This window comes from Mya arenaria, chromosome 8, assembly GCF_026914265.1.
Source record: "Mya arenaria isolate MELC-2E11 chromosome 8, ASM2691426v1".
Taxonomy (NCBI): domain Eukaryota; kingdom Metazoa; phylum Mollusca; class Bivalvia; order Myida; family Myidae; genus Mya; species Mya arenaria.
Genome location: NC_069129.1, coordinates 16,011,398 through 16,083,444, shown reverse-complemented (window position 1 = coordinate 16,083,444; position 72,047 = coordinate 16,011,398). Strand labels below are relative to the sequence as shown.

The window sequence follows — 72,047 nt, the reverse complement described above, 5'->3', positions numbered from 1 at the left end:
TGCTATCGGAATGTATACATGAAATCATGTCTTACAATCCGATAGCTATTATTTCCTTTGTTGTCATCTTGTCAACTAATGGATGTATCACATAAAATAATCCTGAACAAATATTCCAACCGGTGGTACATGTCTAATTCCTTTGAGGTTGTATACAATAGTATCGAATTTGCGACTGTGCGAATCCTGAACATGCAAACCGAATTTGAAAAACAAAAAAGTCTTACACTTCCCTTAATTGTAGTTTACCCAGTGTATGTGTTTATGCTATACATATTCAAACTGTTAAGATTCGATCATGAAGAGGCAATATTCAAACAAATGTTTCATTATGATCGTATATATAAAATTCATTTTCAGGATTCTTCGAACCACAATAACCAATATGGCGGCCTATTCTCGTGTGCTTTGATGATGACGTCATCGACCGAAGTATGGTAGCGACCATATTCGGACAGCGACCACGGTATGGTAGCAGTTTGGCGCAAACCTCAGACTGATTCTTTTCTGGAAATAATGTACCGATTTTATACCAAATGGTTTAAATGTAGCTGGGTATATAAGGCGTTACCATCTTTGTTTCGGGATCGATTTTTTAAATATCACTAAGAAACGCAAGGCTTGCGACATTAAGATTTCGGTGATAATATTATATATTTTAAACATTAAATAAGCACACTGTAAGAGTATAAGGCAAGTAACGTTGTTCTATTCAGATTCAAAAGCAGTAGAGCCTATACTCATAATAGTTGAGAAATACACCCTCACTCGTGCTCTTCGCGACCTTTCTACTACGATTCAATTGGCTGTCGTGATAAGACATATACATATACATTTGGATGCAGACTTGTTGTTGTAGTCACTATTTTTGGTATTGAGATACAGAATTCGAGCAATAAACGTATTCAACTGTATATTTCACTGTTTGATTTGAAAGCCCACAGGGGCACGACATATTTCTGGTGGCAGCATTGGAATCGGCATTGAACGTAAATGCCGGTCCAGTGATAAAAACTACGCCAGATAGCGGACTATATGCTTAACATAAGTCTATGAGACATTAAAATCATGAGTGCATAAAGTAGTGATGACGAGGTGATTGTAAACTTGAATAGGCAGAACACCGAGAGCGTCATGGACACGCAGGTCTCCGACGACGGCACTGACGCTTTTGACGTCGAGGTCGTCCATGCAGAGCAAATGCGCATACCACAGGTACAAACCCAACGTATGGTAGGTGTGTTAAACGATTTGTCCGACGCCCTTTGTGAGATCGTAATCAAACTAAGGGACTTAGATAAAGATAGGCGTTCGGGTAATTAACCGCCATGGTCGTGGTCGCGGTCAAGTGACCCTACAGAAGGGGTTCGCTACCGCGAAAGGTCGAGAAATTATAACAACTCGCAACGGTTCAACGGACCCGATACAAAATTCGACATCGCGCTTGTCGGTAGCGATGTTTGTCCAGACGGGGCGGATGTTGTCGTGGAGAAGGGAACGGTTGCTTTATATTAACTCCGTTGCAAGACTTGAAGGTGAAGCCAGTGATTCCGTGTTTTCTAAAGTGTCATTGGAGGCTTTATCAGACTATGACCTGTTTGTGCGCGAGATCACCTCCCGGTTCTGGGTGATTAAAACCCGCAATCATTTGTTGCAAAGTTTAGCCGACGCAGCTAGAAGTTCGGTGAATCAGTAGAAGACAACGCCACGACTTAGAGAAACTGTATGACAAAGCATACAGGCGAAGGGTCCGTAGGACAAGAGTCGAGGATCTCGTGAGGCGCTTCCTGGACGGCATTATCGACAAGGCAACTTGGCTATAAGTTGAGTTTCACAAAGAGCCGCATGGCATGGGTGAAGCAATGCATCATGTGGTCAACTGGTCACAACTTCAACATGGCAGCAAGCCTGACAGAACGTTCTGGCAGTACACAAAAAGAGCTACCGAGGAAGAGCAGGGACGACCGGAAGTGGGCAGCCGCGATATGCCAGTGTAAGCTGGGTCACCGTAAGCGTTATTTCGTATACAGAGCGGTGGTATTAATGGACACAGGGATGGAACGCTAAACAGCGAAAACAACGGTCTCCTAAAACCCGAGTGCATAATTGACAGCTAGAGGAGTCCAGTGGCATGCAGAGAAACAAGAGTCAGTGACTTCAAAAGAAGTGGGGTGTTACCAAATTCATAAAAAGGGGCACTATGCAAATGATTGCCCTGAAAGGTTGGCAATGACGGATATGCGTCGATTGCCTTTAAACTGGCGGTAACAGGCCCTCGGACCAGAGGGAGGTCCAACTTTAGCGAGATGACAAAGACTAAAACAAAGCGAAAAGAACTATTATGCTACCAAATGTGCATCGTTTGCAGTATTTCTGCGATACCTGCTGGGTCGGAAGTTTATCGTCAGATCGGATCATCAAGCTCTTCAAGGTGGAAATTCTAGCGGATTATAGCTATGATATACAATGCAGGCCGGGAACACGTCAGGTTCATTGTGATGAATCGTCACGATGTCCAACGCCGAAAGACTGCACGTGAATAGGGATTGACTTGATTGAACATTGAAATACGGATCGTGCAACAAATGCAAGCGGAGAGCCGAGATGATGGTGCTCAAGGTGTCGAGGCTTATTGACGGTCAAAATTACGGCCAAGAAGGACACCGTTAAAGGAGGGGTGGATACGGGGTACGAGGCATTGTCAACTGGATCAACTAGTTGCGCATAACAACGGACGGGGAAATGCAGCGTTTCGAACCGGGTATGCTCGTATCCTCCGGGCACTTTAAAGCTAAACCGGACAAAACAAAATGATTACGTACAGTGCATAAAAAGACACTATTTTATAATATGGGATCATCTCAAATTGTTCAACAGAGTATTTAACCACAAAACGGACATAATACGCATGTCACATGATGAACTTCCCGTGATCGTATTAAAGTGAAGGCAACAAAAGCCAGGGTCAAGCGAGGATTTTACTGGTTTAGTTTTAACGCGGATATGCTTATGGCGGTGCCAAGCCAGACGGCCGAATAGTGTGCGTCACATGTTTTGAATGACATAGAAGGGCAATGGGGTGCGCCATTGTCAATACAAAGTGACCAAGGTGGTGCATTTGAGGGTCATTTATTCAGTGAAATGTGTTTCATCCTGTAATTTAAGAGGACGCGTGCACGAAATCCTTAAGGGAATAGCCAGGTAAAAAGGATTAACCAAACAATTTTGCGACCTTTCTAGTGGGAGAACATGGCGCTTGGGATTTATATTTAGGGTGCATGGCGGTCGCATATCGAGCCAAGCCTCAGGGAACCACAACTCTTACACCAATAATAATGTAAAAAACTAACATGATGATCATGGGACGGATGGTCCGCTTGCCAACTGATCTAATTTACCAAACCATGCAGAGAGAAGACCCATAAACTAGTGGAGACAATTCGTGAAAGATTAATCAGAGTACACCATCTGGCAAAAAAAACGAATGGAGAACTCCGCCGCTTATTATTAAAAATAATATGACGTAAGATTTGAATTGAACAGTTTTAACAGGGGAGACCTAGAGTGGTGTTTATTCGAAACAATGGAGGTGGGGGTCAATCCAAAATTAGTAAGAGCGTTTGACGGGCCATACGTTATAAAGACGAAGATGCCCGATACAAACTATATAATCCAAATGTTGAAGGATGGTAGCGAACGGCTTATGCAATATAACAAGCGCAAACAATATAAATTCAACAACACACCCACATAGGCTGAAGCCGCCAAATGCAAGATGTGCTTCTACCGGACAACACCACATCTCAGCCACGAATCACGATGATGTCACCGAAGGAGGTCGACTTAATCCTCTTGGCGGCCATTAGCTGCTCTTTAGAAACGTAGTAACGCCGCTTGGACGAACCGCCAATAGCGAAGCGCTCACGAATGATCTACACCGAGACACTGCTGGCGACATTACCAATATAATCGTGTAATCGATAGATAAGTGCTTCGGCATCATAGTTTGATCACTTGAAAATATCGAGAGGAATACAAGAGAGACCGCCAACCTGTTGGCAAAGATTGTAAGCATTAACACAAACTTGTGAGCTTTGCGCTAAGTTATCGTCTGCTTAGTGTTTGTTCCTATTAAAGTGTTTAGTTTAAATTATTATTTGACGGAACTTTTAATACCAGTGTTATGACTATAGTGTGTCCTGTTGTACCGAAGGACACGAATGTCATAGTCATTGTAAGAGTTAATTGTTAAAACTTTGTTTAAAAGAAAAAAAAAACGAAAAAGAAAAAAAAACGCATGTATGAGTTATGACATACCATGACTCTGACGGTTTAAATATGATTGGCGCATAATACATGATTGGCACAGGAGAACACAAATCTTCTGTGGGGGTGATATAGGGCCCCTGCCTAAGAGGAGACTTAGTACGCAGGAGTTTGCGTCTGTGTGAATCCGGAACATGCTATCCGATTTGGCGAAACTAAAACGTCTTACACAGTAACTTCCCTTTATTGTAGTTTAGCCGGTGCATTTGTTTATGCTATGTGTTTAGATTCAGTCACGAAGAGCCAATATTCAAACGTATCTTCCATTATTTTTGTATATATACATTCCATGCCGCACTTCACGATTACCATAACATAATATAATATTAAGTGTAGTACAAGGCCTTCGGCCCAAAATCCAAATATCAGAAAAGTACAAAATAGTGGTTTCAATTTGTTTATGCTTATATAAGGAGGTCAATGTTAAGTTTACGAATTAATTCTTCCCTAATAACAAAAGCCTTTACAATATAGTTTTAAACGGATAATACACTTTTCCTATCGAAGTCTTATAATTATTTGTTAAACAAGTGAAGCGTTATAGTTCTATGTTTCAGTTGGTCATTCAAGCATGTTTGTCAGACATCATCATGCAACAGGCAGAGTAATAAATAGTGGTATTCGTCCTATATGACATAGACATTTAATGAGGACAAAACCTATAGTCTCGATCAATGTAATTGTGGCGACCTTTTTCAATTTGTAATACATGACTAGATCAACAGAAATTAGAAAAACGTCTTTTGCAACATAAATGGTAGATCAATGGAAATATATTTTTCTGGGTTTAAAAGACTTGTTTAATGTCTGAAGTGCAGCGCTTTCGGAGAAGAATAAAAAAAATCTGCAGCGCTCAGGTCTTAAGACTGCTTTTAAATAATACAATAAAGTTTGTGGTATTTGTTACTTTGCTAGTGATCCATGCATAGCCGAAACCATGTTCGAATACATTTTTTTCACTCCTGTGGCCCATGTTTTCCTGTCAACCTCGTCTAACTCCCAAATCATTAAATAACAGTTTTTCGGGTACCTGTTTTAGGCATGATTATCAATTTTGTCCAATACTTTGCACAATGTGTCATATTTATATTTACAAAAACCTGTATGACCACGTTCTATATTATCAATATGACAATATCCCCATAAATTAGATGGATAACACAGAATTGGTGCAACTATTGAATCGAACAGTGCATCCTTAATTGAAAGTATCCGAAGCGTTTCTGAAACGTATAACTATTTGAAACTGACTTTGTAGACTGCAGTCTAAGAGTTTCTGGCGTTTAAGTTCATGATAATGTAGGTGTTAACAAACGCCCCAAGATACTTGTATGGAACAACATCATTTTGGTTTCCGTAATAGTACCATTTCTCTTTATTTTGAGTTGTCCTCCACGCCTGGATACCATAAATTTGGATTTGTCAATGTTAATTTTCATTTGAAGTATGTTAAATAACTCTTCAATGTAATTTATTTGTGTCTGTAAGTTCTGTTTTGTGCCTGCAACACTTGCTACGTCATCAGCAGGCATGAAGGCATACATCATATCAATGTTGTTATAAATGTTAATTCCAGATTTACATTTCAGCTCTCTTTACACTCGTCTTGCCATTTGTACATAACGTACCTAGGAAAATGTCCACCTTCATCATTGCATGCCTGAGATACATCAAACGTTTTACTTGCAATGAATAATACAGCGGGAAATAATCGGAGAAATCTGCTATATCGACACCAAAGTCACAAAAGTGATCAAATATTTCTGTTGAAGCAAACATATATTCGACCACTCTTTTTTGTTAGTTTCATTACACTGTCATCAAAAAGACGATGCACATTATGTGTACAGCATAATTCAATAAGAGATCATCCAAATCTATTTAACACTAAAATTATTGATTTTCGTGGTAAACAAAATTCACCTCCATCATAGTCTGTTATTGTGTTATATATAGTCAACATTGTCTTGTAGAATGAAGTCTGTTACATCTTTCACATGTGCATTCAAGTCTCCGGCTAATGATTATAATGTATCGGGAAAATCTGATTTTATAAGAGTAATTTTATCAATCAGTAAGGATATCCCGTCATTTTCATTTATTTCATAAATAACTGAACCATCCGCTTATACACATGTCAATAACATTATGAGGTCTTTTTGCAAGGAAAGTAAATCCCTTTCCACATACAAAACGATACAGTCATTTAACCGTTTATATGTTCTTGGTGTTTTTTTTTACATAAACTTACCTTAAGTTTTACCAGTACTCCGCCCGTATTACGGGCACTACCTTGTCGTTAAGTTCTAATACTCTCAAAGGCTAAAATAAAAACTCAAAACATCGATAAACTTTTTATGCTTTGATTGCCAAGTCTCATACAAAGCAATAATGTCAAATTGTTTCACATAATTAATAAAATCTTAATCAGTTTCAAATTTACATAGACTTCTTATATTCCGAGAACATAGTTTCAAATAATGATCAGGTAAAATGTATTTTGGGCTATTGCCACACCCCTATGTATTTAAAGGGACAGGCTTTTTCAGCATTTCGTCGAACTTATACACCGTATTTTCCACTATAAGTTTATCATGTTTGAAGTGAACGCGTTACTACTCTGCAATACATTGTTTTAAATAAGGTTACAACCCCGAACTCGCCCGCGCAATTCAAGGTCGCAAATCTTCGCCGATCCTGATGTCGAGTTCGCAATCCCGCCCATTCCCCAAGGAGGCCCTCAGTACCCGATCACGGTCTTGAAGAAGTACGTAGCGCACAAGAATCGGGCGGCTTACGGTTCTTGATGGTATCCGGAACACGTCATTAAATAGGATTTATTCCAAATTTAAGTTTTATTGCTCAGTAATTTTTGACTTTAATTTATCTAACATAGTACCTCTCGTTTCGTCTTGACTTTCTTGTATATTGATTATTGGATTATTCCGTTTTTCCTGAGTGTCAAGTTGTTTTTGTTTGTTATCACATTTTGAAAAACTGGTTTTAACATGATTTTAACGCTCAGAGAAATTATTAATCATTTTGCTTCTTTAGTTCCCTGTCTTCCGCCATTTATTCCCTACTTGTTTGTTCCAGAATATCAAATTTGGTATTGATTCGTTTAACATCCTCACGTTTCTCTAGTAGTAGCAGGCCTACGTTCACCCCCACGAGTTTAACATGATTGCCGCTTATATCTGTCTCTGGGTTGTCAAATTCCGAGATTCTCGCTGGATCCGGAAGTCCACTAACATTATGGACAATGACAGACCAAGGGGTTTTAATGTCTGAACACACATTTTTGACTTTGATGGCTGGCTAAAAGGTCCTATTTTAGCACGCCAGTGTTGTACTGAGATTTCCAATTTGAAGAAGATAGACTTTTCTAAGTTTAGAAAACAAACTAACGATCAAAAGTCAGTTATTATATGATCGTGTATTGGTATTTACGACAACATATCGACTTAGTATTCATATTGAACATTTGCACAGAACAGCTTTCAATTACTCCGTGGCCAAATACCAACATGGCGGCCTATTCTCGTTTTAAACCAAATATGGGTAAATGAACATGGTCTGGTAACTGGATAAATTAGACGTTACCATCTTGGTTTTGTGATCGATTTTTTTTAATATCACTAGCAAAATGCAAGGTTTGCTTTATGTTTAAACTTTTGGCTTTTGAGCATGTTTCTGTGGTTTTTCATATAAATATTGCAACATTTGGATTTTGGTAATGATAATATATTCTAAACATGAAATAAGCACACTGTAAGAGTTTAAAGCAAGTAATGAACGGAATTATTGCTAAGTTGTTTTATTAAGATTATAAAGCAGTAGTGCCTTTAATGATATACATGTGGACGCCTACTTGTTATAGTCACTATTTTTGGCATTGAGATACAGCGTTCGAGCAATAAACGTATACAACTGTCTATTTTATCTAATAGGAAAGTTTGATTTGTCATTCTATCAGGTGAGAATATTACAATCTTTATTTTGTAAATATTAAAATTGTTAATGTCATGTAAAACAGTAGTTATGATACTCATTTAAACAATCTTGTAAATCATTTGCCTTTTCATAGACAATGGCCTTGTCATCAGCATACAAAAGTATAAACATGTTTATATATGACAATAACAGATTTTCATCAATTCGATGCCATTTAGGTTTTAAGTTTTAACTTTTGTGAAGGTATTTTAGGAACAGGGAAAAAACGTCTGGAAAAGATCTTCTTCTTGTTTTACCCCTATATTACTTGCAAAACAGTTCGACTACTCACCACTAACACTAACACACGATTTAATTGAATTATACATATTTATATGACCTTTAGACATGATCCGTCAATATTATATGAAACAAGTTTTGACCAAAGACAAATATGCATCTTGAAGGTCAATAAACGCACAGAATAATTTCTTCATTTTAGCTCTTAATTTTTGTATTAAACAGTGCGGCATATACATATTATCAGTTGATGGGTAGTTTGAGCAAAATCCTGCTTGAAAATCACTTTTCAAGGTCTTCATTGTCAGCAAAATTATGAAGACGTTTATTTAAAACAGCGGTGAATAACTTTCCTAAACAACTTAAAAGTGCGATCGTTCTATAATATAATTTCTGCGCCTACTGGGCTACCTTGGAATTTAAATATTGGTTGGATAATTCCCTGTGTCCATAATTCAGGTAGATAACCAGATTCTAACAATATGTTGAATGATTTTACATATATATTTTCAAACAAATTTAAAGTATATTGTATGTGTTCGTTTAGAATAAAATCTACACCACCAGCCTTACCATTTTACTATTTTTAACAACGTTTTTTTGCATTTCTTCCTAAGTTATTTGGGCGTTAAAATACCTTCAATATGCTCCATTGTCTCGAAAAGTGAGTTATGCTGGTATGTGTTTGCTTCATCGTTAACAATAGTTGCATAAACATTTTTGAAATTATCATATAGGTATCTCATTGATGCCTCAGTTATTGTTTAGATTTCTTAAGTTGTTTAACATTAACAATGCTTTAATTTTAAAAATGTTAAATTGAGAATTTTCTTAAGCTCTTTACTTTCTCTTTTAGTTTGTATGATTTTTATTTAATTTGTAATGTTTGCTCAATTGAATTTTTGTTTGCATTTTTTACTTTTTTTATTGTACCGATAATGTTGTGTGTTGTTTGCTCTGGGTTTTTTTTTTGAATTTGTATGTATGTCCCTCCTGGTGTTAAAAGACAATTTTGCACTCTCAACAAAAAAGTTTGCTAATTCATTTGTAATGGTATCAGTATCTATCTTAAAGCGTTGCATCGTTACTATTTATGACATCTTCTAATTTTGTTTCAATTGTACATTTTGGTTTTATCAATAGTTTCGATGAATTGCTCAGAGTTGGTTTTATCTCACATGACAGAGTTCAAAACCTGATTAATTGCATTCTATATGTTTTAAGTTTATATGAAGTGTGAAAGATATCGGACAGTGGCCGTCGGACATCATTGGACAGATTTAAATACTTCCAACCGGTCAATAAACGTTTACATAGCAGTTGAAGTAAAAGCAAAAGTCAATTACGCTTGTATGTATAAACATATTACATATTCAATAAAAATCAAAAAAATACATCCCTTATAGTTTTATCACAGCTAATTCTCCCTACACTAACATTTGTTTTTTCAAACATTTTCATTTCAGACATATATTTATCGTAGATATCCAACAGATCAAATTCATTTAAAATATCATAATCAACTAAATCTCTACGTTTTTTGCCCTGAAGTTAAAATCTCAAAATAAGAATACGCTCTTAAACTTCGTCGGTAACAGTCCTATGTCGTTATTTATTTGCAAAAACCGATCAACTGAGGCAAAACTTGATTTTTCAGGGGGTTTGTATACAACACCAAAAACAGTATCTTTTTGTTGGGAATTCAAGTTTGATAGCGGAAACCAAAGCGTAAAATTTGTACCGGATCCTACTATTAATTTTGTGACAAATTAACTAGAATCTGCAAAGATAACATTGTCAAATCTTACAAAAGTGGAACAAATGTACATGTATATATTCTCCGAGATTTGTGTTCTTGCTTTCAATGGAGTTTTGCCTTTCGATGAGTTGATTCACTTGAATTGTAATTAGCTTTAACTTTAACTTGTTTTGAGTCCTTTCTCTTAAACTTAAGAGGTATTTATTTCTCCAAATATTCCAAAATGCGTTAAGAAGTTTAACACCCTTTTTCCACAACTCTAACAACTTGTCCTTATTAGTGTAATGAACTTTATAATCCAGGTCATCACTTAAGATATCACTTTCTGGTATCCCAGTTTTGGGGCTTTAACCATAGAAAATGTCTTGGAGTTATTGTCACTGAGGAATTTAGGTCATCTCCTATGTACGTCAACGGCCGGGAATTAACAATAGCTTCGACCTCTTTTAACATGGTTTGTAGTTGATCTTCTGTCAATATTTTTCTACCGACTTCCTCAGAACTCTTTTTACCAGCCCAACTAATCGCTCATAGAAACCTCCCATCCATGGTGCCCTCTCAACTATGAAATTCCATTTTATTCCTTCATTTGATAAAAAAAATTGCCCGTCTTTGCTTTTAATTACATTCGACCACACTAGCTTGATTGTATCACTTGATAATATGAATTGTTTAGCATTGTCACTAATTATTTCGGATGGTGTTCCCCGTATGGCTATAAATCGCCTTTAACACATAAGGAATGAACTTGCAGACATGTCATGAACCATTTCCAAGTGCACTGCTCGTGTAACCATGCACGTATAAAGACATACCCATACTTTTTTGACGCCGCTAGAATCCTTTGAATACAAAGTTCCCAAGTAATCCAACCCTGTTTTGGAAAAGGGTGCGCTTTCCGTAATCCTTGCACGCGGTAACGGAGCCATCGGTGGTAATTGGTATGGACCGCCCTCTACACGACGGCAAACTAAACACAATTTCAATACCCTTCTCACAGTTGCCCTTCCATGGGGTATCCAAAACTTATGTCTTATCTCACTTAATGTTTGGGACACGCCTGTATGCATCATTCGTGAGTGATAATTTTCAATCACTAAATCCGTAAATCTGGACTTGCTAGGTAGTAAAATAGGATGTCTTTCTGCTTCACTAAGCTCTGCTTGATCAAGTCTTCTATGGCACCTAAGTATACCACTATCTTCAATGTAAAGACCTAGCTGTTTGGTCAAATTGTTTGGTTTCTTTGCACCTAGCGATGTGAACATATCTGAGAAATGTATTTTCTGTGTGTGTAGTATCCACATTTTTTCAGCATTTTCTATCTCTTCACTTTAAAGATTAACACAACTTGGAACGTTATCTTTTAGTCGATTCACAAATCGCTTACACCATGCCGTTATTCGAAACATTTTTTTTTCAAAGAGGAGTACTTTTCAATGTCAATTTCGAAGGTTGGTTTAATATCGCGTGAACTTTCTTTTTCTACTAGAATATTTTCTTCTTTTTGAATCTGACCACGTTTTGGTTTAACTTCACTTGTCACACAACTGTTTTCATTGTTAGGATCAGTAGTCTTATTTATAGGCCATTGTTCCTTGGGTTCCAACAGCCACTTCTACCACAAATTGGACCTTTGAATTTCATCAATGGTACATCCACGACTTAATATGTCTGCTGGGTTATCCTTGGTGTTAACGTATTGAAAACTAATATCAGAATGAGTTCTTATTTCTTTGATCCGGTTTTCAATGAACACTGGCAACTTTTTATGTGAGTGTATCCAATGTAAAACACACTGTGAATCTGACATCACTATTTTTGCTTTCAGTTTTATCTTTAATTGCTTTTCAACAAAGTGTGTACTTCTAACACCAATCAATACTGCCATCAATTCATGTTTTGGTATTGTCATTTCTTTTACTGGTGCAAGTCTACTCTTAGCAAAGATCAAAACAGACTTTTTGCTGCATTTGCTTTCTTGTAACAAATATATCGATGAAGCGTACGCCAGGTTGGAAGCGTCACAGAAACACACAAGAGTATACGTTACATCTTCAGATTGCTCCGAAAAAGCTACACAACGTTTCACTCTACAATTTGCTATGTCTTGCAAATTTTCCTTTATCTCCAGCCATTCTTTTTTGTCCTGACTTCCAAGACGATCATCCCATCCTATGTTCTTTTTTCCATAGGCTTTGAAGCAAACACTTTCCTTTTAAGGTAACAGGAGATAATAATCCTATCGGGTCGAATACCGACGCAATCTGTTTAAGCACATTTCTCTTTGTAATTGCCTCGTCGTTCTCATTAAGATTCTTCACTCGATTTAATGATATTGTATCATTTTGTATATCCCACGTATGACCTTAAACTTTTGTCACTTGTTCGTCAGCTAAATCTTTTCTTTCAATCACACTTTTAAATTCGACACTATTTGTATTCCACTCTCGAAGGTTCATTTGTGCTTCATTAAACATAACTTTTGAATCACGATACAGATCTTTTGCATCACCAACAGAATCAGTTTCTGTAACCAAATTGTCCATGTAGATAACACTTTTTGAGCTTTTCAGCCACTTATGTCTCGTACGTATCCAAATGATGCTCGATAGTAGCACTCAGTAAGAATGGACTGGATACCACACCGAATGGGACTCTACAAAATCTGTATTCCTGAATGTTGTTTTGATCCATCATTGGTTCACTCAAATCCTTAAACCACAAAAATCGTGTCACATCCCTGTCCGATGGTTGTAGTCCAACTTGGTGAAATGCCTTTTCAATATTTGCAACTATTCCGATCTTATAAAGTCTAAACCGCAACATTATTCCACACAGGTTATTGAGTAATACCGATCCCCTGCAGAGACAATCATTCAAACTCTTGTATTCTTTCCTTGTTTTTGCAGACGCATCATACACGATTCTTAGTTTTGTGGTTGTTTTCTGTGGTGTGATGACAACGTGGTGTGGAATGTAATGCTTGCGCCCATCACAGTTTTCTCTGTCTACCTTTTCAATAATTCGATTGCTTAACTGATTATTGATTGTAGCATTGTACCTTTCCATTAGCTCTGGATTTCTTTGTATTTTGTTTGCTAAAGATATTAATCTTCCTAATGCCACGGTTCTTGGTATTCGTCACGCCATGGCCAAGTTACCTGATATTCGCCATATGAACGTTTAAATGTGTTCTTGAAGTTTTTTATTGCTGTTTGATCATCCGACTGGTCTATTGGATTTGTTATGCCGATCGTTTCGACATTCCAGAAGTCCTCAAGGTCTGGTTTTGTAGGAAGAGACTTATCAACATCCGTGAACAAATTCGATTCTTTAACCATTTTTCCATGCTTGAGAATGAGCATATTGATATCTTCAACACTATCGTCAACTTCGTTTGTTTTTCCTGAGAGTAACCATCCAAGTTTAGATGACAGCAAATAAAGTCCTGGTTGAACTTCTATTCTGTCAGTTTGAATAATGTCCAAATAGAAATCATTCCCAATCAATATGTCGATAGGACCTGATTCAGTTTCACATGGTACAGTATCTGCTGATCTCAGATTGCGAGTCAGGTTTTTGAAATCATCCCTTTTAGCAGGTTTCCTTTTAATGTTTCCGGATATATTTGGAACAACGTTTGCAGTTATCATCATATCACTTCCATCAGTCAGCTTTAACTTCAAATTTGTGCTTTCTGTTTTGATTACTTTATTTTTATTACTGCCAAACGTTACCAAACGAATTTCTTGCTTTTCAGCTTTTTTGAGATTAAGTGCACTTGCCAAGCTTTCAGTGATGTAGGTTCTTTGAGACCCTGAAACAAGTAAAACACGGGCTTTCCTTTCAAACTGACTGTCAGGATATCCGACATTTGTTCGCGCTGTTTGCATTAGAACTTTTTCACCTGTGGACAAAAGAGCATTTTTCTCGTACGTATCACTCAATTCTTCAGATACAGCTACATTTTCATTCACACTTTTACTTTTAAATTTCTTTGGACATATGCTGCGATGATGCACATTCTGCTGACCACAATGTACACATACTTTGTTGCTTTTGCAGTCACGCGACGAATGCCCTTCCCGCAAGCATTTAAAGCAACTGCCTTTTAAACATAATTTTCTTTCATCAATGGTCTTGTGCTTTACACATTCATCGCTCCAATGTAATTTTGAACAATAGCGACAGTTTTTATTCCTGTTTTCAATAGAGCCAGCAGATAACGCTTCTGATGAACCTACTGGCTGGCTGTACACTTTTCTTTGACTAAATGATTGTAATTTGTAAGTTTCGTGTAGTTATTAAACCTGTTTGTTTTAGCTTAAACTGTTTCTGATTTTTGCACCTTTTCTGCCTTTTCACTAGCCACAATGTATTCACAGAGTATATCTCGAAGCTTCTTTATTGTCCACTTTTCGCGTGAACCTTTTTGGATTTCAAGATGTCGAATAACGTTGCTCGGTAGTTTCGATTTAACAACAGCAACGAACACATCTTAATCAATATTTTGTCCAAGTACTTCCAGGCTTCTTAGATGTTTATCCATGGTATCTAGGAATTTCCGCAAGCTTTCGACATAATCGCCAGCTGGCCTGATGTTGATAAGCTTGTTGTAGTGGAGGTCAATGACTTCCTGAGTGTCACCAAAACGCTCATTGAGAATGTTGACTGGCACCCTGTAATTTTCGTTCGACAGCGATAAGCCCGTTATAGCACTAAGAGCTTCACCTCCAAGTTTACTCCTTAAGTAATTGAATTTATCAATATTTGATAACGTTTCACTTTTGTGCACTGAGCTTTCAAAACTATCCCAAAATTCAATCCATTTAATTTTATCACCATTGAAAAAAACATTTCTCCAGTTTTGGTAACTTAACCGATTGCACATATTGCTTTTTCTTTGTGTCACATTGGGCTTCTAAAAATTCCCGCAGTAATTGCATTTGAGCTTCAAACATTTTCTGCATTTTAACACTAGCCTTTTCATTTTTAGTTTCGCTAATTTGTTCTTCTTTTGCTTGTTTTTCTTCCTTAATGGCACTATTTAATTTCTTTTCTAAATTCTTTTAACGCACAAGCAGGTTCTCAGTAATATTTAATAATTTTGAATCATCTTCAACAATTTTATTAATTAAATCAAGGTCACTATCTCCGATAGCGGTTGCCACTTTTTCAGATTGAGCCTCAAGTTTACCAATACTAGATTGTAATATTCCCATAGAAACATCAATTTCAGACAAAACAGTTTTGTCAATTGTTGTTATGTCAGCATTTAACAACACTGATGCATTACTAACCTCTTTTTCTAGAGCATGAAAGTACCATGTTCGTACTCCTTTCAAGTATACAACGTTTGGCGCGGCCATTTTTTTTTTCTTTTTTGGCTGATTTCTCCACACTTTTATTTTCAAACACTTTGATAACTAACAACACTTTTTCACAAGTTATTTTTACTTTTTCTCTTTAACACCACTGTTACACTTTAACAGCTCCCATCGTGCAATTTTATTCCTCTTTTAATTCTTTATTTTTTTTTAATTTCTTCTTATTGTTTTTGTTTTATTATTTCCCGTAATATTCCCGGGTTATGTTTTATGATCATGAGTATTTTACAATAATTTCAGGGGAGGTAGTATTGACCAATATTAATTAACTATTACGTATTTGACGAGATACAGAGACAATTACGGTATCAATATCAGACAATTGAAAACAATATATGCCAGAACTCGCTCAATATCAACCAAACTCGGCCAATATCAACACAACTCGGCTTATATGAGTTTCCGCCGTTTTGATTGGCTACAAAACTCGCCTAATATAGGATTTGAGAAATGGGCCATTTTCATTGGCTGCCGAAACTCGTCTTCTATGAGAAATATCCTGGAAATTATTTTTAAAGGTAGCCATTTTGTTCTCCGTTTTCTGACTGTTTTGAACATTTTGTGCTTCGTATAAACCTTTTTGGAATACTTGAACCTTGAATGATTGAACCACTTTGTACGGTTTGAAATTACAGTTGTATTTAACCCGTTGGTGGTTTTTACGACTATTATGATCTTGTACACCGACAAAATAGACGACGAAGGTAAAACATTTGACGTTTTGGCAAACGATATACGACATGCTTCCTTACAATGTACAGTGCTATATTCATAAGTATGTGCAATGTTACTCTTAGGATGCATGTCAAAATCAGCAAAGTCAAGTCTAGAAAGGCAGACACCATGAAGGGATAAATACGGCTTCAATGTGAACAGAAAGTAAGTTATAAGAATGTTTTTAACCAAAATGGTAATAGTTAATTAATAAAATACTTATGATTAGGTGATTTCATATTGGCCCAGTTATTTGTGCTCGGTCAGATTCAGCCTTTCGGGCTCAGGCAAATACAGGTAACCTCGGACAAATAACTAGGCCAATATGAAATCACCTAATAAATAACATTATAATACCGCAGGGGTGATAAGATAGATAACGCCAGGGGAACCACATCGGTGTGTCCATATGTTATGTTACAACGGTACAACAGTGCGACAAAAGTGTGTCCTTTTACGTCCAATAAATAGATCGAACGCTCAGTGTAAGCTGGTTTCAAAGAATAAACCATTGAGTTTCACTGATTCATGTGAATGTATTTTGTGAAGATTGATGGAGGTGGTCGGCGATAATAGCATAGGTTTGCACTCTTAAAACGCAGGGGGCGCATCGTACGCAGCCAACGCAGGCGTGAATGATCGCTGTTGGAAGCGTCATGCTCGCTGGAAAAGGGAGAATAGCAAGGACAGATATGTTAGCGACTCATTGGAAATGATATTGGAGGTGTCTAAATCTTAAGCTCTGTAGAACTTCGCATGGCAATGTTCTCAAGACATTTTAAAATTGAACTTTCAAGCCCGCTCTTTTTTCACCTGCTCGTCTGATATTGCACATATAAGTTGCTATTTTTAATAAAAACGAAGTTAACAAAAGACTATTTATTTTACGCATTTCGAAAGTATAGCGTGAAATATTTGCCTATGAGAGGGTTTTTACAGTTAGTTGTTGATTGGTAAGTCTTGTACGAGAATTTCATTATATATGTGTAAAGTTGCTATTTGGTCATTCTACAAGTCGACTTCACGGTGTATATATCGTTTATTTTGTTTGCATTGCACATGATATTCAGGATTCTCCCTGGGCTCTCAAAAGTTGTCGCAACTTTTCCGCCGGGGGGTTAAGGGCAGAGCCCTTGCCTCCTTGAAGCTCCTAGGTTTTAAGCATTTTAAGTGCCTTATATTGCATTTAAACATACCTTTACATGTTGATATAAGACAGACAAGAAGTTGGAATGTCTCTTATATTTTATTAGATATGAATGACACATATAATAAGTAAAACTATTTAGCACATTGTCATGCAATAACTTATATTTCATAGTATAAGAATCACACGTATTTTAGGACATTTTCATTCAATAACATATTAAAAATATATGAGTAGGTATATAAATACCAAAAAAAAAACAATACTAAATATTGCGTAAACTGGACAAACATGTCATCCGGTTATAGTCTGGATGGCTTCCAGCATGGCAGAATTCTTTGGTGAGTTATGGAAGTACTTGCAGATGCTGCTGAATATTTCCTAGAGCTTAACTAAGTATGGGATGCAATTTGCACCCGAACAACAGCTCAGAGCAAACCTATTAGCTATACAATGTGTTGCCAACACACATGGAACCTCTTTGTTTATCCTGGTAACAGCACATTATTGTATGTGAATTATGAAATAAATCAAGAAAAATGAATAAGGCTCAACATTCATACTTTGTGCGCCGACACTTGGCAAATGAGAACAGGTTTCCAGAGTTAACCGTCACTGGTGTTTCCTGGCCGGTCGGTGACACAGTATAGGACGTCTGTAGCCAGTGCTTATTTCAGTGCTAAAATTGTTTTTGAATATCTTACATGTGTTATATTTGTCGGCTGCTCGTCATCTTTAAATAAACTGTTCGTCTGGTAGTGCATATATCTTTGTTGGTTTTAGTACAAACGAAGATATACAACTATACCCCAGCACAGCAATTGAAAACGTGTCTTCTTACGGTTGCAAGCAGATCGTGCATGAGAATTTCGAGTTGTCCCACAAGCTGATACATTGTATTTAGGAAAGGCCATGATAATATATAAATATCATATGGCAACACGTGTGACATTGATATTGGCAACATGAGAGCAAAATGTCACCCGAAGCGTTTATTAAGTACATAAAAAGTTTTAAATTGTTCAGTCATTTAATTAAACAAGTTTAACAAGGTAAACAAAATATAACTTATAAAATGATTATATTTAGAACAAAATTCACTGGTAATTATGCTTATGTCCTGTCGTCTGATGTTTTTGTGTACACATTGAATAGTGACGTCACTGCTGTACGTGTATAAGGGAGGCAATCACGTCATGATTTAGCTTAAATATTGAAGCAGTTATTTGCCCTTATATGACATTCAAAATATCACTGTGGTCACATGACCTGACAGTGAATTTTCGCTTGGTCGAGTGTCAAAAAGGTTGAAAATGTTTCTGATAGTCAAAATATCTCTTTTTCGGGTAATGGGATTTCTCCATTGTAGACAAAAGTGAGCTATAACAATAATCAAATGTTTATCTTTCGGAAAATACAAATATTTCTATTTATATATAAATTAATCTGTATTTATTTATCTATTAATGCATTTATTTGCTCAATAAAACACACACATCGTCGTTTATGTCAGAATAAGTTACTCTTTTTTTCTTCAAAGTGTCCTCTTACAAACGTTACAAACCGTTTCGCTAGGACGAAAACAAATTTTATCCTCGGTTTCGCATCGGACTAAATTGGTGCTCGTCCTAGCGAAACGGCTTCTTAGATCTGTAAGAGGACACTTTTGAAGAAAAAAACTCGTATTGTATCTATTACTTAACCATAGACTTAATTATAAATGGGTTACAACGTTTTATTCGTGACGTAACAAGATTAATATTAAACAAAGTGATTATAAACAATGCGCAAACGAAAAGAAACTGATAGATTGCAGCCAAATTTTAAAAAAAAATAGGCTGAAGGTTCAATGACCGGATGCCGTCTGGAATCCAAGGACTGCCTTTTAGAGTTCAAGACAATTAATCATAGAAATCAACGTACATTTTCTACATCAATTTCCGGGGAAGGTGTACTTCTCAGTGTTTAAATTGAGTTGCAGTTCAAAGTTACAGTTTAAAGCACAGAAAACAAATAAATAGTGTCAATCAATCTTAAAAGCATTTTTATAGAATACAACCGGTTGTTTTTGTGGAATTATGCATTTCGTTAGAAATATATCTTTACAATGGACCAACTATTCAGAACTGTAAAATATAACAACGTTATAAACATTATCATTGATAACTTTTACATATTGTTTACTCTGAAAGTTTAGTGGATACACTTGTAGTATGCAATATTTCTAACAAAATTTCAGACAACTGTTTCAGTCGTATATTTTGCAAATATATGGGCTCAAAATAAAATATTTCATATTTTAAAATAAACAATGATGCCGTTAACAAAGTTGTTGAATTTAACAAAGTTCTGAACAATAAGACATTGTTATTTAACCCTATCTCAAAAGGGGAATAAAAATACTGTTAATAACTTAACTGGTATTACATTATTAAGTTGCAAAATTATTTACAACTGCATTAAACAAAAGAATAATAAGATTTTGTGTAAAAATATCTTCATTCGAGATGCACAAATTGGTATACGACAAGATTGATCTGCTACAGATAAATTGTTTATATTATGTAGTATTAAGTGAAAAAAAAAATCGTCTATAGTGTGTATTTGTTAACCTGAGTAAATATTTCGATACCACATATAGAAATGCATTATTGGTGAAAATGCTTATATCAGGAATTCAAGGAAAGATGTATAATAAAAGACATGTATCAAAACGTCCTGATACAGCATTGAGCCATTCTACCAGTATTGTCAAAGTGGGGACAAAAGTAACTACATAATTATTTTTAGAAAAAGAGGCAGGTTATTGGAAAATGGAAAAAGGACTTACAATGCAAATTATATTGACGTTGTTGACATGTTTACCTACTTAGAAACAGTTTTAAATTATTCAAGGGATTTTCAAACGAAACATATTTGGTAAAGGTGTCAAACCTTATCCTTTATACACCACGCAATTAAGTTTACACTGCTTTAGATTTAATATAATTTTACAAATCTTCAATTGAACTGATCTTTAATATCTGATCTATAATATTAGACTTTCAAAAGCCCACACTTTACTGTCAATCAACAGAAATAGGTCAATCATAGCATTAAACAAGTTTATTTGCAGAGACACTGGTAGACCAAGTCATTTTAATTCCAGTTTAATCGAAAACTTTACCTTTCGAGCTAGCTCAACTAATCTTGTTTTTGTTTTTGAAAAATTACCATTTAAATTGAACTGTAAACCAAGATTTGCAAAGTCTTCTACTATCTCTAGTATATCATTATAAAATATCAGGAACATTATACACCTTGTACATGTTCATCAATAACTTTTGTCTTATCTTCGTTAACCACTAAATTCCACATCTTACAATAATCATAGTTTGAATTCAATGCAATTTGCAATTGAGAATGAATTTCAGCCAGCAAAACAGTGTCGGTAGAAGGGAAGAGACGGAAAATCCTTAAATATACATCTACGTCTTCATCACTTAAACATTTGAAATTTGATTTTGATATAGTTGCTAGACCATCAAATTGTGTTTAAATAAAGTATGTCAAATCAAAATGATAGAAATTAATACTGGAGATAGATTTTCACCCTGACGGGCTCCTGTTTGACAACTAAAGAAATTAGACAAAATGTTATTATTCTGAAAACACGATTTTGCTTTACTATATAAATCATATATTAGACAAATACATTTTCCATCAATAGTATGCATTAGGAGTTTTTGCCAGAGTATAACACGATCAACTGAATCGAAGGCTTTTTTATAATCTACAAAAGCACAATACAGTTTGTTTTTTTCAGCACCAATGTAGAAATCAACAACCATTCTAAGAGAAAATGTATGATCAATTGTGCTATATGTCTTCCGAAATCCACCTTGTTATTCACAAAGCAAGTTATGGAACCAGAACCGCTAGGTGAAGTAATGCCTCTGTAATTGTTGGGATCCAACTTATCTCCCTTTTATATGTATGTAGGCAAAATTATTCCTTACTACATTTTTCTGGAAATATTCCAGAATCGAAGATAATATTGAACAAATTACAAGCAAAATGTAAACAAGTATCATAATTTGCATATTTCCAGTAATCATTTAAGATACATCAACGGAAGAGGCACTCTTGTTATTCTTCAGTCCTTATATGATTTTCCTTCGTCAACAAAAAACACAATCAACGTTCCCGTCGCGAATGAAAGACTTCTCGACTCAAGGAAAGGCATTTACAACAGACCTTAGCCACTTGTGTAATGGCGTCAAGTCAACTGTGATAAAAATGGATTTGTAGATGGGGTTTGTAGATTTTTTCTTTTTACTTTTGTTCTGATAGATGGTGCGCACAGATTGCCGGAAGACAAATCTCTGACAAAGCACTGGTGTCTTTTCACTTTCCTAGGTTCGGTGAATTGACATGCACTTATGTCATTTTAACTGAATAAATTCAGTTTACTATCACTATCAATAGGAGATTGGACAGTGTCTGAGGGGAGAGAATCCTAGGGTACATGAAACTCATCGTTGGAAGCCACTAAATTACCAATGTTCATCATGTGGTTCAGCATGTTTAGAACTGTAATAGTTACGTCTCCTTCAGGTTCAAATTTAATGATTCTAACGTTTTTACGTTTCTGATACTGCTCATTGCTGTCAATCTTATACAGATTGACAATAATGTTATCTTTGCCTCGTTCAGATCCGAAGACTTGGCGCACTGATCGATAAGGGTTTCAAGGGTGTCAAAACAGTGTCACAACATGGCGACGGTTGTTTTCGAGATCTCCTCGGTGCGATCGGCTTCAGATTTCGTATGTTTTGGCGGCATTGTGACTTCAGAAGTTTAAATTTTACTAAGAAATATGTTGTTTAATGAAATGGCTTATTACTGAGTACTGATGATTTGAGTTTAACTGATTCGTTCACTTGAGAACGAACGATAAGTTTTATATTAAACCGGAAGTAAATTATTTTAAAATGTAAATTCAAGCAATGTTTTGTTACTTTACAAAAATTGCAAAGTAAATTTTGATTACGAATATTATTTAAAAAATTAATACAGAATGCCTCAGTACATATATTACCAAATGCAGGATATCTGCCCTTTCCTTGCGAATACAAACAGGTATATATTCTTGGAATATACCTCCCTATAATGAACGATATTGTCAATGATGTGATTCAAGCGATTGACATTACAATACCATTTTATACGTACGTGTAAATGCTGCGATATATATAGCATGTGAATAAGCTATAAGGCCTGTGTTTCAGTGACTCGCTCATGTTTTCGGACAATAAAATAGTTTTACCGGTAATGCATCGAAATACACTAATTTCATAAATGTTTTACTGTATGATATCAAAATTGAAGAAAAAATACAGTTATAGCTTATTTTGGTTATATTGGGGTTCGAATCCTAGCTGGTAAAGTCAAGAAACAAATACAAACCAGCCGACTAGTCCATACGTCCACAGTACACTACAAATGTAGTGGATGTGTTTACCTTTAAAAGATACATTAATTACATTACGTGATAATGCCAATCAAGCAATCACGCAACACGACAGCCGTAATCTATTTTCAATCGCGTTATAAACGCTAATGAAAATTGTTGCCTTCAAAGACGATATTTAAGCAAATTTCAACAATTGATTTAAACACTCCTTTTAAACTTTATTTTGTAATTTGAAAAGTTAAATTTACTTACCATGAGCGAGTTACTTTAAAAGAGGAAGCATCTATACCAGGGCACAATACACATCTTGTGTAATAGCCCGTATTTGAACCTTTTTTAAGCCGCCCAGCCCCCTAATCCGGTAAATTGCACAAGGTTGTATATTGATCCTGATCCTTTTTGCCCTCGTGTTTGTTAACATTGATCAGATACCAGATCAATGGATAGCTCAACCGAGAGCTTAATAGTAGAGCGCTCTCTTCGGCTGCGGAAGGTCGCGGTTTCAAACACCGGCCGTGTCAAATCAAATAACGTCAACATATGAACCAGTAGCTCCCTTAAATAACAATTTTCATTAAACGGATAGTACTGGGATAATTGATAACAGAGGTCTCTTTGCAAAGAGCTTGGATATCGCACCCTGATTTTTTGTACACATATATCTCACTCTGTTTCTAATTTTCCAATATCTGGATTTGACTGAGAAGTACAGTACCTTCTAATCATGTCACTAATTGAATTTAAGAACAATTTAATTCGGGATGGCTTCATGGCGGTGTCAAGCCAATAGCGCGGGCAGACCTTAATAAACTAAAACAAGCAAATTGGTTGAATTGACATTCCCTTCCAGGCCCTCCTAATTAAGCAAGGTAAATGGTATCGAAATTAAGTATTGCTGTAATATTCCAACCGAAACATGCAATATGGCTGCAGTTTGATGGACTCTTATGAACCTTGGATATGATGTTTGGACCAGATATGACCTCATGTGACCTACTTTTAAACTAATCGAAGATTGCATCGAGGCAAACATTCTGGTATAGCAGCGGGTATATTGCCACCGTTTGTTTCCAAGATCATGTCACTGATGTAATTTAAGAACAATTTAATTCGGGATGGCTTCATGGCGGTGTCAAGCCAATAGCACGGGCAGACCTTTGATAAACTAAGATAGCAAATTGGTTGAAATTAATTCCCCCTCCAGGCCCTCCTAATTAGGCAAAGTAAATGGTATCCAAATTAAGTTTTGTTGTAATATTCCATCCGAAACATGCAATATGATTGCAGTTTGATGGACTCTTATATAACTTGGATATGGTATTAACCAGACTAGAAATATGCCAAAAACAACCTTAGAGTGATCACAAGGGGTTTCTAAGATTCTTTTACCTTAATATGTGACCTACTTTCAAACCAATCCAAGATTGCAACGAGGCAAACAGTATGGTATCGGAGAGGGTATATTGCCACCGCTTGTTTTCAAGATCATTTCAATGATTTGACCAAATATCCCATATCCCTATACCCACTTTTAGAGTCAAGGGAAATATATTGACCAGATAATGAACAAAGTTTGACTTAAATATGGTTCCAGACATGATTTTTTAATATTTGACCTAGTGACCTGAATCCTTTGAATTCTGGTCCCAATATAATGTATATTGTGTGTTCAAAAGATGTGACAATGTGGCACACTTTTAAAAATGTGGTGATATTTTATTACTGGCATATTTCAGATAAAGTTTGAAAATAATCTAACCAATCCTTACCAAGCAATTGTTCTGATAAAATGGTTCCAGCCAAAAAATAATATTTGACCTAGTGACCTAAAAACATTTATTACGTGAGACCTTGATTTAAATATGTGCAAGAGTTCATCAATGAAACATTCTGATTAAGTTTCATTAATATTGGACCAAATATAATCTCTGTAGTGCGTTGCGTTCCAACGATCTTTTCTAAAATTTGACCTAGTACCATCCTTTCAAGTAGTCGAGATTTTTTAAGGGGTTTCAATTTTGACCAAGTTTGAACACAATCTGACAAACCCCTACCACTATATGATTAAAAAGTGTGACGGACAGTCAACACCAAAACGTTTTTCCTCCTCCCGAAACCCTTTTTACGGCGGTGGATAACAAACATAACTATTGTTTTGTCAAATCATAACTCCTGCACATGGAGGCCACCATACCCATGTTTGTCAATTAATTGCAAATTAATGACATTGGACATTCATATGTACGTGTAATTGATTTTTAAATTAGTCCATAGGCAATAGCTCTTGTGTTCTTACCACCCTGATTCAAATAATCTTGAATACACCATCACAATACGTTTATACACCTTACATATTTTTTAATAATATATGTGTAATAGTAACATCCTAGTGGCTCTGGATGAACGGACAGACAACACCAAATCTGTATCTCGCCGCGCGAACCTTCGACAGAGTATAGTTAACAGACAAAGACTCTTGGTTATATTTATTCAATCAAAACAGCACTTTATGTAGTGAGGATAAAATCACAAAGTGAGAATATGGCATAAAACCGTGTAAGATAAATAAGAAACGCTATACATTTATAAAAACCACCAGACCCTAAAATCACAAAAAAAACCACTTTAAAATTAAAAATACGCACAATCACCTATGTTTTATATTAAAACCCAACGTCCCTCAAATTTCTGAAGAAAAGTCGTTCTAGATAAAAACAAATAATCTTAGGCACAAAGTCAAAAATAAATTGTACTCAACGTGTTTGATGGTTAGTCAATAGTCTTATATGTTATACAATAATTTTTCGCAAAAAGGCTATAATTACAAATTGAATTAAGAAGTTAAAAGACCCAAAATTTATTAAATTTCTTTAAATGATATACAAAATATACACAATTTAAAATTGTAATCAGAACAGATACAACTCAAGTATTTTCTTTCTTCATATTGGGGTCAGAAGGTTAGAAGACAATCGGAACAAAGTAATAAACACCAATTAATTTGCTATTAATGGTTTTTAAAAGTTATGATACAAATTCAGAGATTGAATCTGTAAGGTTCATACTTATATGTACGTCCTACTCTGCAAATTCTTACATATGCAAAACCAAGATTTTTATGTATCACTAATCTGTCACAGAAAACTAGACATAAGTTTTCACTAAACGTTGATATTTTATTACAGAAGTTAAGTGGTTAGTGTTTAAAAGTGTTCTAGATCTAATCAACATTTAATGCATCCCCCTTACTTTAAAGCCCGACCTTACCATTGAAAAGAAACTAATAATCATAAATATGTAAGTAGACAATATCAATATTTCTTGACACAAGAAAAAAGAATGATATTCTATTAGTTTATTTCAGGGGATATGACCTCCACTCCCCTGGTCCGGATGTTTGCAGGAACAATACAATACAATGGGATGGTAAACAAAGTATAACAAATTATTTTACTATTATTCCCACTATTGTATTAAAACTGATAAAATCAAAGGTAAATTTGTACAGCACAAGCTCAAAATTTAAAATTTAATTGTGAAGACTAAACATAGTGGATCTCCAGTGTGCATTCATGACAGACATAATTAAAATATAAATCAGCAAAACTATCATTAAAATTGATATTCACACAACAAAAATCACTCAGAATTTAAGCCATACAAGACAACATTTAGGATAGAAAAACAAAAGCTAAACAAGAACAAGAAAAGCAAAAACAAGAAAATATTTTGGTGTCATTGTATTAAAGCACTAAACAAAAGATTTATTCCTTCCCAAAGAAAAAAAACAACATACACCAACACACAATAATAAATAAAAACAACTACCTCTAACAAGCATGTGAATCTGACAGCTTGTTTAATCATTACAAGTTTTCTAACATGCATCTGTTTTCTTTTTTTCAGTTTAAAATAACCTATAGATGAATTCATGAATAGATGAGTTCAACTATTGCATTACCAGAACATGACAATTTGAATTTAAACTTAGCGAGACCCTATTTTTAAAGTGTGTTTTTATCAAAACACAAAAATGTCGTGCTTTATTGAAGAGCATGAACCGTTCAAAAATGGTAAAACTGTTGTATTAATATAGCAAAATTGAATAAAAAACATTGCTTTGCAATTCCATAAACGGATATATTCACATGAAAAATACAAATCTAGAATGAAACAATGATAACGTCAATAGGGCTTTTATAGTTTAATAGTTACTTTTAAATTTGGATTGTCTATGTATCCATATAGTATAAGGTGTAATTGAAACATTAACAATAGTAAAAAATGGCAGTACTACCTAAAGAACAAGTATGGATGCAAAACCCTGCACTTCATTTGTGTTTATGCAAACCAAATATTTATCTGGTTGATTTTCTGTGAAAAAAACTATGAAGCAGAATAAGGAGAATTATGTTGCAAAGCAAGAATTTTATCTAAAACTGCTGTCCCTTATCTTTCTGTATCTGTCTCTCTGTGAAATATTTGTACATTTTTTGCTAGGTGTCAACGTCCAGTTTGGGTGACCGTCTTACCCTCGGTTTCATTGCTGCTATTACTGGACTGTTCCTTTTCATCTGGAGATTTCTTATCAACCCTCTGGAAAATGTACAACAGTTCAGTTAAGCTAAGACCTATTGATTTTAAAACAGTGATGCAGTCTCTCAGATTGATATCCTTGTTTTCCTTGTAATTATCATTGGCATGATGCAACGTAATAGAATCCTCTTATAGTTTGGTTGACAAACAAATACACGTGACAAATCTATTGTTCATCACGTTCATACACTTAGCTGTGTTGCTAGCCTTATTCGTTTGCAGGAAATCTTAATCCACGCATTCAAAATAAATAAAACATGTGGCTTAAGCGGAGAGCGTCATACAATCCCAGATTTACAGTTTGTCACTTTCACAGAAACAAAGACCTGTATCAAGATAGATAGGCGGAATGAACAGCTAATGTACTATTAGATAGAAGTTGTTGTAACGCGCTCGATCATATAGTGTTAAGGAACTCACCACCAAGAATTCTTCAAACCAGCTATTGAACGCCTCTCGGACCATCTCAATGAATTCTGAATCCTTATTCTTTGAGTAGATTCGTATCAGTTGTTCCGTGAAATGATCAGGGATGAAACTTGACTCCTGTGCACGTGATATATATTTACAGATGTACAATCGTTCATGAATTCTCATAAATTAATCATGTACATACTTGTAATAGATTTCAAAGATTTTGATGTAAGGTAAACCTTAAGACGGTTTATTTAAACATTTGATTTTATATAAATTGTCAATGTTTAATATATCTCCCAGTTAAAATACAGCATAATAGAAAAAAAGAAACGCCGCAATGCGACGAAACCAGGTTTTTAATGATTGACAGAAGGATCTTCAGCCTGTGTCTGTTTTTCTATTTTCGGTAACAGTGACCTTGACCCTAGGGAACCCAAATGCAAAGGTATCCATAAACTCTTCCTTTATACCAAGTTGTGTCAGGATATGTCAATCCTAACTTAAGTTATTCAGTTTCAACCATTTTTTCTATTTTTGTAACAGTGACCTTGACCTTGACCCTAGGGACCCTAAACGCAATCCCATGAAAGGTATCCATAAACTCTTCCTTTATACCTGGTTTGGTCAAGATATGTAGACCCTGTCTAAAATTATTTAGTTTCAATCGTTTTTCTATTCTTAGTAACAGTGACCTTGACCTTGAATCTAGGGCCCCCAAAACGTAATCCCATGAAAGTATCCATAAACACTTATTATAGACCAAGTTTGGTCAAGATATGTCAACCCTAACTAAAGATATTCAGTTTGAACCATTTTTTATTTTTAGCAACAGTGACCTTGACCTTGAACCTAGGGATCCCAAACGCAATCCCATGAAAGGTATCCATAAACTCTTTCTATAGACCAAGTCTGGTCAAGATATGTCAACCCTTTCTAAAGTTAATTAGTTTCATATGTGAGTTTGACGCTGCCCGGCCGACCGCCCGAACGCCCGCCCACCCGAACAACGACGTTTGCCATTCTAATAACCAGGTTTCACTATGTGAAAACCTGGTTAATAAAAGCATGACTTTAAATCTAACGGATAACCAAGAGCGCTACAGGGTGAAAGCTTACGCTTGTTTATTTGTCCAGGTTAATAAGGGGCATATCACAATGATGATCAAAAAGCTGAGTTGTGGGCTTTGATGTGCATATTCATATCGTCTCTGGCTGTGGCAATTATGAACATTGACCGTTTTGAGAATTATGGCAAAGGTACAACTTTTGCAAACAGTCTAATTTCGAGAGTATAGATATCTAATAAATATGTCAGCCCTCATCTGGATTTCACAGCTGATCAAGGGGCATACATTTACAATTATGGAAGCCAGAGTTTAGAGCATTGCTTCTAAATGGGTACTGTACCTGAAGGATCATTAAGTACATGTTTTTTGTGTAAGATTTGACATTTATTTTTAGATATTGCGAAAGTCATTTTATGTTTCATGACACCAAAGACCAGACAAAGGTTATGACAACACACTGACCTATTTTCTCCAAAGCATCAAGCTCAAAATGAGAGCATACCTGATCTTGTCTAATGGGGCCGGCTTTATTCGGCTCATTTTTGCTGTAGAACATCACACTGTCGATAGGATTCTTATCCTTTTTTCCGTAGTCCAGGGTCACAAGCTAAAATATTTGAATACAAGAATTAAGATGTGGAGATAAGAAGTTTGATTTATTCTTGACTATTGATACAGATAGCACAAATAATGATTCATTTTTTATACTTTCTGTAAAATTATGAACATGTTATAAGGCACAACGTACAATCGTAAGCACCCCTTGAACACAATCCACTCAGTATAAAACTATTGTGGGATAACAGACTGACAAAATTCCGTATTCATGATTAGAAGTGACAAACGATTGCAGGTTTATTTGGAAGAAGGGTTTTCTCCCCTTATTCATAATCATTCATGAAAACAAGGTTATTCCTTCCAAAACAGAGTATCACTTTTAAATTTTATGGGCATCGACGCCAAGAGGAATGTCTTCAACTATTTCTGATGTTTTTCCATGGCGGCTTGGCAAATATTTAAATATCTTGAAGATTGATGTCAAAATACCACTGACAAGGACGTTATTCTCAGACACCAAGGCTATGAACATATCCCTTTTTGTTAACAACAGTTAGTAATTTTCTTGTCTAATGTCTTATAGTAAATAAATATAGTTTTCCTCTTACTTAATAGCTTTATTTCAACTAAGGAAGTATTGAACATTTCAAATTATGTATCGGACCTGGATGATGATGTGCTTTTCTGCTTTGGGGAAATCTTTTAGCTTCTCTTTGTCTATTTTCTCGATTATCTTTATCTTCTCCTCTTGTTTGTCCTTCTGAATTAACAAGAGATATTTGTAAAACATGTATTCCAGCCTTATGTCAACCATATAATTGCACATTAATGGTATGGGATTATTGCTTAGGTTATGAACATCAACACTTCCAAATAATAGAATAGAATAGAATGTATAGTTATTGACCAGTACTGAATGTTTTTATAGCAGTTGATGAATTATTTTTCCCAGTAAAACATGAATGCGTCCTCCTGATAGCAGTGAAAGAGTTGAATGTAAAATAAAAGGTTAAGAATATTGGCAATGCAACCTATTAAGATATACTGATAGCTGCTTAAAGGTCAATTGGAGTTGTGACTTATATTTATATGATAATAAACTGACCTCAAAATAAAGTCATGACCAATCTCCCTATTAATGAAGAGGACTTAAGGTTTTCTAGTGCTATATCAGACAAAGCTTGGTCTACCGGCCAACCGACAACCATATGCAAAGAAGAATACCCTCTTTCGAAGCCATAAATTATTTAAAGTGAGGTCATAAAATAGCAAGAGCACCGCAAATGATGTATGTGTTGGTCTCCTTTTCGTAAGCAACCAAAGAGGCATACCTCAAAAGTATTTTTGCACGTGTTATAGGTTTCATGAAGATGTTTTTTGGTTTCGGCATATATTAACACAACTTCATGAAAAATAAAAACAGCAGACACCAAATCAATTGCAAAACTTTGATCTTTGTCTTCGAAAAATTTGACATCTATATTCTCAATAAATGTATTTCTATAAATGTATGCATTTATTGTTTTCAAAGTCTGCAACTAGCATAGGTGCTTTTACACAGTTTCAAAATTGGTAATTAAAATTTACCTTACAATGGTTAAATTCAAATATTACCAAGTGGAAAGTAAATATTCTTATCTTGTCACCATTTATTTAATATTGTGATACTACACTCTGTTTACTTGAAACTATGTTAAAGCTTGTCTGTGTTTTTTAAGAGTTTGAGTTGTTGGGGAGGTGTGATCCATTTTAACTGGCAAAAAACAATAGACGAGCATTGCCCATTTCTCATTGGCTATTTTTGTTCAATATCCAACTTACTTCCTGCAACATTTTTGTTTTAGACTTGTTTTGTCCAACCAACTTGTAAAGCTCGCGTTTTAACACTTTTTTAAGAATTTTTTGTGACTTTTTCAGGTTTTCATTTGTTGAATTTAGAATGAGGTTGAACACATCGTCCGTCATCTGACTGAAGGTTTTCATATCATCTATGGACTCAGACATTTTCAACGAATTCCTGAAAAGTTCAAGTAAATCGTTCTTTAAATAATTAAAGTTATCATACTATAATTGATATAATCTATGAATAGCATTGTAAATTCAAATTTTTTCTCAGTTCAGGGAGGAAACATTCATAATTCATCGAACTAGTCACAATTACGATATATGACTATAATAAACATCCAAACTAAAATTGATGCGAATATCCTAAATGTTAAGATGCATCTCCAAAAATACTCGAAATAACTTTTTTGAAATTTCACTTCTTTATTAGTAAGAGTGTCACCAAAGTAACAAGACAGGATTTTAACACTTCAACGAGTGAGAGTTGAACATAAATGTCAGAAAACATTGAATATCAAATACCGTAGAACGAAACGTTTTTTCTAAACATCTCCTTACATTTTTTTGAAAAGGATTGACAACTTTTTCACCAAAATAATAAAATTCAGATTTTCAGATAAAATATTATGTTTATAGGCCATGTGAATTCAACTTCAGAACATGTTGATTAATTTGCAATAAAAGAAGAACAACATATTGTCAAACTAACTCAGATATTTTAGTTAGGTTAACGACATTTGATTCTTCATATAAAGAAATCTTTATTAATCATTATTATTCAAAATCGAAGCTGGATTTACAATTGGTAAATTCTCCTTTATAACCGACTTTGAGTAGCCTTTTAAAAATAGATCAAGATTTTAGGTCAAAGGGTATTATACACTAAGTATTTTCAAACAGAATTTATTTGATCATATGTCCAAGTATGGCAAGCCATGTTCAAATGTATGACATTTACGTAGTGACCGCCCCTGTTAAATAAAAACAGTGTTGTCTTCGTTGTTTAATAATGGTGAAAATTCAATGCATGTTTCGAAAAGTTTGACACTGTTAAGCCAGTTTTGATAATAAAAATACACGAAAATAAAGAATGATCTAACAAAATGCCTTGTGTCGAGACAAGCAATGTTTTCTTTTAATCAGGGGAGGTAACTCAATAAAATTATATTTATGCTCACCCATCAAATCTAAAATCTTTGTCGGCTTTGACTAGAGCTTCAGTAACCCTGAAAAAATATGAATATTATTTTGCTTTACCTTCTTTGTGCAGAAACAAATACAAAAAAATGGTTTCAAAGGCGAGTTAAATTATTCAGTAGATAAAGCAGACACAAGAATGTTACAAGAGGATCAAATTTTCTTATGTTTTTCTCCGTTAATAAAGGAGCATAGTATGATAAAATCAGGAGAATGTGGCCTTGTGACACAACATACACGCACGCACGCACATCACACACGCACACACACGCACGCATACACTACCAAGCACACAAGCACGCACACACGCACGCGCACGCACGCGCACGCACGCGCGCACACACACACACCATGTTAGCATGCGTACTTAGGTTCAGCTATGCCAATGGCTATTTTTTACGAGTCTGAAGAAGGCACCAAAACAAAAAATATTTTCACGTTTTTCCCATTTACTGACAAGCTTCAACAAGATCGCAACAGACTGAACTATAACGCTGGTCTAGTTGCTTTTCAGGGGCTGAACTTGACATTTATTGAATTTATTGTCTACGCTATTCATGTGCATATTGTCTCATGTGTACCAGTTTTGTGCATGTTTTTCGCTGAAATATGGAGTTTTAGCAGTGAAATAACTGCAGTAAAAAATCATTTCTATCTAAGGAGTGAAAAATATCAACTTAAAGAACTAATTGTTTGCCCAAATGAAGTTATTTCTCATCTAGAGATAATCATCTTTAACACAACCCGGACCCAGTTAAAAAAACACAATACATAAAACTTCAAACATAAAATGCTGTTAATCTGTCACGAGTGAATACATTGTTAAATTGGCATCTTACATGTGTTCGATAATCTTGGTGGTTTTGTGTTGGTAGGCTCTACTATGTAGCGTACGGCGAGTGTGAAACATGTCATACAAGTTTCCCACTTCCTGTGAACAAAATAATAGAGTTTTATTTAAAAAGCTATAAGTTTATAATATATATTAATATATCAGTAATGCCCTGACTCCATAAGGCATATATGGTACATAATAATCAAGAGCTATAACAAACTAGGTCTTACAAAGCTTTCGATAAGTGAACAAATTATTTTACTTATTCCTTGTTAATGGTTACAAAAGTGCCATGGTTCTTCTGACATGAAGAAAAAACTGTTCTCAGATCAAGAATGTGCTTTAATGGCTTAATTAAATACAATATTCAACTGCTTCAATCATATATACTTTGTATGAACTGACCAATAAACTTTTATTTACGAAATAGCTATTATTAACTTGATAAAGATACAGTTTCCATAAAGTAATAATACGCTTCATTTGTCTATGAGATGGTGTACATCGGTGCAAATAAAACAACTTTCAGAAAACTTACCTATTATTTTAATCTATATAAATTTTAGCCATATCGGGCCTCAAATTCCCGAAAGAAGACTTCAGCGTAATGCACCAGTCAATTGTAACAACGCCCCCCTCCCCCAAGGTCTTAGGGTACCCCGGGGATAGCCGGGGTAGAAGGGCAAAGTTTTCATCTTCCAGGTGGCTGACTGCCAATTGACTTGCGTAATACAATTTCCTCACTTAAACTTAAATAATAAAATAGTAATTTTTCCCTTATTCCAGAGTCTAAATACTACAGAAAATAATACCCAAACACTAGTTAGTGTGCTTAGCTTAGAAGTTATGATGTTCGAGAAACTTACACCTGTAAGGCCATTAAAGTTGCACTCTTACAGATTGACCTGTTTTGACTGTGTGTTTTTTTAATTCATTTTTTTCCTGGAACGCGCCATTTAATTGCGAAAATGCAAGGAAATCAGGATTAAGTCTGCTAACATAAAATCAGATCGCAAGTCTTTATATACAGGTATATGTTCAAAAAATGATGTTGTATGCATTTATCTTAAAGCGTAAGTAACGCTTTTAGCCATAAAACATTCATTTTCGATCGAAAATTTGAACAACTGCGATCTGATATTTTGGTAGCAGTCTTAAATCACTTGGTTTTAGAAAGTGACGCATTTCAAAACAAAAAATAATAAAGTTGTAAAAACGGTTAATCTTTAAGAGAGCAGCTTAAAGGGCAGGCGTACCTTATCCCGGTAACAAATCTGGAACTCTTCTTCAGCTTCTGAATTCACCTCTTCTTTAGCTTCTTTATTTACTGGAATCACTTCTTTTCTTACTGAAATCACGCGGGAAAACTCGATGCATCGATTATGGTCAAAGTTGTTCCGAATTCCCAGCATGTGGCAATCCCGCGCGAAATAATCCCATTTGTCAACGTCAATGCCATTCCGCTTGTTGGAAACCACCTAGAAGAAATAATAAGATAACATGAAGTAAGATTAAGAACACAGCGAGTAAATGAAGCGAAATAGCTCGTGTTAATCATTAAGATATTACTGCAGGTCATCTAAGTGACTTAGAATGCAACCTTATTGACTGACACATTGTCAACGCAAAATTCGCCGCAAGGAGTGCGTATCGGATGAATAGCAGTAGGTGGACCCCTTACACACGCGAAAATTGATATTTTTAATGATTGAGCATAGTGCTTAATGATTGCCTATCTACAATTTCCTTGGCTGGAGATAGAGTTTGAATTATAAATAGTTTTTTATTGTTACAATGTTATACTTTGCAAGTTGTCTGCAAGAAAAACATAATTATAAATTTCAAACTGATTTAAAAATCACTTCAAAAGTGATTTATCTGAAAGAATTGTTTATGATTTTATTATCATATTGATACCAAAGTTAACCAGAAGTAAAACATTACATATACAAGGCACTCCATTAATATAACTTTTGATGCTCATGTAATAGTTAGATGACTTGAAGCATACCTTAATGAATAAGAATGGGTGGAGTGAGCGTAGCGAATGAGCCGATCTTATTTAATTAAAAATCGTAATTGACTTAGAATACAACCTCATTGGCTCATACATAGACAACGCAAAATCAGACGCAGGGAGTGTGTATCGGATGCGTGGCAGTTTAAACTTAAAAGACCATCGAACGGTGAAATTTTAATGATAAAGTCTAGAAATTAATGGTTGCCTATCTGCAATTTTAATATCTTAAAATGTCGGTTGTATTCTAATAAGTTAAAAACATGTTGTTTTTACTTTTTCATAAATAATATTACCTTTTTAGAATATTTAAAAATGAAAATGCTTTGCCTTCAACCTTAGTTTTGGTGTTTTATAATAGAACACATAAAACTATTTTTTGTTTTACCTCGTATAAAAAACTCTTTTCCTTTGGTCTTCCATTCAGTGTCCAGTTCTGAAATATTCCATTTATTTAGATAAGTTAATTGTTATAATACCAAAATTGTATTTTGGAATGAAAGTAAAAAAGGGAAAGTTGCTGATTTTGTGTATATCGTTGAGTTAAGGAGACTTTTGCACGACCATAATTTTCTCGCATCACATTTTTCACAGATAGGAAAATAGGATCTCCACAAAAAGTACACTGACGTTTTCCTACCTTCAGTTCATATATCCTTATTACTTCACAGACTGGTGCTAAAATGCTTTTTTATATAAATAATTTACTATTAAGTATAACTCGTTATTAAACGTTCGTCTCTTGCAATAAAATAATGGACACGTTTTAACATTCAGAACAACGGCGTCACGATCATTTAAGCATTTTAACAATACTATATAAACAATACCTTTTATATAGAAATTGCACTTAAGGAAGCAATCAATCCCGGTCGCCTTAACCTATTACGCATTATCATCATCCCACAAACAACAATTTATCCCAAGCTTCCACCACCAATGTATTTTATTTCGCTTAGGCGTGCAATGAAGGACCTGCCCCCCCCCACACACACACACACACCTCCAGTTGGCTGTCAAGTAAAGTCACCATGTCTAAGATAATTATTTTGTCAACATAACAGAGAAAGTAATGTGCCAATTAACCATTTTGTATTGAAAAAACTAACATTTTCTTTGGAGACTACCCCAAAGTTCCCCGATCCCCCTCGCCAACATTCAAACCATATCAATGTCGGTTTAAGGGTTCCTGTCAAATAGCTGTGCATCCTAAGTTTCGCCCTAATTAATATTAATTTCAAGTACCGCCCCTGCAAATCCATAACCTCTTGCATGGGATACAGGTAGACGTTATATTCACATTAAAAAATGTGCTATATCCATTTTAATCCTCACCAAACAACATGAAGTTTGTGTGTCCAATTTATACAATATTGAAAGTATCTACTACTGTTGCTGCTGCTGCTGCTGGTGGTACTACTACTACTACTACTACTACTACTACTACTACTACTACTACTACTACTACTACTACTTCCTCTACTACTACTACCACTATTACTGTTACTAATACTACTATTATAACTACTACTACTACTACTACTACTACTACTACTACTACTACTACTACTACTACTACTACTATTACTACTACTACTACTACTACTACTACTACTATTACTACTACTACTACTACTATTGCTGCTGCTTCTACTACTACTACTACTACTACTACTACTACTACTACTACTACTACTACTACTACTACTACTACTACTACTACTACTACTACTACTACTACTACTACTACTACTACTACTGCTACTACTTCTACTTCAACTTTAACTTCTACTTCTACTACTACTATAAGTACCACTACAACTGTTTCCACAACTACTCCTACTACTACCACTATCACTACCACTATCACTTCCACTAACACTACCACTATCACTACAACTATCACTACCACTACCACTACCACTATCACTAGAACTACAATTACCATTATCACTATCATTACCACTTCCACTACAACTACAACTACCACTACCACTACCACAGCCACTATCACTATAATAACCACTATCACTATCACTTCCACTCCCACTACCTCTACAACTACAACTACAACTACAACTACCACTACCACTACCACTATCACTACTACATTAAGGTTAAATTTAACAGAAAAAGCAATTTAAGTCATAATTACCTGTAAAAAAATGATTGTCTTGTTTTAACCCATATTTGGTCAATCCTATACGTAACAAATAAAGACCGTGGGGAATATGATCATATTTCCCAGACAAGGGAATGATATAATCTTGGAAACTTATGGTCCTTTAGCGCTATACGGTTCTCCATCACTTTGCCTACTAAACTTGTAGTCCTTTTAAAAGCAACATGTATTTATTGTATTTGAATAAAATATAAAATAAAAAAGTATGACTATTTACTGCAAGCTAACCTTCTGGTCTGGTTTACTGGATCTTTCAATCTGTTCCTTGATAAACTCCCGGTCTAGCTCTGTCAGTCCGTATTTTTCGAATTCCGGTTTCAGGTTATTTTCAGCCACCAGATAATCAAACATTTCGATAGATGCCTGTTCGTGCTGGAAACCAGATAATTGTGTTTTGGGACTAGAGGTGTGGCCAAAATTTCTCGAAACAAGCTTCAGTCTTTTATTTAGTTTAGCAAAACTACTTGCTTAACCTTATTTAAAAACCTAAACATAATTTATCATGAGCACCCTTAAAATAGTTTTCTTTAAAATCCTCAAAACTCTTAAACATCTCTAAAACAAGTTACTAATACCAAAATAAAAATAAAAAAACCAGTTAGCTTAGCTTGATCCCTTGATTAGAGACTTCAGATGTTTTGAGAAATTGGGGCTTGATAGTACAATAATAAGTAACATGGTAAACAAGATTAGATACGTGTTACCACTTTTCTATTGATACAATTTGGGCGTCTAGCAGTAACTGGTTATCTAGTTATGGTTTCTGAATTCCACTTAGTAAGTAACATATTAACTGATTAACTAGATAATATTCGTGTTACAGGTAATCTATGAATATATTCATACAGCTGGTTATCTACTTATGATTTGCGAATTTCCCTTAGTAAGTGGTAACACGAATCTTAACTAGTTAACCAGTAAGTATGTTACTTACTAAGTGAAATTTGCAAACCATAACTAGATAACCTATTAGCGCCTGAATCTGGAATGCATTTATAGTTATCTGGTAACACAAATCTTATCGAGTTAACCAGTTATTATTATGTAGTTTATTAAGTGGAACTAGTTTACCTGAAAAGGTTTCCCGAAAATTAATTGGTGCGTTAATTGGTCATCTGAAGGCAGTAATATGCATCCATAGAAATGGATATGTCAGTAATGCCAACTTTTATCAGTGTACACAACAACACATATATCAAAAAATAAAACAAAAAATAGTTAATGAGGACATCATTTTCTGCGTTCAAGAGAAATAATGTTTGTTTGCATGTATGTTACCTTCCATGTTGATCCCGGTACGACCATGGGAATGAAAATTCCATCAAAGAGATGTGAAAATGGTCCGTGGCCTGAAAACAAATGGATAAAGAAAACTGTTTAGGAAATATAAAACCTAAAAATGCCTTTCCCATCACAATGTAAACCTTATGTGTTTTTATTTTTGATTGTTTATTACCAAAATAACTTTTAAATATGTTTGATATTTTGATTTTTTTTGTTGGATAGTTTTAATCTATGCAAATGACAAACTGAAGGTTATCCTAAAGCAAACTTTAAAGCATCGGAGTGAGCTCTTACTTTCATCTGGTTTTTTATTAGTTTAAAATGGGCATAACTCTATAATTTTAAATGTCAAAGTTTTTGACCTTGCCAAACATGCGCGTATTGTCTCTGGAAAACATGTGCTGGAAGCTACGACGTTTTTGAGTTATGGTTAAGGTTTAATGTTTTGCAAGACGATGTACTGACAGTTAGTGTTGTGTCGATGATTGATTTTAATCGACAATTGATCGGAAAGGCTTACATCGGCGACAATCGATAGTGAAATTTGAATAACCGATTATATAAGCAAGGGACGTAACCGCTACCGACTACCAGTAAAGATTTTGACATGCAAATATGTTTTGTTTCTGGTTAATGCTACTTAATGTTGAAATGTTAAGGTGTAACTATGTTAAGTTATCTAGTCATATTCTTATCAAGTCAATAAGTCACTACAATACCTTTACACATTTTCTTTGTAATTTAACTGGCACTGGATTGGTTTTCAATTTCTCATGTTTGTGGTTTAAAAGTGTTTTTTAAAATATTTAACCGTTTACATCTTACCATGCAAAAATTTAGTTTTTGAAGTTTTCTGAAAGAAAATGTTCTTGTAAAACATATAGAATATTTACCTGTGTTACTGACTAATTATTAAAAATAAATTGATATCTTTCTTTGTATTTATTTAGCAAATGTATTCACTACTAAATGTAAAGTAAAAATTAGAGCCTTGGTCTCATGTTCTGTAAAAGTAACTTGTAAACACTACAGGATAGTTGCGTTCTAAAACAATAATGTAAATTATACAAAGAAATGTACAAACACTATTGTAAGTAAACATAGGTGCTTAACACTTGCGCATGTTCTGTATCTGTATGCCATAAGTATGATGAAAAAAGTTAATTAAATAACGATCAAATCTATTAATAATCGATCATTGATCGCTTTCATAAACCGATTATCGATAGTGTTTTTTTTCTGTCCGATTCCCCAAAACACTACTGACAGTCACACCAAGGTTATGGCAACTTTTAATTTTGAAAAACTAACAAACAGACGAGCTTAAAACATTCAAGTTTTACCAAGGTCATGACAAAGTCCCGCTATTTCCACACAGAGAATGTCAGTGTTCCTGATTCCCAGTTCTGGCTGCCGATCTTGAAACGCACGCACCAATTTTCCCGCTAAATGACATACCCTGAAAAAGATTACATTATTGTATAATATGCTATACCTTATTTTCGGTTACATGTAGCCATCACGTATATTTCTTTATTTCACATGTGTTATATAACATCGAGCTTTTTCGATTGATCAGAAAGTATATCACTCCTTAATTTGATTTCAAAATAAAAATTTAATTGACAAAATTCTATATATTTACGATGTTGTTTAATTTTAATACAGTACTGTAGTACATTTTTCATCGAAATCTTAAAAGGAAATCGTGGTAATTCCTCTTAGTTTCATGAAAAACATTTTTAAAGACGTTCGATACGTAATGTGTCTAAACAGGCAATGGTGTCATGTATGTAACATATATTGATGTCATCACACCGGATATGACAGATTGACCCTTACTATGCTCACCTATAGATATGAACGTCAAAATTAGGCCATGAAATAACAGAAAATACTCTGATATAAACATTACTGTATTTAAAGGAAGTGTTTGGTATAAAGAAAAAAACTAATATTGAGGCCTTAGATTTCAAGAATGACACATCATATCAATTTATATTCATGTTACAAGCAGAAAACACAAAAACATATTTGATTCCAATACCTTTTTTGCTTATTTCTCTCTTGTGAAAAAATGTGACAATTCACCAATATTGTAAATTAATCATTTGATGCATTTCTTAGACATTATCTTCCAGTTTTTTCTTGCCAAAGATGGTTAAATAGGATTTATATAACCATGATTCCATAACGGAGTTGTAGAAAACAGTTCTTTTTTAGTTTGTAAACAACATCTTACAGCTGTTTAAGGCCAATTACCAGTTTTCGGGTTGAAAAATAAGACATTATTTTATTTCAGTGTTTGTGGCGATTTAAAAAAATCATTATTTTTTTTTTTTGTCCAAAATTGAAAGTTTAAAATGTTTTGAACATCTCTTAAGTCGGATAAAAAGTGTGCAAACTTGCAGTGTATTATTTCAATATTATAGACTAAACAGTGGTTCATGCTATTAGGGTCATTCAAGCCGAGATTCTTATGAAACTGCTCATAGACTTGATTGACCCTAACTATGCTCACCTATAGGCATGAACGTCAAAATCAGGCCATGAAATAACAGAAAATATTTGATGAATGTTATTGCTGTCTAATTCTGAAATCACGTGAGAAAAGGGTTGCTATTTGAGATTCCACTCACTTGTTACTTTTCACAGCTTCTATTCAAAACCAATTTGTTATGTCTCAGTTTTTAAGCTTTTAGACGCCATGTTTATCTAATCCTTTATTATTCCACAAAACAATTTTCAAAACCAGTTTAAACCATTGACAAATGACAAAAGATATGTATTATACAGGATAATACATGGTTGACCATGCTTTTCATTGATAATTGCCCATGTCGGAAGAACACTTGCCCGCGGGTTTTAATTTTGACTGGTGCAATTATCAACAAAAATTTCGTGGATTATTTTATAAGCAATGCATGTAGTGCAAAAAGGGACCTTGCTTTGAATTATTCAGCTTATCACTTGAGCCGGTGAAAAAAGAAAGTTATGTTTACTAGAAAAAAGATACATGCTTATAAAATAGATAGATAGATAGATAGACAGACAGACAGACAGACAGACAGACAGATGGATAGATAGATAATTTTTATTCCTCCATAAGTGAAGAGATTAATATATATACAGATGAATGCAAAGAATATATACACACATCGATGATATGATATACACGAACATCAAAAGCACATTATGATATTATATAGATGGATATTGCAAATACTAAACATTACGAGTAATCTTTTACAAAACCAACATCTTCTATGCATATATAATTATGTATAGATAGTCAGATGTAGTCTTAATTGACAAAATATATAGACGCTAATTATTCAGAGTTATCTACTCAAAACATATTACAGACAATCTCTACATGGCGCTTTCCGTGTAAAATACAAGTGAAGCACATTTGTCCAGATTATTAATAGCCTAGCAAAATAAACACTAAGGTTGCCTTAAACATGACGAAAATTAAGACAGTTTGATCATTCCACTCTGTAGACAATTCGGGATTACTGTTTCCATCTTTTATAAGATTTGCTTCCCTTGACTTGTGAAAGTACATGTATGTAACTAGTAGAGTATACATGTTGTCGTCTGTAGTGCAGTTATAGACACATTGGCCGAATCGTATAGAATTTCCAATATCAAATTATGCGAAATTTTTAATGAAACAATTATTTTTGCGATTTATTATAACTATTAAAATAGAATGAACCATTTTATGTATGAAATATTTCATGGAACAAACTGTTACAATACACCCGCTCGGTAGGTATCGAGCGACTTTTACTTGGCCACATATGCTAGTAATAGAGTTGACAGATCATTTCTACCTACAAACTCTAGCTGCGTACATCTATGCACAAGTATTTTGAATTTGACTTATTCCCTTCAACTGTATACCATCAGTTCATCAATTCAGTTTTCTTTTTAAAAACAATGCTCAGAAAAGGCCAGCCTAAACTCTGAACGATAAAGAGTCCCGCCTTATCAAATAGTTCAGATCATCGGCCATAAAAGCCTAAGCAATTAAAGAAGATTGAAAACCAACCAAGGCCATGGTGATTTCCGACATATTGTCGAGAAAACTTCCAAAGTTTGCGCTTTCATCCTTCTCAAAAGCATCTTCGGGCAAATCTTGGCCACTTTAAGTCCAGTGAAATGATGGATGGATTGGATTGGATTGGATTGGACTGAATTGGATTGGATGGATGGATGGATGGATGGATGGATGGATAGAGAGGCAGGCAGGCAGGCAGGCAGGCAGGCAGGCAGGCAAAACAGACAGACAGACAGACAGACAGACAGTTTTTATTTTAACTGAAAAGCATGCATTAAGCATAATTAAGGGCAATAAATCCTTCAAATTTGGACTACAGCCACTACTTATGTGTTATCATTCTAAACGTGTGCGTGCTATTCCATATTTGAGTGATTTTAATCACAGGGTAGGAGAATGATTCCAGAGAATATCCCACCCGGTGTTTAAGTTACATCTACAAATGATCAATATTAAGGACAATACCTCAAACTTCAAAAACAGACAATCTGAATATGTGACTAATTTTAGTTGATTTTGGTTCTTACTTTAATTCTTTAGTTTAGAAAATTATTGATAATCTTCAAGAAAAATATCTTGACACTGCTTTAGGGTTTAGCCAGGGTTTTAAAAAGGACAGGGAGTTGCAGACGAAGGACGGGTTGTTGAAGGATTAAATGCACATTGGAGTAATATCATATTGACACAGCCAACTATGTGAAGCTCGTTTGTATGTATAACTATATTGATTTAAATAAAACCAAGGAAACAGTGATTATCATAAGCATTAAGTCCTACGAAAGCAAAAGGCTCTACATGCTTATCTTCATTAGGTCAGAAGGGTGCTAACAAAAAAAGTCATAAATATTTCGCTAAACCGTTCTTATAATGGATATATATGTTGATATGTTATATATGCCAAGGTCTTACACTGCAAAAACATAAAAATACTCACCCCAAACTATGTTCAAATCTGTTGTGGGATGCTCCTGGATACACGAAATAGCCGTTGCCGAGTTGCTTTATGGAACGAAGACGCTGGAATTCCGGGGTGTCGATGATTGCAACACACAGTGGATGAAGTTTTATATGCCCGTGAATTGGGTCGTTGACAACCTATAAAAACGCAGATTGAACAGACCATTAGTTGTATTTAGACATGTGCAAGAACTGCAAGTTATCAGTTCACCAAATTATTTGTAAACTGGTTTTAAAAGCAGCTAAGCATGGGCTTAACCGATCTAGTTAACACTTTGTTCAAAATCACATTTACACGTTAACAGGTATGTGTATACATATACATAAAATCAGATACACAGATTGCTATGCCTAAGGTGAGGAGGGAACCAACGAGGTATACACTCTACAAAACCGCTCTCAATGCTTTCTATGCATATCAAATATCTTGTAACACTTTTCCCTCCAATTTGATATTTGTCCTCAAAGTTCAGAGACAAAGACCAATTTGCAAAGACACTGATGTTTATCGTGCTTTGGGCGCCAAATGTAATAACCTGTGTAAACTGCTACAACATGCGTGTGACTATGTACATTTCAATAGCCAGTTAAATGCTGTAAAAAGGTTTAATATTAGGCTTGGTGATAAGATGGGACAAACTAACTTTATAATGTACATGAAATTTACATGTACTTATCAATAAAATTTTAATCAAGAGTTCCTATACTTAAAACAGGAACAACGAACCTTATCTATTCAAAATATATTATAACATGGCACACATTACTTTGATTGTTCAAGAGTTCTACACTTTAAGCAGGTACAGCTAACCTTGCCTATACTTGTAGGAGGCACAACCTACATTGTGTGTTCATGTGTTTCTTAAGGCCACTACTTTTATATAAATTGGTTTACAAAACCGGCGGGTCTAATATTCCGAAAAGTACAAAAAAAAATGAATTTCACTTTTTTTTTCAAAATTATTTTCCTGACCGTATTGATTTTGGTGCGAAACGAAAGAAAAATGAACAGATAAGAGTACGAATGCAGTATTGTCTCGACTGGTTTGTTTAATGTAGCCGTATTCGCCAATCTATAGTGATAGTATGTGAGCAAGTCATCTGTTATGGCAGCGCCGTTGGCAATGGTTGAATTGACGATAGCAGTCATTCTGTGTATGAAATAATTAATTAAATAAAATATGCAGGAGTTGTTAAAATAATAATAGCAATAAACAATGGCAAATTTAACAGCAAACACAAACAGTAACTGTCACGTGATTGTTGTTCCCCGCCAATTTAGGGTCATGAAAATATTGTTGTTTATAGATAAAAAATATAGGTGTCAGCGGCTGCCATCGAATTAGTGGACACAAATATCTGTAAATTATGTGTGAGAAAAACATTTCATTTCATTAAAATGTTATGGTAAAATATCAAATAACAGTGCACTAAGTGTGAGTGGTGAAATCGAAAGTAAAATTTCTAAGTTGACACCGGTGACCTAGTTTCACAAGTTCGGTCGGTGGTGTTCATGGATTTTAAATCACAGAATGGTTTGAAAATACTTGTCATTGAGTCAATGTAAAGCTTGTGGTTATTTTAGATTACATGTTTATTCATGATTGGGTTAATAGTAGAGTAAAAACAATGAAAGAGTTGAACACATGTGTCAGTGACATTTACTAATGCCGGGAGTTGTGTGCAAAACATTTAGATAAAACAACACGGAAAACTATCCATTGAAAGTCCATTTCAATTTGTAATGAACTTGATGTTTCACTATATATGAGATTTGTTGGTGTAACTAAGGAAAACTCTTTAAAATGAAAAATAAACAAAGTATGAAGTATATAGATGCCCTGTGAACGCATGTTTACACAAAATGGCGGAGTTGGGAGAATATGAAAATATCCGATACATAATTATGGATTTCTCTGTCAGTTTACTATCATTGGTACATAAAGTTACGTCACATGCTAGATTTATTATTTTGCTATGTGATTTTTATGTACTGATCTGGTAATTTGCTGCAAGATTTGAATTTGAAATGAATTTGGTGAACATCCCATGGTAAATATCCCGGTCCGAAATATCCGGACTTTATTGACGTTTTCCAATATTGAAATAACTGAAACAATGTTCAGAAAATGTAATGTATTGTTTTAATACAGTGCAATTTTTGTGTATTTAAATGCGTAAAATTCGCCTTCTCTTTTTTTTCAATTTAATATTGGTCAGTTTTTAATTGTTCTGCATTCACTTTAACTTTAGCATAACATAAATGTCTTGCTAAGTGATATTCAATGTATCTTTGAAAAAGAAGTGTAGTTTATACATCTAAACATGTTTTATACTCAATTTCATTGTTTTATATGCACAGTATGTAAGATTTAAACTGTGTGTTTAATTAGAACTTTGAAACTTTGAGTGTATTAAAACATGCATTAATAGCAGTTTAAAAATTTAAAATGTCAAGTAAATGATATAAATTTTTAATATTTATATGTTGTTCTCTGATTTCCACCATCAAAGAGTATGTTTTGTGACCTTTTTCCTTTCTTTTTTTTCGACCACCCGGAGGACATTTTTCCCAAAATTCTTGTAAACCAAAAAAATAAAAAAGGAGTAGCCTAACTAAACGGAGGCGCAATAACCCTTGTGTGTTCAAGAGTTCCTATACTTGAGGGAGGCACAACTAACCTTGTGTGTTCAAGAGTTCCTATACTTGAGGGAGGCACAACACACCTTGTGTGTTCAAGAGTTGATACACCTGAGGGAAGCACAACTAACCGTGTGTGTTCAAGAGTTCCTATACTTTATGGAGGCACAACAAACCTTTTGTGATCAAGAGTTCCTTTACTGGAGGGAGGCGCAACTATCCCTGTGTGTTCAAAAGTTCCTATACTTGAGGGAGGTACAACAAACAGTGTGTGTTCAATAATTCCAATACCTGAGGGAGGCACAACTAACCTTGTGTGATCAAGAGTTCCTATACCTGAGGGAGGCACAACTAACCTTTTGTGTACAAGAGTTCCTATACTTGAGGGAGAACAACTAACCTTGTGTGTTCAAGAGTTCCTATACCAGAGGGAGGCACAACTATCCCTGTGTGTTTAAGAGTTCCTATACCTAAGGGAGGCACAACTAACCTTGTGTGTTCAAGAGTTCCTATACTTGAGGGAGGCACAACAAACATTGTGTGTTCAAGAGTTCCTATACTTGATGAAGGCATAACTAACCTTGTGTGTTCAAGAGTCCTATACTTGAGGGAGGCACAACTAACCTTGTGTGTTCAAGAGTTACTATACCTGAGGGATGCACAACTAACTTTGTGTGTTCAAGAGTTCCTATACTGGAGGGAGGCATAACTAACCTTGTGTGTTCAAGAGTTCCTATACTGGAGGGAGGCACAACAGACCTTGTATGTTCAACAGTTCCTATACTTGAGATAGGCAAACAAACCTTGTGTGTTCAATAGTTCCTATACTTGAGGGAGGCACAACTAACCTTGTCTGTTCAATAGTTCCTATACTTGAGGGAGGCACAACAAACCTTGTGTGTTCAATGTTCCTATACTTGAGGGAGGCACAACTAACCTTGTGTGTTCAAGAGTTCCTATACTTGTGATAGGCACAACAAACCTTTTGTGTTCAAGAGTTCCTATACTTGATGGAGGCACAACTAACCTTGTATGTTCAAGAGTTCCTATACTTGAGGGATGCACAACAAAACTTGTGTGTTCAATGTTTCTATACTTGAGGGAGGCACAACTAACCTTGTGTGTTCAAGAGTTCCTCTACTTGAGGGAGGTACAACAAACCTTGTATGTTCAATAGTTTCTATACTTGAGGGATGCACAACAAACCCTGTGGGTTCAATGTTCCTATACTTGAGGGAGGCACAACTAGCCTTGTGTGTTCACTAGTTCCTCTACCTGAGGGAGGCACAACAAACCTTGTGTGTTCAATGTTCCTATACTTGAGGGAGGCACAATTAACCTTCTGTGTTCAAGAGTTCCTCTACTTGAGGGAGGTACAACAAACATTGTATGTTCAATAGTTCCTATAGTGGAGGGAGGCACAACTTACCTTGTGTGTTCAATAGTTCCTCTACTTAAGGGAGGTACAACTAACCGTGTGTGTTCAAGAGTTCCTCTACTAGAGGGAGGTACAACAAACCTTGTCTGTTCAATAGTTCCTCTACTTGAGGGAGGCACAACTAACCTTGTGTGTTCAAGAGTTCCTCTACTTGAGGGAGGTACAACAAACATTGTGTGTTCAATAGTTCCTATACCTGACTCTGAGGGATGCACAACTAACCTTGTGTGTTCAAGAGTTCCTATACCAGAGGGAGGCACAAGTAACCTTGTGTGTTCAAGAGTTCCTCTACTTGAGGGAGGTACATCAAACCTTGTGTGTTCAATAGTTCCTATACTTGAGGGAGGCACAACTAACCTTGTGTGTTCAAAATGTTCCTACACCAGAGGGAGGCACAACTATCCCTGTGTGTTTAAGAGTTCCTATACCTGAGGGAGGCACAACTTACCTTATGTGTCCAAGAGTTCCTATACTTGAGGGAGGCACAACAAACCTTGTGTGTTCAAGAGTTCCTATACCAGAGGGAGGCACAACTATCCCTGTGTGTTTAAGAGTTCCTATACCTGAAGGAGGCAAAACTAGCCTTATGTGTTCAAGAGTTCCTATACTTGAGGGAGGTACAACAAACCTTGTGTGTTCAATATTTCCTATACTTGAGGGAGGCACAACAAACCTTGTGTGTTCAAGAGTTCCTATACTTGAGGGAGGCACAACAAACCTTGTGTGTTCAATATTTCCTATACTTGAGGGAGGCACAACTAACCTTGTGTGTTCAAGAGTTCCTATACTTGAGGGAGGTACAACAAACCTTGTGTGTTCAATATTTCCTATACTTGAGGGAGGCACAACAAACCTTGTGTGTTCAAGAGTTCCTATACTTGAGGGAGGCACAACAAACCTTGTGTGTTCAATGTTCCTATACTTTAGGGAGGCACAACTAACCTTGTCTGTTCAAGAGTTCCTATACTTGAGGGAGGCACAACAAACCTTGTGTGTTCAAGAGTTCCTATACTTGAGGAAGGCAGAACTAACCTTGTATGTTCAAGAGTTCCTATACTTGAGGGAAGCACAACAAACCTTGTGTATTCAAGGGTTCCTATACTTGAGATAGGCACACCTAACCTAGAGTATACAAAAGCTCTTATATTTGAGGGATGCACAACTATCCATGTATGTTTAAGAGTATCTATACATAAGGGAGGCACAACTAACCTTGTGTGGTCAAGAGTTCCTATGCTTGAGAGAGGCACAACGTACCTAGAGTGTACAAAAACTCTTATACTTGAGGGAGGCACAACTAACCTTGTGTGTTCAAGTGTTTCTATACTCGAGGGAGGCACAAAACACCTTGTGTGTTAAAGAGTTATTATACTTGAGGGATGCACAACAAGTTTTGTGTGTTCAAGAGTTTCTATACTTGATGGAAGCACAACAAACCTAGAGTGTTCAAGAGTTGCTATACTTGAGGGAGGCACAACCAACCGTGTGTGTTCAATCGTTTCTATACTTGATGAAGGCACAACAAACCTTGTGTGTGCAAGAGTTCCTATACTTGAGAGAGGCACAACTAACCTAGAGTGTACAAAGGCTCTTATACTTGTGGGAGGCACAACCAACTATCCCTGTGTGTTTAAGAGTTACTATACTTAAGGAAGTCACAACTTACCTTGTGGTACATGCTTTCCTATACTTGAGGGAGTCACGACTAACCTTGTGTGTTCAAGAGTTCCTATACCAGAGGGAGGCACAACTATCCCTGTGTGTTCAAGAGTTCCTACACTTGAGGGAGGCACAACTAACCTTGTGTGTTCAAGAGTTCCTATACTTGAGGGAGGCACAACAAACCTTGTGTGTTCAATAGTTCCTATACTTGAGGGAGGCACAACAAACCTTGTGTGTTCAAGATTCCTATACTTGAGGGAGGCACAACAAACCTTGTGTGTTCAATGTTCCTATACTTTAGGGAGGCACAACTAACCTTGTCTGTTCAAGAGTTCCTATACTTGAGGGAGGCACAACAAACCTTGTGTGTTCAATGTTCCTATACTTGAGGGAGGCACAACTAACCTTGTCTGTTCAAGAGTTCCTATACTTGAAGGAGGCACAACAAACCTTGTGTGTTCAAGTGTTCCTATACTTGAGGAAGGCAGAACTAACCTTGTATGTTCAAGAGTTCCTATACTTGAGGGAAGCACAACAAACCTTGTGTATTCAATTGTTCCTATACTTGAGATAGGCACACCTAACCTAGAGTATACAAAAGCTCTTATATTTGAGGGATGCACAACTATCCATGTATGTTTAAGAGTATCTATACATAAGGGAGGCACAACTAACCTTGTGTGGTCAAGAGTTCCTATGCTTGAGAGAGGCACAACGTACCTAGAATGTACAAAAGCTCTTATACTTGAGGGAGGCACAACTAACCTTGTGTGTTCAAGTGTTTCTATACTCGAGGGAGGCACAAAACACCTTGTGTGTTAAAGAGTTATTATACTTGAGGGATGCACAACAAGTTTTGTGTGTTCAAGAGTTCCTATACTTGATGGAAGCACAACAAACCTAGAGTGTTCAAACGTTGCTATACTTGAGGGAGGCACAACTTACCTTTTATGCTCAAGAGTTCCTATTCTTGAGGGAGGCACAACCAACCGTGTGTGTTCAATCGTTTCTATACTTGATGAAGGCACAACAAACCTTGTGTGTGCAAGAGTTCCTATACTTGAGAGAGGCACAACTAACCTAGAGTGTACAAAGGCTCTTATACTTGTGGGAGGCACAACCAACTATCCCTGTGTGTTTAAGAGTTACTATACTTAAGGAAGTCACAACTTACCTTGTGGTACATGCTTTCCTATACTTGAGGGAGTCACGACTAACCTTGTGTGTTCAAGGGTTCCTATACCAGAGGGAGGCACAACTATCCCTGTGTGTTCAAGAGTTCCTACACTTGAGGGAGGCACAACTAACCTTGTGTGTTCAAGAGTTCCTATACTTGAGGGAGGCACAACAAACCTTGTGTGTTCAATAGTTCCTATACTTGAGGGAGGCACAACAAACCTTGTGTGTTCAAGAGTTCCTATACTTGAGGGAGGCACAACAAACCTTGTGTGTTCAATGTTCCTATACTTTAGGGAGGCACAACTAACCTTGTCTGTTCAAGAGTTCCTATACTTGAGGGAGGCACAACAAACCTTGTGTGTTCAATGTTCCTATACTTTAGGGAGGCACAACTAACCTTGTCTGTTCAAGAGTTCCTATACTTGAGGGAGGCACAACAAACCTTGTGTGTTCAAGTGTTCCTATACTTGAGGAAGGCAGAACTAACCTTGTATGTTCAAGAGTTCCTATACTTGAGGGAAGCACAACAAACCTTGTGTATTCAATTGTTCCTATACTTGAGATAGGCACACCTAACCTAGAGTATACAAAAGCTCTTATATTTGAGGGATGCACAACTATCCATGTATTTTTAAGAGTATCTATACATAAGGGAGGCACAACTAACCTTGTGTGGTCAAGAGTTCCTATGCTTGAGAGAGGCACAACGTACCGTATGTGTTCGTGTTCAAGAGGTCCTATACTTGAGGGAGGCACAACTAACTTTGTGTTATTTTTAAGAGTATCTATACATAAGGGAGTCACGACTAACCTTGTGTGTTCAAGAGTTCCTATACCTGAGGGAGGCAAAACTTACCGTATGTGTTCGTGTTCAAGAGGTCCTATACTTGAGGGAGGCACAACTAACTTTGTGTGTTCAAGAGTTTCTATACTTGAGGGGGGTACCACTTACCTAGAGTGTACAAAAGCTCTTATACTTGAGGGAGGCACAACTATCCCTGTGTGTTTAAGAGTTACTATACTTGAGGGAGGCACAACTAACTTTGTGTGTTAAAGAGTTCCTATAATTAATGCAGGCACATCAAACCTTGTGTGTTCAAGCGTTCCTGTACTTGAGGGAGGCACAACTAACCTTGCATGTTCAATAGTTCCTATAATTCATGGACGTACAACAAACCTAGTGTGTTTAAGAGTTCCTCTACTTGAGGGAGACACACCTAACCTAGAGTTTACAAAAGCTCTTATATTTTTAGGGAGGCACAACTATCCCTGTATGTTTAAGAGTATCTATACATAAGGGAGGCACAACTAACCTTATGTGTTCAGGAGTTCCTATAATTGAGAGAGGCACAACGTACCTAGAGTGTACAAAATCTCTTATACTTGAAGGAGGCACAATTAACCTTGTCTGTTAAAGAATTCCTATACTTGAGGGAGGCAAAAAAACCTTGTGTGTTCAAGAGTAACTATACTTGAGGGAGGCTCAACAATTTTTGTGTGTTCAAGAGTTCCTATACTTGAGGGAAGCACAACAAACCTAGAGTGTTCAAGCGTTGCTATACTTGAGGGAGGCACAACTATCCCTGTGTGTTTTAGAGTTACTATACTTGAGGGAGGTACAACTAACTTTATGTATTCAAGAGTCGCTATACTTGAGGGAGGCACAACTTACTTTGTGTGTTCAAAAGTTCCTATACTTGAGGGAGGCACAACAAACCTTGTGTGTTCAAGAGTTCCTATACTTGAGAGAGCCACAACTATCCCTGTGGGTTCAAAAGTTCCTGTATTGGGGGGGGGGGGAGGCACACCTAACCTAGAATGTACAAAATCTCTTATACTTGAGGGAGGCACAAATATCCCTATGTGTTTAAGAATTACTATACTTGAAGGAGGCACAACTAACTTTATGTATTCAAGAGTTGCTATACTTGAAGGAGGCACAACTAACTTTGTGTGTTCAAGAGTTCCTATACTTGAGGGAGGCACAACTAACCTTTTGTGTTCAAGGGTTCCTATACTTGAGGGAAGCACAACCAACCTTGTGTGTTCAATAGTTCCTATACTTGAGGGAGGCACAACTAACCTTGTGTGTTCAAGAGTTTTATACTTGAGGGAGGCACAACTAACTTAGAGTGTACAAAGGCTCTTATACTTGAGAGAGGCACAACTTACCTAGAGTGTATAAAAGCTCTTATACTTGAGGGAGGCAAACCTATCCCTGTGTGTTTAAGAGTGACTATACTTGAGGGAGGAACAACTAATTTTATGTATTCAAGAGTTCCTATACTTGAGGGAGGGACAACTTACCTAGAGTGTACAAAAGCTCTTATACTTTAGGGAGGCACAACTATCTTTGTGTGTTCAAGAGTTCCAATACTTGAGGGAGGCACAACAAACCTTGTGTGTTCAAGAGTTACTATTCTTGAGGGAGGCACAACTTACCTAGAGTGTAAAAAAGCTTTTATACTTGAGGGAGGCACAACTATCCCTGTGTGTTTAAGAGTAACTATACATGAGGGAGGAACAACAGTGGAGGAGACAAAGCTAACCGTGTTTGTACAAGAGATCTAATACTTGAAGGAAGCACAATTAACATTGTATGTTCAAGAGTTCCAATACTTGAAGCAGGCATGTTACTTAACTTGTGTGTTCATGATTTCCTTTACATGAACGAGCCACAAATAATAGTGTTTGTTGAGGAGTTCCTTTACTTGAAGGAGGCATAACTTAAATAATGTGTTCAAGTATTCCTATACTTGAGGGAGATACAACTGACTTAGTGTTTATAAGAGTTCATATACCTGAAGGAGGTATACCTTAATGATTACTGTGTTCAAGAGCTGCTATACTTGAAGGAGAGACAACTAATAGTGTGGTTAAAAGAGTTCATTTACTTAAATGAGGCGTAACTAACCTTGTGCTGTGATGTGTCTTTAGTTACGTTTTCGATAAACCTCTGCACTAGTTTCACAAGTTTCACTGACCTTTAATGGTGAGAGAAAATTGGAAATAAACATACAGTATTGCTCTGATCATAATAGTTTGTGTCTATTATAAAATGCTTAAAGGGATATTTTTATATGTCAGAAAATCTAGCCATTAGTCACTTTTTTTATTTGAAACAACAACTATGTTCACCGCACCCATAGTGTTCTATTGATTACTTATTACTAAGAATGTTATCTGAATCTGGAATAGAAAAATTGATATATCCACTCATTGTATACTTAGAAAGTTTGCTGTACATATTTGTTTCATGAATCAGTTATGTGATGGAAGCCAAATGTATACTTTATGCCCATATTCTCCAATAAAACTTTATCTTGATATTTCGCCAATGTCGCTCCTACGATAAGCTCCTCTGAAAAATTTAAAAAAATGTGAAAAAAACAAGAACATTGCAAGTGAACATTCATTTAATCAAAACTATTTCAAATACGGTCATGGACAGGGTATACAAAAGGTAAAGTTATACTGAATGATTCATAAATAAACTAGAGCAAAATTCAATTGCTGCTATTATTCAATCAATTTTACCCCCGTTAAAGTGACGAAAAACATTTTGTATTATATCCGAACTGTAGGTTTAAGGACTGAATTACCGTGCCTACAACAAAAATGTTTTGATTTTCAAAATAATTTTGTATAAAACTTTTTTTTTTACTTTTAAACTTGTCGACCACAACTTCTAGCCCATCTTCAATGAGAGCATTCACAATATCATCTGTGTCCCATTTCAGCCAGTATTTGTCACGTGACGCACATATCCGCTTTGTATGAGGGACGTTTACGTCAGGTTCAGCCGATGAGTTTGCTGAACTGTAAAACAGGACCAAAAATTATAATCATTTATTTTTCAGGAAGGTTACATGTAAGTCATGATAAATGTCAGCATGGTAAATTGATTTTTTCAGGCCATATCTTTTTTTTCTTCCGGCAACTGTGAATCTTCAAAAAAGTACATAAACCTGTCTTCTTTCAAAAATATAAATCACGAAAATAAAATTCAGGCCCCTGCCAGCAGAGTATTAATAACGCTTGATTCTACAATCAAATTGTCTAAAAATATGAGTTAAAGAATGCACAGTTATTTATGTACATATTTTTCTTATCTTTATTTTGGCCTTTTTTAGTAAATTGGTTAACGAATCCGCCGCTCAAATATTTCGAAAGCTTATCTAAAATGAAAAAGAAGCCGGGTTTTTTTTCAGCGTACGGGAAAAGTAATGTATGTTCATGTTAAACATGTTGTCTGTTCCTTTGTAGCATTAGGGTGCAGTTTTAAAAATTGATTTTAAAATGGCGGCCTCTATGAAGCTGAGGTCATAAATAAACTAAATTCTCATTTACAAAATACCATCTAAAATTTAAACGACGTTTTGTACGAACTGACAACTCAAATGTAAACGATGTTATCACAACAGCATCATGTATAGCAAAATAACACAATATGTATGCGTCAGCCGCTGTGAAAGTCTGGACGGAAATATCATCAAAAATAACATGCCAGTAGGTTTTCGATTTCTGAAACTGTTTCATCAAGGCTGATGACTGTATCATTGATAAGAATTCACATATAAAACCATTGTTATTGTTAAAATATATCGACCTGTGCTGTTTAAATATGTCATATATGCATATTTATTGTTAAAGTGTTTTCTTGTACCAAACATTATTCACAGTTTAAATGTATAAAAATATATTTTAGAATTGGCCTGATCCTGTGTAAAGCCTTATCACACAGGATTTTAACTTTACTTACAAACGTGTTTTTGTTTTTTTAAATATTTAGTTTTTTATAAAATTGTAGAGTCAAACGCTGGAGTGACAGTTGCCAAATGAAAGGTACATCATCTCACTGCTGATTTTGAACGGGCGTTTTTAATAATAATATATTAACTAGAACTTGTTATTAGCTTGGACGATGTTATTGTCTTTTTATATTTTAGTTTTCTTTTTTTATTTACTTTGAATGATGAACTGAAACCACGTGGAAAAAATAACGTAAACAAAGATATATGTATATACTATACACATGTATATTAACTATTTGATTCAAGTTAAGTGAAGCCGCTGAATGTTCTGGTTGTGTAGCCCAGGTAGATCATGTTTATAGACTAACAAACTCTGTAAATTACTTTAAATGTTTTATTGTGTGTTTACCCCACTTTAACTTGTGGCAATTAAGTGACATTTTATTGCTACTTTCTTTTTATAAATCTGTTCTTTAATTTGTAGCCTAGACTCAAAGCTTCGCTCTCTGCTCAAACTATGTGAAAAGACGCGGTGTTTATTGTCAGCATCATCTCGACATGAACCACTCAAGGCGCTGGTTGGTGTTGAAGAAAAAGTAACCTTATCCAGTGGTGCTACCCTATTCACAGACCCAACCAAGCCATAACGCTGTGTTTATTCGAGGGGGCATTAATTGTTAACATATATGGAGACCACCTACTATTCAAGTAATCAAAGTCTAGGATAATTTAAATTTTGCTAAAGCTACAGAAAAAAATCTGAACTTTAAAAATGCATTGCTGAATATAAATTCATTTTTATTATTTACATTTCTTTATTTCATTTAAAACATGTTTGAGTCTTGGAGCAATGTAAAGTTTATACATCATATTTTTATACCGCAGGTGTGTCAGTGAAATTTGCTACAGTGTGTTTTTTTCTGTTGAAAAGAAGTAGTACCCAGCCCAGGAGCCATTTCTGGTCAGATACAGGCATATTTCATTGTAAGGTCGATGTTTGGCAATAGTGTTGCAAATAGGAAAACTCTTGCAGTCAGGAATGTACTTCAAATAAACAACAACAAAAAGTGACACTCGAACTGAATGTTTGTTTTAAGATTGACTCTATGTGTTATAATTTAAAGGTGAAGTGAATAAAATGCTTATATTATGATGATATTATTTTAAATCTGAAATTGGTAGGAATGAACATAAGACTGTCAAACTAAACATGTGTATGACAAAGTGAGCATTTTAAAATATCAATATCTATTATAATATTTAGGCAATGCAGATATTGCATAGAAAACAAAACATTCTTTAGCATTTATTCATTTACAAATGTCGTTCATATGTGTCTATGTCTTTTATGTTTGTTCATATTTTGACCTTTGGGTTTTTGGTTTCGCAACCAATATATGAAAAATACATGTATTGTAAATAAAAGTAATAACTTTTCTGGATTCCCTTTTTTTACCGCCTACCGTCCGACATTGTTTTGTTTTTTTAAATATCCGTTAACTAATTAATAAACTGTTGCCTTGTGTACTTTTTCTGTTTACTGCAATATGACCGTTTAAGTAAAGCCATTGAAATAAAGTCTCCTAGGGCCTTATTTTGTATCATATTTATCTATTTGTATGCAAATAAATGCTAAACAAGAGCTGTAAGTAATACGGATTCTGCAATTATTAATATGTCTTTGGTCAGGATAAGCAAACATAAGCTACAATCATATGCCAGACTCCATGTTTGTTAACTGAAACTGTAGGGATGTAGCTTGTACTCGACATGTCGTCTTCATGTACCGAAGAGATTTGGCAAGACGGTTATCAATCGCTCTGTACCATTCAATACAGATTAAGCTACAAATTCGACCATGAACTTGGTTGGGTAGTAGGTCTTGCACGCGCGACATTGCCTTTATGTAAAGAACATATATGTTGGTGTGTTTTTAATCTTCCGTACAAAAAGTTGCAGCCCTGACACAGATATTCTACTTATGTGCATATATATATGTAGACAGCATCTTATAATGATTGCCCTTAGTGTAAACTAAAACTTTAAAGTAAGGCTCGTGGGTTTGGCACGCGACACATCGCCATTTTGTTCCGAAAACATGTGCACTTGTATTAGAAAATTCCTTCGTGCATGGCAAAGGTACAACCAGAATATGACCTACTAAACTCCAAATGCATTAATGCGGCATTCCATAATGAGAAGTGTGACTTTGACCTTTGGGTAATGGAATTAATTTCTTCATGTACCAAACACATGTGCCAATATATTTTAAAATTTCTATATCAGCATTCCATAATAATGAAAAACTAAGTTTGACCTTGAACTTTAAGATATTGTTGCGGTTCTTGCACACGCCAGTTTGCCTTTATGTACCTCGTAACTTAGAGATAGGTAAGAAAATTTAGGTAATTCGAAATATTGACATTTTCCTTAAATGCTTCTCAAATTATCTTTGTTTGATAACAAATTGACCTTTAGGTAGACTATATCAATCCTGCAAATATATGAATCGCCAATATAACCGTACACAGTATACGGTAGTTTTCTGTAATCTTAAAATAGGAAAAACCATTATGAGTATAAGTGTACAATATTGAAGATATTAAATATCTTGCGATTTATTTTTATTTGAAACATTTTTTTTTTTCATCCGAAACATAGATAGAAACCAGAGTACCAGGAGTAAACCAACTTGCCCGACTTGGTGACCACAAACCAAACTCACATGCACCCAGGCCGGGAATCGAACCCGGGTCGACTAGGTGAGAAGCGGGTGTACTAACCACTGCTATGTTTTATCCATTTTATATCCGTGATGTTTTATCTGATTGTCAAATATAACATCTGTTTTATTATCGTCTGCGTCTGTGTATTTATCGGAGTGCACCTACTGAGAGGTCATGTGACACTATAGGCGTAGCCTTATCGCTATCGGCGTGGTATTATTAAGACTTTTGAATGTAATGGCCAAAATTCTAAAGCTATTGCTCGGAATTAATGTTTATAACAAGAAGTATCTTAAACATGGATACTCACGGGCTTGTTACGCCAGCCATAACCATGCACATTATAACAGAGTAGTGCAATGTTTGACTAAACGCGTTTTATTTTTTTAATACAGAAATGTTTTCACCCCTAAAACGGTAAAGAAACGTCTTATGCTATATTATAAGTTTTAGTGTAGGGCGCCAATAAATATGAAAAACAGGAAGTTCTTGAAAATATTCGTTAAGGCTATAATGATCCACCTTGAAAGTAACAAGCCATATGGCTCGCTACTAAACACACTTATAAAATATATAAAAATAATTATTTATATAAAATATCATTATAAAATTGACATTGAACAAATTAATACTGCATGATGAACCGTAAAATAACTCTTCATACAACTTTCATTTCAGACGTAAGAATTTTCTACTTAATCTACATGGTCAGCAAGTGGTTAGCAGTATCCATCTATTTCTATATCGTTAGCTAATTGGTCAGCATTTAAGCACGACCCGAAATAACGTTTTTGTTAAATCCCTTTAGAACATTCAAAGGAATGGCCCGAACAAGTACGCGTTATGGAAAAAATATCAGGTTAAGGGGAGATGACTAAATAAATATGCAGGGTAGGATTATCATTCTTGCGTATTGCATATTCCTCTTATTGTCATATATGTATATCTCAAGTATAATTTCAACCACATTACAAATTTTCAGAATTTGGCCTAGACAAGCACATATTTACAAACAATTCTGAAAAAGAATATACAACTTTAAACATATGCAAGGCAGTATTATGGTTATTGTGCATTTCCTAGCATTGCCATCGAACTATATTTCAAGTTTCATTTCAATTTCTTTTACACTTTCCCAGATATTGCCCGAACAAACTCTCATTATAAAACAATATCAGGTTAACGGGAGATAACTTTAAACATACGCAGGGTGTGAGTGTAATTCTGGGGACCTTGACTTGTACGTATAAGCAACTATTTACATTTCAAGTTTCATTTCAATTCCTAAAGTACTTTCCAAGATGTTGCCAAGACAAGCACCCATTATCGAAAAATATCAGGTTCAGATGAGATATAGTGGAGATAACTGAAACACTATGCCTTGCAAGAATATGATTCTTGGACAACGCACTTCCTCTTATTGCGATATATCTATATTAAAAGTCTCTTTCAAATCAACAGTTTGTTTATACCACGTGATAAATTGCGTCATAAATGCCACGTTGGAAGGCAACATTTTGCTTCGAATGAAGACAAGATAACTTTCCTATTTCTTTACCGTTTTAAATGAAACATAGCGCAGTCTACTGGTTAGCGACCTATTATTCGCCCGTACCACTTTTTCGCCCACCCAGATAAAACCAGTCAAAACGAAATATTTTACACAAATCAGTCTGGCGTTTCATTGCGGCATCTTTTTGACAGATATCAGCTGTTAACTGCGTTCAAATGTAAGTAGTATGTGGAATTCGACCCAAATAAACATTGTTTACACTTTTGACCTTGTAAGTTGCACGGGGATGACGTCATCACGCGCGCGCCCATTTGCATCAGGCCCTGTAAGGATTTTTTAATTTTCCTTATACATTGCACTATCAGACAACATTATTGATTTGTCATTATAAAGTATAAAACCGGTGATAAATTATACAAATACCATAAATTGCTGCATTTAGAGTTCAATTTTCGAGAATGCAAATGGTAAAACCTGAAAACAGTTAAGTAACGCCGAATTTTACGTCGAAGGGAAGCAACTCAAATTAAAATTAATCATTACATTCTTGTACGGACATGCGTTGTCCCTCTTCGAAAGTCAATCAATATGCATACATAATGTAGGTCATGTTTCAAGAAGGAATCCCAGTGGCTTTTTAATTTTTTTTGCAAAGAGAAGGCTTACCAAATAGGTGTTGCATCATTTTAAACAAACATAAACAGTACGCCGCTTACGGAGCCCCGCCTTCGGTCTTTTATCAGAGTTTGATTAAGAGTTTAGTTTCTTAAAACACTTCAAGAAACCTTTTCACAATACGGCCGTCCGACGGAGTAATTGTTGAAACTAATCACCATGTCAAATTCCGGTAAAAAAGGAAGGCAGGGCTTTTTAAGCGGTGTAGTCTGCCCTTTCTTTCATTTAAAATGGTGTAGTAAACTGAAAGTTATTTTCGAATTAAGTCTTCATTTTAAGCAAAATGTAGCCATCTGACGTGGCATGTATGACGTTATTTACCACGCGGTATACACACACTGCTTAAGTTATTTCCAAGCTTTGTGTAAAGATAAAACTTGATTTGCAAAACACATCCGGTTAAGGGGATTTGTTGGGCAGGATAATTGTTCTCTCATCGTCTTCTATCAAGCTTCACACCAAGTTGTATCTTAATCACATCATTAGTTTTGAAGTTGATCTGCGAACAATGGGTGTGACGAACGGACGGAGGGACGGACATGCCCCTCCCTTTGGGGAGCATACACATCAAAACATGAATATTCTTTACGTGAGTCATAACAAATGTTTGTATAAAACATATTTAATTTTATTAAATTTTGAACAGTTTATTAATTCAAATGACATACCCTTGCTTATTTTCCGTTCTTTCTTATAAAAGAGAGTACAAGTTATGCTAATCACCCAATTTGTTTATTAAATTTTGGGTTTGTGCTTTATTTTCGCCCACAACCAGCCGTACAAATTAAGAAACTAAGTTATGCACTTAGTTTAAACCTATTTATTTTACAACAATTGTGAAAAAAAATTATTCCAATATTATGTAAATCGCTCTTTTTGGCACGAAGGGGGTATTCCCGAAGAAATACCCTTGTCCAGCTTGGTTACCGCATACCAAACTCAAATGCGATTATACAATTCAAACAAAACAATTCAAAACATGTATATTTGTAAGTTAGCCATTACAATGCTCGATTATACCAAATAAATGTTATTCAATTAATGTTAAAACAGTTTATTATTTTATAAAAATGACAAACCTTTGCTTCCCATCCATATTTCGCTTATATTACGCAAAATCCAAAGTGCCAATCGCTCAAATTCTTTATTCAATATAAGTACTTCGTTTCAAAATTACTGATTTTCTAAAGAAGTGAAGTAATTTGTTCCGTTCCTTTACAGAGAGATAACATATCTTGTCAGCGCGAAGATATAAAATGATTGGGTTTCTTCAAGCTTGCAGTAATTTGATCTGCACCATTTCTGTATTTCATTCAGTGAATTTCTAAAAACGTTTAATTACCTACCACTCGATATTCCCCACCACTACGGATATATTGATTTCCCATTATAAATATATTAACAAAATTAACAAATATCGTTTTCAGATGAAAATAACTCTAGAGTTTAACGTCGATATTCAGTTTCTATTGTTGAAAACTACCAACGATTATTGTTGAAATACGCCAATACATCATCTCATAATCTCGCTTTTATTTTTGCTATATGGCAGTTTTCTCCTAAAAAAAGAATTTTAAGTTAGAACAATGGTAGAAATTATTTGTAATCAGCTGAAACTTTCAAGCTTATTATGAAGTTATAACTTCCAATTAAAAAAAACTTCATCAGTCATTTGAAAAGAGGTTTATATTTTCGAGACAATATATTATGATGTTTATCCTCATTTTCTTTTCGTTTTGGAGGTAGGTGATCTACTTACGTTAAAAGTGTAGTGTAACTGCACATTGTATAGTGCATCTGACCTCCAATTTAGTTTAAGCAGCCTCGTTTCGGATACGCAGAGCAACTAAAACCTTTTAGAGATTTACACTTATATTCATTAGTTCATTCACAACATTTACGAGTATTAATTCCGTATTAGTTTTTTGTTTTTATATTTTTTGCGTTAATGAAGCGTTGCTTGTTAAACGATGCATTGATTTTTGTTAAGTAACGCTAAAACTCGAAATATGCAGCAGAATTGGACCTTTTAAAGCACTCGTATTCGTCGTACTATCATTGTGCAAAATAAACCAGTCTGTGTTCTAAGAAAGGTAATCCAAATGTTTTGCTTTAATCATGTTTGATTGCATATATAAACCCCGTTTTGTCAGACTTTGCATAGGCGGATCCAGGGGGCGGACCCGGCGCCCCCCCCCCCCTAAAATTTTCCAAGTATATGTATAAATTATTAATATCGTTCCATCATTGTAGATAGCTTTTAAGGTTATGATTTGCTCCACACAAAAAAATAGATCTCGATTTACCGTGGTTGTATCGAACATCTATTTGGCCACATTGGACTCTTACGAAACATAATTGGTCCGAGACGTTGTGGAACGGTCTTATGGATTAAATTATCTATTATGACGTATTCAGTAGAATGTGTTAGCGTTTAGCTATCCTCCGTTTTTACGGCTACACGCAGGAAGTAAAACGCCGTTCAATCGGACACATGCGTAGTTTTGCAGTGAATATCGGACGGCTGAAATACATGCGGGGAATATCGGACACAATAGTCCGCTGAATTATCATGTGTTTGGTCATTAAAACTTGTTTGGTCCGTCTGAAAACTGGTAAAACAGTTGACTGAGTGTAAAACAGCTTGGATCCAGATCAGACGCCGAGTTAGTTCGTCCAAGCTGGTTAACTTTAAAATTACTATGGTCGCGATCGGTATGATAAGGGTCAACACTGTTTATAGCGGTAAGGGACAATTTACGAGAGGCAATTCATTAAAACTCATAAAAAAAAACATTCCCACTATGGCGTCAATTTCTATCTGCTCGAGATGCTAATACATGCGTATCTATGAAGTAAATGGGTATTTTCGATAAAGTTTTGTTTGTAACACTAAGCATGCCGATAGCGACCGTAGTGATGTCGTCAACCAGATTGGATCCGGATCAGACGCCGAGTAACTCGGCGTCTAATCCGGATCAGACGCCGAGTAACTCGGCGTCTAATCCGGATCCAAACCGTTTAGCAATCCAGTAACATTTTCACCAAATCCGATAATATGAAACAAGATTAACTTAAGAGATCAAATACACGAGAATTCAGCGGACTACTTGCTTAAAGCAGACACTTTCACTCGGTGTCACTGAACAAACATTAAAGTTTGCCCAATAACTGTATGAATTACTTTTTCAATTTTACCAAGGTCTTTCAATTTATGCGGGGAAAAAACTTCATCTCTAGGGAGGTGACGATCAGCTTAACGGCGTTACTACGTTACAAAGTGTCTCTCGCAGTTCAAGCTTTGTGACAACAGTGTAAACTATGGAACGCCGGGGCGCAATGCTTCTTGCGAAATGCGAAATACTTCATGCTTTTTGCATAATGCTTAATGTTTTTTGCAAAACGCTTAATGCTTTATGCGAAATGCTTTTTGCGAATTGCTAAATGCGAAATTCTTTTTGCGAAATGCGAAATGCGAAAAGCTTCGATTCAATATTTTTTACCGTTGTTAGCATAAATTTAGCAGAATCATTTTGTATGAAATGAAAAAAGGAACACATTAATTTGAAAAATACTTTTATCTGCATGTAATAGTCTAAGAGGTGAAAAATAATACGTTTGCTGTGTCTATTCATTAGAATAACATATATAAACACACCAATACAATAAAATATTCAGAAACGGTAAAGTAAAGAGGTGTCCTAGAGAAAATATGCCAGAAAGTCAGTTAGATTGCGAATAGCAAGATGTGCAACTCTGTATATTGCTGTAAACGCGTTAGGTTAGAAAGAGTATCGTTTCTTCCACCGTATAATAATATTTCTGTAGCAGTATCAGTAGCCTATGTCCTACATCCCCTTCACTGCCGGGAGCAGTTCGGAACGTGCACAATATTTCGTCCGATTCAATTTGATTGTGTTATGCCATATGCGAAATGCTTTTTGGGAAATTATTTTTGTGCAAAATGCGAGATGCTAAATGCTTTTAAAATGCTTCATGCGAAATGCGAGATGCGAAGGAAATCCTTTATTCAGGAGGTGTTACTATATTTAGATTTCACATAGCACGAGCTTCCGTAATTCCGTACCCGGCCATTCGATTGGTCGAAAATGAAACTATTGTTCTATATATAGCATTTGCATAACGCATTTCGCAAGAAGCATTGAGCCCCAGCGTTCCATAGTAAACACATGCAATAGTTTAAGAGCTTGAGGCCGTCGCGAAGGCCTCCGACCCCCTGAATTACCATGAAAACACATGGGTAATTGTCACAATGATACAAACTGCTACATTTAGAAAATTCTGGTGTTAACTAATTGAATTAGAATTAGCTTAGTTCAATTATGACACGATATTAATATATGTATGCAAGAGAAAAAGACAAAGGAAAAAAGACGTTTGTCGCCATTACCCCCTGTTTTTAATTTGCACTGGAATGACAGCTATAACAAAAATCGGTTAGTATTCTTGTATGTTTAAACTTGTATAAAAATGAAGTCATTCTGTTCATCGGTTAGATTGTCGAAGCCAAACAATAATTTATCGATATTAGGTCGATGGAAGGGACGGGTTTTTCTTAACATTTATATACATTCTATTAGATATCTTTTGCACTGTTGTTTGCACAAGTGTTCGGCGTCTTCAATATCAACTCCACATGCACATGAAAAAGTTTGCTTTAAGTGACGGTAAAAGCAATCCGGGGGTATCCTAGGTTAGGCCGATTCCCAGCTATTTTCAGCGCGAAAACAAAACCACCGCAGTAACTTGGCACTGCGAGGCCACCTAGAAGGTAAAAATACGACGTATTTCCCCCGCTATCCCCGGTACACCCCCGGACCTTGTGTGTGTGTGTGTGGGGGGGGGGGAGACGTGTTTACAATTGGCTGGTGCATAAAACAAACAAAAAATGTTTGATAAAAAACAACCTTTATAAACAAACAATTGTATGAACTGATTTAAAAAGGAAACATCAAGATCCTTAAATCATATGTCTTATACCATTATCACAAATGTTTGGGCACATTTAAAGCTGCACTCTCACAGATTGAACGGTTTGACAACTTTTTTTTATTTTTTGTCTTGGAACGAACCAATTTTTGCGAAAATCCATAGATCGCAGATTTTTATAGTTAAGTTCAAAAAATGATGTTTTATGCATTTATTTTTATTTTGTTACTAACGGTTTAAGCCATAAAACATTAATTTTCGAAAGGAAATATGAAAATCTACGATCTGATTTTTTGTCAGCAATCTTATATCATTGGTTTGCAGATATTTACGCAAACATTTGCTCTTTCCAAGACAAAAAAATAAAAAAGTTGTAAAAATGGTAAATCTGTGAGAGTGCAGCTTTAATTGGTATTTAATAACTCGCCCCCAAATTCGGCTTTTTTATAGCTTGTTTTACGAACCTAAGGACCCGATTCATCAAAGCTCAGAAAAATGATGTTTCGAAAGATGTTTTGCTTATTTAAAATCAACAAATTAAAATTATACAATTTGTAATCTGATTTTTAATAAATTGGTAATACTTGAAAAGTCAGGGACAATTCATAACATGTTACAGTGTCAATGATAAAATGTAGGTACTGTTCGTAACCTCATTCGGAGCTCCTCGGTCATTTTTCTCGAACGAGAAAATTGCCCGAGGAGTTCCGAATGTACGTAACCCAACAATTTCATAGGCTCACACGATAACCCGTCAGCCAATCAATTTGCAAGAGTTTTTTTTTATTTTAAAAAAGCCAAAAAAATGAATGTCATAGACAATCGAAGCTTATCTATATTCCTTTTGAATGTGGTGATTGTGAGGAAAAACTTTAAAGGCAAAAAAGGTTGAAATATATAGGTTTAGTTCTTGGTATATGTTTCTTTCATTATTGACGTAGAATTAATTTGCTTTTTCCGGATTGGATAGGAACTTGTCATTTTGTACCCTAAACATGTCGTACCCTTTAATTTTTGGAATTGTGATTATTTGTGTTTATGTATTGGATTATTTTTGTGTTAAGCATTACATATGTTGTAATTGCTATGCACATATATATATGTTTAATGCGATATTGAGTTAAGTTAATAATATATAAATATCACATTCCTGTGAAGGCGCTATTGAAAATTGCAAACCTGAGAATTATAATTTTGACCGAGGCAGTGCCGATATAGCTCAAAATGAAATGTCTGACAGAATTTTTAGACATGTGTGCCTTTACATGTGTACACAATGAATTCGCAGATATTGCATCAATGTATCATCAGTTGATCTTCAATCTGTGCATGGTACAAGTGGGTTTCACTCTGGAATTCCATTACATGTCTCAGCTATTGTCATATTTCTTGCTGAGTATGGACATTTTATTTCAACAATGCCGCTTTCACCATTGTCACACACGATCGCATCTGATGTGGCACCGAGAAAGGAAAATGTGTTGCTAACAACTAAACCACATTATTCAGCCAGGTGGACAGGTGCAGTAATAATTAAATAAATATTGCCACATTTTTGTACACCATCTGGCACAGGTGTCTCTTTAGGTTTTGAGTATGAAAAATAACAACACATACTTTATATTTAAACCTGTAAAGTAATTTTCTTCTTTTTATGGGTGTGTCCACTTGATATGTTGGGGGTCGACAGGAGAGAAAACTGAAACAGAAGGTTGCCACCAGGGTGAACAACTCAAACGCAAAAGGAGAGATCTTTCATCTTAAGACAATGAAATAAGGCAGCTGACGTCACAGTCATGTAGAAAGCAGTCTTTTAATGTCAACTGTGTTATGAATAAGGATAGCAAAGCTAAAATAACACACTAAGATAACATACCCTCTTCAACATTTTAGTTCCTCCAAATCATAAATAAGACATGCATTTGGAATTAAGGAATGTCAGTAAGATTTGGATTAGGCCTACATTCAACGGTGTTGTTTATGTAACCATATCAACTTCAAATAATGAAAAAATAAGAACAATATCATCAATATGGATTCCTGAATTATAATATCGTTTTAGTGTAGCCCTAAATCTTTATACGTTGAGTCTTTTCTTAAATTCCTGATTAAAGTTTTTTCATCAATAATGCATTTTATATAGCATCGAAACATTTACTCAGATCAAAACATACACAACTAACTAATTGGTCACCGCCTTTACTGTTGCTGTCATTGTGGGACCACTCATTCTCAAGCAAGTCAGAAACATAAATAACTTAACTAATTGTTGATTTAGTTGTTGACATATTCTGGGACATAGTAGACGTTCGAAGTAGAGTGCTCTTAATTGTACTGTGGAAACTACAGGGACAAGCCCAGTAGGAAATCATTCAAAAATAAAACCCTGTTTCAAGGTACATGGTAAGGGTCAAAGCGACGATTAACATGAGACAAAAACGTATAAACACCACATACACAAATATAAACACCACAAAAAGACCACACACGCATAAAAATTGCTTTACCAATAAAAGATCGTAATACCGCCTTGGAACAGTCCGTGGAACGGTCAGTAAACCACGAGTTTACTGGAACATGGTTCGACTAAGAGTATGGCGATAATTTTTTACTTGTCCCAACATTAATCAACAAAGTATTTACAGTACTACAAGTTTACACCCTAAGGTAGTTCACCTTGGCCAGTATCAAACAGAATTGACGAAGCTTGCCGGAGATGGCCGAGATGTTACGATTGATTGCATTCTATAAACTGATAATACGGTCAATATCATATCATGATTTTGAACTCTTAACAGGCACAGTGGTGAACAAGGAGAAGTGCTTTGGCTTATTTTATGATAGGTTATTAGTACAATTCCAAAATCTTTGCACTGGCACCAATGACGCAAAATGAATGTTATGGACAGCGAATGACGGTTAATATGACGCAGATAGAATATATATATATGACAGTCACCTATTAAGCATTGCCCTTCTTTACTTAACATGACACCTGGAGATAAGCAAAAGCTGTCAGAATAAAGTTCATAGATGTAATCATAGCTAATAACCAAAAAAACATGTCAATTTTAATTTAATCTTCATTAAAGTTCTGTGAAAACGCAACACGAACAATATGGATAATAATATTGTGATCATGGCACTGTTGGTGCTTGTATATGGTGGTTTTGGTCAGGGCTTCCTTATCGACTGTGGTCTGTTGTGTGGTCATGGAACGAGTGGAGACGAGATTCATCGAACAATGTGTGAATGTATGTTGAACCTCTACATTCACGGCACGTATTTAGATATAAACTGTATTTGGTACTATGTAACCATCACGAATGAAGTAATAGTTAACACGATCTTTGGTCCGATTAATTAATAATACAAGAGCTTTAGATTGAGTGTATAATTTCAATCACGAGATAAGTGGGCGAAGTATCGGTTATGCCCCATGTTGTCAAGAATACGACGTTCAATAACTATAGCAAGCGGTTAAGGGAATATACGAATATAAGTTTATAAGTGAATAGGGTTGTAATTTATTATTCGGGGGAATAATGTGTACGCGATAACAAAACAAAAACATTTGATTACAAATGTACTGCTTTCGTGATGATTGACAACACACAGTTGTGTTGTTTTTTTCTGTCAGTATTCTAGTTTATGGCAGGCAATTCTTGGAGTCGCAACATTTTGTTATGCGTTTAAATACTCCTACGCATCTTCCGTTGCATTGCTGGAAGGAGTTGGAAAGGAGTTAAACTGTGAGTACGGTCACATAGCAACGCATAACAAAGTGTTTTGGCTCCATTTATTGCCTGACGTGTAGTTTCCTTTAATCTTCTGTACACCAAAAATACTGTAGATATCGACGTCGATGACTTTCTTTAGAGTAGTAATACGGCGTTCGCCTTAGGCCATACCACAAAGATGATATGTTTAGCGTATGGTCCAAACAAAACTGAATTACCTGCAAGCCTAAAAAATGTCAAGAAAAACGTCAAGCAAAGAGTCTTTATTGAGCTTGATTTAAGAATATATGTAGCTGCTCGGGCAATGCTACACTTAATGACAAAACTATAAACTTGCAGCTTCAAAAAGTACTTAAAATATAACAATGAATTCTGCATATATTTTTCTTATTTCTGCTAAATTTTTATTTCAAATCTTTTCAAAGACGAAAACCTCCCATCGCTACATAAGCTTAATCAATATCTCAAAAATACAATAGTTCGGTGGAGCTCAATAAATTGAAGATGCACTTTTACTCCACAAAAAGCAGTACCACAATTAATAAAAGCGTTTTAATGTAACAAAAAGGATTAATCAAAATCGAAAACAGTGGTTTTTAGGAAGGATACCGTGTTTTGGAAGAAAGATGCATAAAACACGGTATTTCTACCGTATGAGACGATCCTTGATTGCTGAAAATCTTTTAGGGCCCACCAGTTTAATATTTGTGCGTTTTCAGCTATTAAATAAACGGTTACAATTTTGAAATCAGTAATTGATATTTTTCATAAAAAGATCATTTAGTAAGAAGATAAAGGTGCATCACTCAAAATTAATGTTTGTTATATTGATTTTAGATAGTAGCACTTTAATGCTGACCAAATTACTACACATCATTCCAATGAGTCTTATGCTGATACATTGTTTTCATAGGTCACCATCCAGAGACTACTGTGACGCCTACACCAAGGCCCACCACTACGTTATCGATGTGCGACTACCTGTGTTCCATACAGATGGGAGGTGCTGCCTGCGACTGCAGTAAACCCATCCTACCAGGAAGATAGTTCATCATTTATCTTTATGTATTATACGTTATGTAAAAAAATATTTGTAAAAGAACTGTGCTTGTCTTTTGTTAAGTTGGTAGTTAGTGTTCAATAACATTATTATTTGAGCTATCGCCTGAATTCAACTTTAAAGGGACTAGACACCAGATGGTCCAAAATTGGCAAATACAGTATTGTATTTCCTTAAAACAAGCATAGAATTGTCAATGCGAGCTAGTGGTAGGCCGATAATACATCAGTGTACATAATTAAAAGGACGCGAAGATCATGTTGTTGTCTCGTCTGAGTTTCCCTGTTTAAAAATAGCTCACAATGGTTTCCCAGTCAAGTTAAATCATATCTGTTCATGAGTACAGATAATTATTATACCAACGCTATTTTTAATCTTACTAGGATTTACCTTGTAGACAATCCCAGTTAATTCCTTGGGAAGAGGCATTTGGCGACCATTAATCGCACGCGCCATCATGGGCTGGGCCTTGAAGGGAAACGTTTCGTAATTGACGTTACGTCATCAGTAACGGCAGTGCATTTAACCACAGGATACGGCAAAAAAGCTGCTTTTCATGAAGATGGAGTGCTTTCTAATGTTAAACCATTAAAAGATATTGTGAAGAATCAAAGGTTATTGTCTGGCCACTGTGAATGTGCGAACCACGAAACGTACACACCTAGGGACGAAAGTACATGTATCATCGTTCGGGCGACCTTTAAGGGCTAACTTATCAGTTGTCGCGGCAAAACAGGCAAAACGTTTTAATTGGACGGAAAAAAAACTTATTAGGGCGCTTTAATCAGTTACCATGTTAATATCACGATAGTTGCACTGTGCACTCTTATCATTAGACTTTGATAAGTATTGTTCTAGTTTAATTTAATAGATCTGTAAGGATAAATACATATATGCTATAGTGGATGAATGTTACGCATCATTCGTCCAATTTCTAGAGTTTGTTCACTCTGGTCCGATTGTTCAAAACTTTGTTTAAGTGAATAACGTTGCTAACGATATCGTTGTTATAACTTTAAGATGGCCTCATATATACTTGTATAAATCAAGTACAGCTGAAACAGATGCCTCAAATCTTATAAGAAATATTGCAGATTACAGGTCTTTAAACTTCTAGTGCATTAACAATTTTAAAGTTAACAATGATGACGTTAACAACAATTCTAAACAATCGGCTCATTGTGTAGCAATTTAACATATAATTGATAAAAAGTGTTCATACAGTATTTTAACCAGAGATTTGTTTACATTGAGTAGCAATTTAACATCCAATTGATAAAAACAATTTGTACATACACTATTTTAACTAAGTGCGAGTTTGAAACTTCATTGGACATGTTGACTAAGAATATCAACTCGAGTTCAGACTCAATACCAACATTACGGATATATCTACCTTTGCCCGTGACATCATCTTGGTGGTGAATTTTGCTCAATATTCGAAATACTCAATATTATTTGCACACATTTTGTAAAAGAACTCCACTAAAAACGATAAAATTTTCAAATTTTGTTTTCATTTAATTTAAAAAAAATAAGTTTTAGTTCTTGATAAGTACTTATCAGTTAATTTAGGCTCTAATACTCCCTCGGTGGTGACACATTGCAATCGAACCAAGGACACGATTACCGAGCTTGGTCGATACCCATTTTAACCGGGGCTG

The 72,047-nt window shown here is 35.3% G+C and overlaps 1 protein-coding gene across 3 annotated transcripts; it reads right to left on the bottom strand.

Moving 5' to 3' along the window:
- Positions 1-25,498: 25,498 nt before the first annotated feature.
- On the bottom strand, positions 25,499-62,629 carry LOC128242985 (deoxynucleoside triphosphate triphosphohydrolase SAMHD1-like). Of its 3 annotated transcripts, none has more exons than XM_052960443.1 (17): positions 62,393-62,629; positions 54,630-54,784; positions 54,257-54,326; positions 53,880-53,949; positions 44,023-44,183; positions 40,366-40,481; positions 39,017-39,087; positions 37,967-38,110; positions 35,945-35,992; positions 34,796-35,017; positions 33,544-33,635; positions 32,686-32,733; positions 31,484-31,679; positions 30,327-30,422; positions 29,607-29,711; positions 28,041-28,166; positions 25,499-27,620 (listed from the first exon to the last, which is right to left on the bottom strand). In XM_052960443.1, the coding sequence occupies exons 1-17, from the start codon at positions 62,428-62,430 to the stop codon at positions 27,528-27,530; spliced, it is 1,851 nt and encodes a 616-aa protein (XP_052816403.1). In that variant the 5' UTR covers positions 62,431-62,629; the 3' UTR covers positions 25,499-27,527. The 3 variants fall into 3 exon arrangements, with proteins under 3 accessions (XP_052816403.1, XP_052816404.1, XP_052816405.1); XM_052960444.1 differs by lacking the exon at positions 62,393-62,629 and adding an exon at positions 61,713-61,887; XM_052960445.1 differs by lacking the exon at positions 62,393-62,629 and adding an exon at positions 61,302-61,383.
- Between the last annotated feature and the right edge of the window lie 9,418 nt (positions 62,630-72,047).

Excerpts from the sequence above, each read along its gene's own strand:
- LOC128242985 (XM_052960443.1), bottom strand. The coding sequence starts at position 62,430 with ATGCACTATACAATGTGCAGTTACACTACACTTTTAAC. Across the intron at positions 54,327-54,629 it reads TGTGGTCGACAAGTTTAAAA|AGGAGCTTATCGTAGGAGCG; the intron begins GTAAAAAAAAAA and ends TAAATTTTTCAG. Across the intron at positions 39,088-40,365 it reads GGGACTTTGTCATGACCTTG|GCCACGGACCATTTTCACAT; the intron begins GTAAAACTTGAA and ends ATTTGTTTTCAG.